At 36.7% G+C, this 72,089-nt stretch overlaps 3 long non-coding RNA genes and 1 pseudogene across 4 annotated transcripts; 3 read left to right on the top strand and 1 right to left on the bottom strand.

Moving 5' to 3' along the window:
* Positions 1-13,113: 13,113 nt before the first annotated feature.
* Positions 13,114-47,297, top strand: LOC125479123 (annotated as a pseudogene).
* Positions 36,288-37,917, bottom strand: LOC103957909. The gene is made up of 2 exons (XR_007259824.1): positions 37,720-37,917; positions 36,288-37,042 (listed from the first exon to the last, which is right to left on the bottom strand). It is a non-coding gene; the product is annotated as an uncharacterized LOC103957909 (long non-coding RNA).
* Positions 47,298-57,250: 9,953 nt separating the features above from the next.
* On the top strand, positions 57,251-59,961 carry LOC125479124. 2 transcript variants are annotated; one of them, XR_007259822.1, is made up of 4 exons: positions 57,251-57,391; positions 57,581-57,672; positions 57,806-58,612; positions 59,741-59,961. It is a non-coding gene; the product is annotated as an uncharacterized LOC125479124 (long non-coding RNA). The 2 variants fall into 2 exon arrangements; XR_007259821.1 differs by having other exon boundaries at positions 57,581-58,612.
* A 1,556-nt stretch (positions 59,962-61,517) lies between these two features.
* On the top strand, positions 61,518-67,331 carry LOC125479125. Its single transcript, XR_007259823.1, has 3 exons — positions 61,518-61,836; positions 61,959-62,154; positions 63,276-67,331. It is a non-coding gene; the product is annotated as an uncharacterized LOC125479125 (long non-coding RNA).
* The last annotated feature ends 4,758 nt before the right edge of the window (positions 67,332-72,089 follow it).

The following is a 72,089-nucleotide window of genomic DNA, read 5'->3' as shown; positions in this document are numbered from 1 at the left end:
CAATTACGATGGAAAAAAAACTAATGCAAAGTCGTCACAATTACATTTAACATTTCTTACTATTTAATTTTGTAATGATAATGTCTTAAAAAGTTGTCATGTTTTTTATTTTCACTTTGCATTTCACTTTGCGTAACATTTAAATTATTACTTTATGCAAAATGAAAATGAAAAACTTAACGATTGTTTAGGATGTACATAGTAACGAAAAAGTTTATCTTTACATAATACATTTAAAATATATCTTAATAATTATAATAAAAAAAACTAACGTAATACAACTTGAGGAACGCGTAGCGCCTGATCCAAAAACTGTTAACCGATGGGACTAAGAGAGGACCTTGTGCAGTGTGCGCCACTGCCCTGTCTTGTCTGTCTGATGGCCTTCATGCAGACCAAAGACATCAAGCAATTCTTTTTCATTATTTTAATTACACTCTTTTCTCTCCTACTACCTCTCTCTATCTCAATTATTTACACAAAATTGCAACTGTATATGAATATATATATAAATATATATGCACATATATATATATATATGTGTGTGTATATATCAATGCATAATACATAACATTACTACAGGTACGCAAATTTAAATTGCCATAATCGATGTCTTTATTGTAAGATTTCTAACCAATTATTTATTATCGCGAGGAAAAATTAAACAACAAAATACTATGTAATTGATTCAAAATAATGTTATAACTAATGACATCTTAACGTTTAATATTCAAGTAAGTTTCTCTTCGCTCAATATAAATAATGACGAATGATGATCTCCTCATTTAGGTATGAATTGGAATTTCTATTGCTTTATAATTTCTCCTTCAAAATTTAAGCTGTGCTTTAATTGGACAATGGATGCATGCCTACTACGTACTAAATCACAAATATAATTATGTACATGCGATCTCTATCCTGCCTAATACTTTTGTTGGGGCCTCATTAATTTGGAGTAGGATTATCTCCTCTCTAATTTGGAGTAGGATTATCTCCCCTCATATTCTCATCTCTCATTATCTCCCCCCTATTCTCATCCCCCTTTCTCCCCTTTTGTCACAAAATGGTTTATGTCTTTTTCTGGCTATTAAAAAATTAACACAAAGCGTTAACGTGATTTAATCGTAACCATTCAAATAAGAGAAGAGGAAAAGAAATAGAGATCAGGAAGGAAGAGAATCCTACTTCTATTAATTTAAGTCCTTTTTTGCATGTTTGGTTGCTAGAAAAGAGTACAAAGACTACATCATCTCATGTACCTCATTTTATATATGAAATCAGCATTGATTTTGCTAGAAAAGAGTGCAAGGCTCTCTGACGTTTTTGCATTATCCTAAACGCTTCTGTATTCTATATTTTAATTCGGTCACATATATACAGTTTTTGTATAATGTTACTGTTTTGTTTCCTATAGCTCGGGAGCATCACAATTCGACTTTTACGATTGTACATGTACACTTTTTATTTATATCGCACAAGGATCATAAGACCAACTATGGAAATTGATATAATATCTAGATGCTTTAAATTTATATAGCTTATACATTCACATGATTTATATATGTATTAAGTGCGTATAAGTATGAGAAGTAAACAATTTTCATAAAAATAAAAATGATAAAGAAAATCTTTCCAACTAAAAAAGGGAAAGAAAACAAAATTTAATTAAACTAAGTGGTTTTAAAATGATGGAAAACGTTTTTAGAGAAAATATTTTTGGATTCCAAAAGCATTTAAAGTACATTATGTAAGAAGCATCAATTATGTGCTTCTTCAAGGAAGCACTTTAAGTGCTTTTCCAAGATTTACTTGCATATTTACTAAAAATTGGTTCTAAAAATATTTTTACCAAAAACACTTTCAGTTATTTTAAAATTACATCCAAACGAGCCATAACCTATCAAAGATTGGTTACTAACCATAAAGGTGCATTATGCAACCGGGACCAATAACGAATCTTGGGGCAACTAAAATGCCTAATACTCTTATTTGTGAAGTAAAATACTCCAAAGTCACATCCGGTTGAGTCGTAACATGAGTAATCAAAGGAAAAATAAATACTGTTTCTTTCTACCTTCTGAATACGGGGGTACGATATACGGCGGAATGGTGGTTGCTCACAAATAATATCCGATCACCAAGTTCAACAACCTCCATCCATTGTGGACCACCATCAAAATCGCATTCCAGTTTGAACACTCGAAATCCTTTAGTCTTTGGGTGGCTTAGTGTAACTAAAGGCCTTTCCAAGCATGCCCTTATACCAAGGATCGGCTAGTAAACACGTTTCTTATTTAGGCTTTTATGCAGAGTTTACCTTATGAAAAATCATAAATAACTCCATAGATGCAGAATCTTTTGGTAGGTGAACGAAATCACAGCCATTGTAATGTTCTACTCTTGATCCATCATATTCAACGAATTTGTACCAATTGGACGTCTCCACCTTCATTAGCCACAGACCAGGTCAATGAGGTCATAGTCTAAGATGATAAGCTGCCTACGTCGTACCAAAATCGCAGGAGATAAGTTGATCTTGTCCAATCTTAGTCTTAGCTAGGGGGTGTCTACTCCTACCCCGACTCTGACCCTAAGACCATCTTCAATTTTTGGCCTAAAATTAAAAATTTTTAACCAAGAAAATTTAGGTTTTAACCCATAAACAATATTTCTGCTCCCACCATTCTGGGCTAAAATTTTAGCCTCAGATTATTAAAAAATAAATTTAGATTAATTTTTTACTAAAAGTGACTTTTTTTTAAAATAAAAATTTATACAGACTATCCTAATTTAATTTTATGAACATTTTAACCTAAAAATATTTAGATTCTGACAAATACTGAAAAATCACTAACCGACACAATGAAACTCGTTAAATATTATGAAAAAAGATGAAACAAATGAAAGATTTTTTTTTTAATTATTTTAGCCGTTAGATTTAAATTTGGACAGTTAAATTTTTTTTTTTTACCGTTGCATTTCATTAAATTAGATCTTAACCGTTGGATTCAATGAATTGATAAATATAAAATTAAATAAAATATACATATATGCTGGGCCAGACCACTAATCCTAGGCTAAATTTGGCTTCCATTTGAGTTTTAGGTTTTATGCCATATTTTTACCTTGGGTTGAGTTGAGTTTTTTTTTTTTTTTTGGGGGGGTGGGGGGGGGGGGGAATAGAAGTGGAAAGGTTGGAGAATGTCGAAATAACAAAAACAAAGCGTCAAAAAAGGGTTTAGGACAAGTCCAGTGTTTAAGCAGCTGGTGATCCGCTATCAGTAATTGTAGTACATACGTCACATTTGTAGAGTCCAAGTTTTAGGAAGGGGATCTTCGGATCACTTCCATTAAATCCACTCAATCAATGAATATGAGTCCTTAAAATTTGATTCAACGGGTAAAAACATAAAGCCCTTTTAAAAATTATAATAACTTTAGCCGTTAGATCAAATTTCAAAGATCCGGATTAATTGATTTGGTGGATTTGATGGAAGGGATCCGTAGAAGATCTCTTTCCCAAGTTTTACACCCATTCGCAGGGTCACTAGGACCCACATCCTCTTCACTCCTCAATTGGAAATCTGGAATTCAATTCAACCTTGTTCAAGTAGATGTGTTATTATTGTCTCCTTAAAAACATTGTTAAATTCCATCTCTTATTACGATTTTGATTGTTCTTTTATTACGATTTTATCCACCATAACATATGGCGGAATGGTGGTTGCTCACAAATAATACCCGATCACCAAGTTCAACAACCTCCATCCATTGTGGACCACCATCAATATCACACTCCAATTTGAACACTCAAAATCCTTTAGTCTTAGGTGGCTCAGTGTAACTAAAGGTCTTTCCAAGCATGACCTTATGCCAAGGATCGGCTACTAAACACGTTTCTTGTTGAGGCTTGTATGCATAGTCTGCCTCATGCAAAATCATAAACAGCTCCATTAGACACAGAATCTTTTGCTACGTGAACGAAATCACGACCAATTTAATGTTCAGTCCATTTCCACCTAATCCACGTAATTCGGGATTCAGACCATTGAAATTTGATCTAGCAGTTAAAAACATGATGCTCATTTAAAAGTTATAATAACTTTAATCGTTATATTAAATTTCAAGGACACGAATTCATTGATTTGATGGAAGGGATCTGAAAAGGATCATTTTCCCAAGTTTTACACCCATTGGCAGGGTCACTGGGACCTACCTCCTCTTCACTCCTCAATTGAAATTTTGGAATTCAATTCAACCTTGTTCAAGTAGTTATGGAATTATTGTCTCCTTAAAAACATTGTTAAATTTCATCTCCTATTACGATTTTGACTGTTCTCTTGTAACGATTTTCACCATTATAACACACGTGCTAACTTGGAGAGATTTTAGAAAATATAACGAGAACAATATCCAAAACCATGCCAACTTAAAAATCTTTGTTTATTTGTGAGCAACCACCATTCCACCATATGTTATGATAGATAAAATCGTAATCAAAATCGTAATAAAAGAACAATCAAAATCGTTATATGTTTAAAAATCACTCCAAGTTAGCACGTGTGTTATGATGGATAAAATCGTAATAAAAGAACAATCAAAATCTAGGAGATGGAATTTAACAATGTTTTTAAGGAGACAATAATACCATATCTACTTGAACAAGATTGAATTGAATTCCATATTTCCAATTGAGGAGTGAAGAGGAGGTGGGTCCTAGTGACCCTGCCAATGGGTGTAAAACTTGGGAAAGGGATCTTCTGCGGATCCCTTCCATCAAATCCACCAAATCAATTAATCCGAATCTTTGAAATTTAATCTAATGGCTAAAGTTATTATAATTTTTAAAAGGGCTTTATATTTTTAGCCGTTGGATCAAATTTCAAGGACTCATATTCATTGATTGAGTGGATTTAATGGAAGTGATCCGAAGATCCCCTTCCTAAAACTTGGACTCCACAAATGTGACGCCTGTACTACAATTGCTGATGGCGGATCACCAGCTGCTTAGACATCGGACTTGTCCTAAACCCTTTTTTGACGCTTCGTTTTTGTTGTTTAGACATTCTCCAACCCTAGGCTAAAACTCAAATTTGCACTTCTATTCCCCCCAAAAACTCAACCCAACCAAAGGCTAAAATATGGCCTAAAACCTAAAACTCAAATGGAAGACAAATTTAGCCCAGGATTAGTAAATTCATTGAATCCAACAGTTAAGATCTAATTTAATGAAATTCAAAGGTTAAAAAAAAAAAAAAATTTAACTGTCCAAATTAAATCTAACAGCTAAAATAATTAAAAAAAAAAATCTTTCATTTGTTTCATATTTTTTCATATTGTTTAACGAGTTTCATTGTATCGGTTAGTGATTTTTCAGTATTTGTCATAATCTAAATATTTTTAGGTTAAAATGTTCATAAAATTAAATTAGGATAGTCTATATAAATTTTTATTTTTTAAAAAAGTTACTTTAAGTAAAAAATTAATCTAAATTCATTTTTTAATAATCTAGGGCTAAAATTGTAGCCCAGAATGATGGGAGCAGAAATATTGTTTATGGGTTAAAACCTAAATTTTCTTGGTTAAAATTTTTTAATTTTAGGCCAAAAATTGAAGATGGTCTTAGGGTCAGAGTCGGGTTAGGAGTAGGCACCCCCTAGCTAAGACTAAGATTGGACAAGATCATCTTATCTCCTCTGATTTTGGCACGATGTAGGCAGCTTAACTCCTCAGACTATGACCTCATTGATCTGGTCTGTGGCTGATGCATGTGGAGACTCCAATTGGTACAAATTCGTTGAATATGATGGATCAAGAGTAGAGCATTACAATGGTTGTGATTTCATTCACCTACCAAAAGATTCTGCATCTATGGAGTTATTTATGATTTTTCATAAAGCAGACTCTGCATAAAAGCCCAAACAAGAAACGTGTTTAATAGCCGATCCTTGGCATAAGGGCATGCTAGGAAAGGCCTTTAGTTACACTGAGTCACCCAAAGACTAAAGGATTTCGAGTGTTCAAACTAGAATGCGATTTCTATCCATCATAACACGTGCCAACTTAAATTGAAGTTGGTATTAATCTTTGCTTAACCAAACCAATAGCATAAACAAAGATTTTTTTTTATAAACCATAAACAATAGTAACCATATCGAAAGTAAAATCTAATAAACAATAGCGATTTGAGAAATTGAAATTATAGATATATACAGAGGACGCACCTGTAGAAGTTAAACGTAGAAACACAATTTCATCAATGTTGAAGATTCGCATTGTCAGGGCACAATTCGACCCCAAAAATTTTCACACTGCTCGTTCTCTGCTTGGTCATGCTTGGAGAAGGCATGCTTGCCTCCTAGTTATCAACATATCCCTTTCTCTTGCACCATATCGTATTGAACCAAAACTAAGTAAAACTTTAATCTCTATCACATTTAGCCAAAATCGAATTGTTAAAAAACATACTTATTCATAATTACACTTTAATTGCAGAATAATCACGGTATCATTTCAATAAATGGAATTAAATTTTAATATCTTTACATAGAAATCGAGAGACATACAAATCCTGGAATTGAGGAATGGCTGGTCATCCAAGTCGAGCCGGCGACCGACATATCGTTCTCTAGAGAAAGCTTCCGGCGGGCTCTGCGTCAGTGATGAGTTCTTGTGTGGGTGCCGGACAGAAGACGGTTGCGATTTCGAAGAAGAGGGTGGGCGGGGCTTTGGAGCGAGAAATGAGTAGTTTGGAGATTTCAGAGAAACCGCCGAAGGAAGCGAATGGGTGAGACTGGGTGGGTTGGTGGTAGTTAAAACCATACTTTAAATGTCTGTGGTAATATTGGATATTCTACAACGAATCTTTTATGTCCGTGATGAATTAACTGTGATAAATGTGGTGTTGTTTTGTAATGGATGGTGACAACTGACAAGGCCGAGCCTTCTCTTCTCTCTTTTTCCAACCCGAAGTGCATTGATGTGAATAAAGCAGCAGAAAATAAAAACAACAAAATAGCACGTACTGAGAAGTCCTGGTTGGTCGATCAATAACGTGATTTCGTTGCACGCATGCATGTACTGCATTGATATGCCATACCAAATCCTTAATCCCTCGTCGTATATGTTACATAGACACCACCAACTTCGTGATAACTTTAAATGAGTGTCATTACATCCCATTACTCTCACCCACCAACCTTCTCTCATAGTTTAATTGCAAAACCTACCGAGTTGAGAAATGAAAACCCTAAAACCTTGCGCTTCTCTAACACTATATAATAACACTACCACCTTTCTAATTCTAAATCATTTCATACTTCCTTGAGACCCTCATCTTTTCCCAATTCATTTTGCATCTTCACGCCTCACTCTCTCTCCCATTTCAATTCCTCCTAACTCTCGTCCTCCAAGGATATACTTCCTTCCGAAACACAAGAGGCTTTAGCATCATTTTCCGACTATGAAAAGGCATTGTATCCCATATTTGAAATGTTGTAATTGCTTCTGTTGATCCTAGACTTTATAATTTGTAATTTTATTTTAAGATTTATGTATAAGATTTGCTAGTGTGATAAGAGACTTAAAGTTGGTGAAAAAAAAAAGCAGAGCACAAAAATAACGAATGAAGGATTAATGGTATGCGGACTCTTTTAGGATCCTTTCTGATATGTCGACGACAATAGTCAGGAAGAAGAGCAATTGCTAAACCGGTGAGTTAACCGAAAATCAGATTCACCACAGCGATGGTTTGCTTCCATATCTTTCAATGTGTATTAATTGGGTTGTTTATTTTAATTATTCCAGCTGTCGCAGCCATAACATCCTACATATATCACCTTCATATCATGATTCCATTTGTGATTTTGGATTTAATTATAGTGGGGATCATTCATCGATATGGGGCAAGAATCACCCGAAGGTAGTCGAGTTCTTAGGAATCGAATACTTCAAGAGAAGTAATTGAGGTATTTTTATGGGCTTTAGGACTCTACTTACAAAATATCATTGACCCCGAATGCATAATTTGCCTCTTCACCCTAGTGAACTGTTCGTATTACCTGAATTCTTTTGTCCTGTTTTTGAGACATACTAAAGTTCTAATTTTTCTGGAATTTGCACTAGAAATAAATGTCGTTATTTTAGTACATTTTTAGAAAATTGATTGATAGTGGCAAAAAACTTAAAGGTTACGAACATGGATTATTTGGTCTATCAATTACAACTTGTATCTCTGTTGTTTTGTTTAATAGTCATCAGTAAATTGTGATAGAGTGGATTGATGATCCGCAGACTGTTTTTTCTTTTTTACTCATATTTGTCTTCATCCCTACTAGGCGATTCGCCGAACGTATTTGGAATTAGGTGAAAACATAAGTCTACACAGTTTCCTAATGACTTTTAAACAACCCCTTGTTGACATTAATTATTTGAATCTATTGAACATGATTTAATTAAAATATGCATCGAGATTTATTTAATTAAAAGGGATCCAAACTACAAGCCCAAAGTAGGAAGTGAACTAACAGACGCATGGGACAAAGCCCATGGCGTCAAACTCTATAAGGAGGTGTGGCATGGGTTACCATAAATGTCCATGCGTTTTCTCATATACCCCTAATGCTATTGTGAATGCAATTAGTTTTGAACCTCAGAAGGAAAAAAAAAATAGAGAAGGAGAAAACCCTAGCAGAAAGCCTCCTACTGTACTGCGGATTCTATTGGTTTTAGTGAGTGATCTTATTAGCACAATCAAATGGTTCTCTCTATCATCCGTCGTTCGTGTATAAGTATGGATACTCTTAAAGGCAGACTACTTGGAGAGCTTTCATTGATTAATCAAGAAGAGGAAAAACATAAGCACAAAAATGATCCTACGAAGTGGTGCACACATGGCTAAGGATTAAGTTTATCTCTTCACCATCTTCTTTCTTGTATTATTGAATGAAAACCAAATGGATATGCAATTGAGATTACATATTATGTTTATTTATTTATTTTTCACTGTGTATTTAATTATTCGGTTAAATAAAAATCGCAATTATATGCCCAAAATCCCAATAGCCCCCTCACGAGTATCCTCACACAAGGGCACAAGAGAAACCATTTTCCACATCAAGAACTGGTCAAGCCATATATTATACCGGAACCAACACCAAACCAATGTTCAGTCATTGAAGTCAACGCCAATTTTTTTTAGGCCAAATTGTTCAGTCAATACTCTTTAAATTGGAGTTAGCACAACTTTTTGAAGGCTCGTGACTTGTCGAGGGAAGATTTTCTTGGCTGATAACGTAGCAAAGATTTTGGAGGCATCAAATCCTAAAATCTATCCGAATCGAGGCATCAAAACCTCGATCAGACTATATTTGCCATCGCTACTTCTATTGAATTAGAAGCTGATTCTTATGAGAGTGCTTTATATCCAAATGATGTCAACTTAATTGCCTAGTTATCTGATCTATTTCAATTCATATCGGAGTAGGATTCTCTTCCCTCTAAATTTACTCCTCTCCTCTCTTTTTTAACTTTCCTCTTTTTCTTTTTTTTTTTCTTTTTTATTTATAAAAAATTCAACACAAGGTGTTAACATAGGTTAATCGCAAGCGTCCAAATAGAACGGGACTAAATGAAAAGAAAAATGGAAGAGTAGAGAATCGGGTCTATTCATATATATATATATATATATGTGTGTGTGTGTGTGTGTGTGTGTGTGTTTGTTTAACCTAGACGCCTAGTGCATGCCTTGTCGCGTTGCCTCCCACTTCTGTCGTTTTAGTAACTACGTACGCTAATGCGTCAGATTCGGGCAGCATTCCATGCGGTAGGAATCCCCACATGACGTTCTAATTAACAACTAATTCTTTAATTAAGGCCTAAAGGCAGGGAATCACCTTGCAGCCAATCTCATGAACTGAAGGATCATTAATTTGTTTTTGTTTAATATGGTTAATTTAAATCGAAAAATTCTTATATGGTGGTTTGTCAATGTGTCCTTGTATCGTATCTCCATTGGATGGCACTAAATCCTCCATGACATTGATAGAACCTATATCATTTATAATGTTCATTGATAAATTTAGATGGTCCACCCTCATCTTACAATAATCCATATGCCATTTGGAAATTCACATTATAGGGAAGCCATAGTCACCCTCCCCTACCATCGATTTATAGTTATATGATTTGTATGCATATATATATATATATATATATGTGTGTGTGTGTGTATGTAATTAGTTGTACTCAGGTGTTAAGTAGCGTCAACGAATTGTGAAAACATGCAAAAGCAAAAGAAAAAACCGGTGTAAAAAGACCATAAAACCAACTTCAATAGTTGACTTAAAGCTTAAAATTTGCAGTTGTAGTGGCATAGAATACATAAAGAATCTCACTTTTAAAAAATTCTTCTTAGCATTTCTCACTTTTCAGTGGATAACAATATGTATTTCTATATGCTTTCCACAGAGTAATTTAGTATGAACTCTTTGGATTGTTTGCCAATTTTGTGCCACCAGTAATACTAATCAAGTCCAATGATTGGCACAAAGGTATTGCATCAGCCCACTTTTCTCCTTCTTAATTTTCTTTTTCACCCTCACATATTCACATACGTCTGAACCTAACTTTGGTCACGAATTTACTCATGCCTCGTTATGTTTTGAGTGGGTAACATATGGTTAATATGTCTCACTTCTAATTCAGAACCATAACATAAAAGGGAAAGAATCACAGGAAGAAGAAATAAAAGGAGAAGTTTTGAAAGGAAGAAAGCTCTTGTATATTTGATAGTTGTTTTTAGGCTTTTTAGCCAAAATTGTCATTAAGATATGCATAACTCTTCACTATGGTCTCTGAAATTTAAAACAAATAGAATTAGTCCCTGAGTTTGTCCACTATCAATCATTTTGGCCATTGCATGAAAAATCTTCATTAAATAAGGCTAAAATGACAAAAATATCCTCAATTTTTGTCAAATCATTTGGCCCATTGTTTATTAAATTGAGGGTATTTTTGTCATTTTGGTCCTTATTCATTATAATTTTTCATGGAAGGACCAAAATAATTGATGGTGGACAAACTCAGGGATCACTTCTATTTTCAAATCTCAGGGACCAAAGTGATGAGTTATGCAAATCTCAGGGGCCATTGTAATTAAAAAGGACTGTTTTTATCATGGATAATGATTGTGTCCCCCACTTTAACATCATGTAAAGATTATATCTGCAAAAAATCAATCAATTTGGATTTCGTTTAATCATTCATCTGCGTTAGGTTTTAATAACAAGTAGTATCCTTAGAAAAAGCCCTACATTTGTTTTATGCATATATATGGCTAAACAATCTCTAAATTGAATGATTTTTTGCACATATGATCTTTAGATAATGTTAAAGTGAATGAGTTCATATTATGATGTTCAGACGGTAACAATTCGTTAATCGTAATTGAGGGGACAATCAAGTCCCCTATGAGAGTACAAAAACATTATCTTTTTGTTATTACAACTGAATGAGTTTAATTTAAAACAATAATATAAGGTCCTTATATAACCTTTTCCAACAATGCTTAACATTTAAGCTAATAGGTGCTGACATGGCACTTAGTGACTTATGGTTAATACTACTATAAGTTAATAAAAAGAGTAATGCTATTGCGAGGCACAATAAAAAGAAATGTTAAGAAAGATTATATACGTGTACCACATGATATGGCAAATTAATGATATGTATAATTAACATTTATATGAGATAAGTTTATTAATTGATGTAGTATGTATCTAGTACTTGTCACATCATGTAATACAAAAAGGTGATACAAAATGTGATTTCTTTAGCCTTTTTCTAATAAAAAACAAGTACATACTTACAATTTTGGGTGAAATAATAACCAACATGTTGATATTCCATCCAAAGCAAACAATATGTCACTAACGTTGGAAAACTGCATGGTTCCGCCACCAAAAAATGGCAATCACAATTGTCTGTTAGGGTGGGGCTCCTATGTTCCATGCTTTGCAGATACCCAACAATAAAATCCTATGTAGTGGGGTTTACGTAGAAATATTTGACAAACACTAGATTGGTTGAAGAATATTTGTACTCATCACTTATTTATAAATGTTGGATTAGTTTAAATTTTGAGATCTGTGTAGTGGATGAACATAAATTTTAAAATTTAACCGTATTCAATAATAACAAATATGATGGTGAACATTACCATCACTTAAAAGTAATGAGCAAAAATAAACATCCAGTCGTTGAAATAATGACATAAATAAGTTAGGAAGTTGATTCTCTTCCAAAAAAAAAAAAAAAAGGGGTTTAGGGAGTTGGCTCATCGTCTCCTTTCCCACGCATTACATTACCCATGCAAATTAAAATGGAGGTGGTAGAATTTCACTAGTGGGATCATTATCTAATTAAGAATCTTAAAATTTGGAATCCAACAGCCTAATGAGATTCCCATGCATAGGGTACTCCCATTTGTTTAAGATTCCCTTCTTTTATTCTTATTCAGAGAATTTGCAAAAGGATATAATTCGAAGGGTGAATATTATTGTTTCATCCTCCTCCTATAATTCCTTTCATATTTTGATTCTTCTGGTGTTTTGCTTCTTGAATCGTTAATCGGTTGTTTCGGTGGAATTTGTTTCTCTTTAGTTATTGGGATGGTTAAGAATTTCCTTTCCAGTGGATTTCAGTTTTTTGGGTTAGGCATACATGCATGCTGAAAAAATTATTGCAATGCCATGACAAGTGGTCAAATAAATGTCAAAAGTTGGTCGGTTGTCGCTTTAATGCTACTTATCACTTAATATCTGTTAGATTTAATTGTTGTAATGTTGGATCATTTATTTTCAATTATCAAATGCTATACATTATTAAAGAAAAATTGTATTAAGCGAGGGAATTATAATAAGAATTTGGCCACGAAAAATTTGTGACGTGTCTCCAAAACGTTACTATCAATCTTTCAACAAGTTCCGCTTACGTCGGACACTCAGCCTATAAATAACAGCAGCTCACTCCCAACACTCAACACTCGAGAGAGAGCCTCTCATTCACACCCACTGTCTGGGTTCTCACTTTCTCTCTCTACTTTCTCGCTCGTCGATGACGCTCCGTCAAGCGCTTGCTAAGCGCTCATTTGGCACCACCAGAGTGTCCCTAGCGCCACCACCGTCGTCGGTTATGGCAGATCACCAAACCATCGTGTCTCCGAATGCTGCCCAGGTGAATTACCACAAGGAGTATCTGACCTCGACGGACACCCTTCGGAAAGGATTTTTCCGCCGAGTCCTCCACCGCCAGTTGACATCGAAGCTCCCGGAATTCCTGACCGTTCCGGTTGGGGAGAAGCTCCAGGAAAAGTTGAAAGGCATCAATATTAGCGGTGATCAGCTCTACTCGGCGGTCTCTGCCCTCCGCCTCCAGATCGGGACCCCACAGTCGAGCTTCCGTTCAAAATCTCGGTTCGCAACGTGAAGAAGATTCTGTGGCTTTCTCAGTTGGAGAAGCTGAGGGAGATTCAGGAAACTTCCTTTTCACGATCGGAGTTCGTTCGGATTTGCAGCGAAGGATGCGAGAGCGAAGAGTAAGGTGTTGAGTTTGCGAAGATGATGGACGAGTCCGTAAACGTTATCGTTTCGGGAAACGTAGTGTTTCTCCTGCCGGAGTAGGTAACTTCTTATTCTTTCCTGCTTTTATATAGATTCTGTTTCTATTATTGTTTGTGATCTGGTAAAATTACGGAATTGACCTTTAGGTCTTGGGTTGAAGAATACCGTGGGTTTTTTCGTTAAACCTCCCTTAATTAAATCATTTTATACATCAAATATTTAATAACGAAATTAATATTTACTAAATTATCATACGTCAATTGGGCGAATATATTTTTTGTACTAATAAAGATAGATATAACTGTTAACTGATGGGGAATCCGTTATCCGGTGGGTATGGTTATGAATAATACCCGATGGTTAATTTACGGTCATGGATATGGTTAATTTTCGTGGTTATGGGGATGGATATAGCATTTCCGTTCCTAAACCGATCCTTTGCCATCCCCACACGTACCCTTCTTTTTTTTTGTTGGTGCTTCTTCGTCCACCTTACAATTTGGTGTTTCTTCATTTATGCTTCTTTTTTAATGTAATTTATAGGTACTGGTCCACCTTATTTCATTTGATGCTTCTTCAACATTTAATTGTTTAATCCTAATTCACTTTGTTCAGGTTTTATTGAATTACAATATGGGTTTGCAGTTCAGAGTCGATTTGGGGATTTTAAAAGTGGTGGACATGCACAAACAAGAAGGCAGAATTTTCAAGGCTTGGGCAAATGAGGTAAGACTATCATAATTTTCCCGAAGAGAACCAAGATGGTGTTCCCTAGAAGATAACCAAGAAGGTAATTCAACCACGCACTGTTTGTTTGATCTCTTACTCACCATTTGCCCAGCTTTCTTTTGTTGTGTTTTTGTTTTTTAATTTTAAACTTCATATACTTAATGTTGTGAGTTATCTCATGGACATGCACAAACAAGAACATAGCCTTGGCCTCTTCTAAGAGAACGTAATCCACACGCACAAGAGAACCAAGTCTTCTCATAAATATGTTCTACTATACATTAGCTTTCTTTGTTCTGTTAATTGGTACTTTTTATCTATTTGTATTGTTCTTTTTTATTTCTCACTATTTTTTTTTTTTTTTGCATAATCGGCGTATTATTTTGATTAAAAAAAAATTGCATATTATATGGGGTTTTATGCGGTTGATAAGATGTTTGATTGGTTTCTTTGTAACCAAAAATTGTTTTCCCTTGGCCCTTTATGATGGAACGCGGCTCCTTCTTTTTCAAGGCAGTCTTCGAATATGGTCTGAGGTGACCGTGGTGTGCAAATTACTAAGACTCTGAGACAGCGACGATTGGGATGAAGATCATAAATGCTCAAGTATATATGTCGACAACTTGGCATTGTAAGTCTATATAATTTCCAATTTGTATTACTGATAAACTATATATACCAAATGTTATTAGGAATTAAATTAAATATAAACTACATGGGGATAGAGAAAGCGATCTAGAGGGAGAGCCAAAATATACTTGGAGACAATAAAAAACTACACAAATTTGTGACAAGTTGACGAGTAAATGATTCTTTGTTTTGCATTTTTTCCCTTGGTAAGCTATGTCTAAAACTTTATTCATTTTATTGTTGGATTGAAGAATAAAGATCATTGTCTTCTGTCAAGCAACTTTTTCTTAATACTGATTGCCAACCAGTTTGTAATAATAATTGGATAGTTTAATTTCTCTTAGTTCAATTTTAGATGTTCTCCATAGTAAGTGTGCACACCATTTTTCTAGCTATAAATTTGTATATGATTTGCTATGTATTTTTTTTATATATGAAAAAAGCCTTTTCTGAATGCAATATGAATTACATGGTATGTGGACAAAATTCTATGTAGGTGTAAAAGACTTTTGGCTTGCGATACTGAATAAGGATTGCTTGGCTGAGGAACTTGAAGATTCAAGACCTTTTTTCGGTTCTCTTTTCCATTTTGTTGGTGTTTGGAATGATTCATTTTTATTATTTTTCTTCTAAATGCGTAACAATCGGTAATCTAATTGTATCATTGCTTTATGTTAATTCAAGATTTTAGAATAATTAAGGTAGTCATCTCTAATGTTTTTATTTCATTGTCAATATCAATTAAAATATTATGTACAAATCTTTAAAATGCAATGCAATATCTATGACAAGTGATTTGGTCACACATAAATGAGTGTAGTGGGGCAGAATTTAAGCTTGGCTGCTCAAATAGTATTTCTCCAAGTTGAATGAAATTTGCATTCTATTGAGAATAATAACACATCTACAATGGTGTCAGTTCCATGCTTGCAGTAAAGACAATACAAGAAAAATCAAAGCAATCCCATAAGAAAAAAACTGTGAAGAAAGCTACAAATGATGCATTTTCCTTTGGATATGACTTTTTTTTTTCTTCTTATTTTTTTGTCAATGTATGTGCATTTTAATTACTACATACTATAATGCAATTTACACCGCAACTCATATTCTCATTCAAAAACTCTATTTGCAATTATGGAAACAAGCATTAGTGTTGTGGCGCTATTGAATTGACAAAGCAGTTTGCAGGTGGAATGAGAAAGTGTAACATATATGTCAAGAAAAAATAGTATATATTATATCATGAAGCCACATACTTATCAACTCATTTTTAGCAAATTTTAATAAGATAAACGCAAGGAAAAGATGATACAAATGAAATATCTTGGGTCCTTGCTGTATTTCTTCCTTTATTCATTACTAGTCTTTTCTAACGTGCTTTCATACGTGCAAAGGGTCTTTTTTTCTTCTCATACATTTTACATGCGAGTTAATTATGTTTTATTTCCTTTTATTTTCAATGTATGATATATTTTATTTTAAGATGCAATATGAGAAAAAAAAAATAGTTAGCACAACACATCTTAAGGAGCACGTAGCACCTGTGATAAAAAATATCTCTCACATAAAAAGGTAGGAACATACAAAATACTACCTTTTTATAGTACGAACACCTTTGTATAGGTGTCAGCTCTTCCCTTGGCAGGTCTACTTACTGTTTTTTATAGTAGTCTGGGCAAGTACTTAATGTTTTCATCTACTTTTCTTTTATTTATATCTACTTACTATTGTTCATAAACTTTAGGTAGGAATTTGCTTTCAAAATCCCATGTTTGACAGTTGCATAAATAACATTTAAATCATTATTTTACGCAAAATGAAAACGAAAAACATGACAACTTTTTAGGATATACATGGTAAAGAAAAAGTTCATCTTTGCACAATACATTTAAAATAAATCTTCACAATTATAATGGAAAAAAAACTAATGCAAAATCTTCACAATTACATTTAACATTTCTTACCATTTAATTTTGTAAACATGATAATGTCTTAAAAAGTTATCATGTTTTTCGTTTTCACTGTGCGTAACATTTAAATCATTACTTTACGCAAAGTGAAAACGAAAAACTTAACGACTTTTTAAGACATGCATGGTAATGAAAAAGTTCATCTTTGCGCAATACATTTAAAATATATCTTGACAATTACAATGAAAAAAACTAACGCAATACAACTTTAGGGACGCGTAACGCCTGTGATCTAGAAATGTCTCTTGCACGCACATTAGTGCGTACGGAGAGGCTAGTAAATAATAATGAGAATTGTTATTATTATTGTTATTTTCATATGAACTTCTGTTTCGAGCTTTCTTATATTTTATTTTTATTAGTAGTGAAATTATTAAAATATTTTTAAGATGCCACGTAAGCTTTTCAAGGGGACCCCAATTTTCTTTTTAACATTTTAACATTTATTTTACTAATTAAGAATAATACTTATTTTTACCGTCGCAAACGGAACTCAAATCAAAATTTTAACGGACACGTTATACTTAAAATTGTGAAAAATTTAACTGTTAACCGATGAGACTAAGAGAGAACTTTGTGCAGTGTGCGCCACTGCCCTGTCTTGTCTGTCTGAGGGCTTCATGCCGACCAAAGACATCAATCAATTCTTTTTCATTATTTTAATTACACTCTTCTCTCTCCTACTACCTCTCTCTATCTCAATTATTTACACAAAATTGCAATTGTATATGAATATATATATATATATGCACATATATATATGTGTGTGTGTATATATATATCAATGCATAATTGTTTCGGCCCAAAATAATGTTGTTGGGCCGAGCAGAAGGTTGCGCTCGGCTCAAGGGTGTGTCAAAGGCTATGGGCCGAGTAAATAAGTCTCGGGCCAGTTGGCAGGGTCGGTTAAGTGCTATCCAAAGAAGCAGTCCAGATAAACAGAAAAGGGTCGTGCAAGTCCTGGAGCGACCAGGATTCCCGGCCGGCAAAGAATAAAGCCTCGAAAAGGGGAAAGTTCAAAGCCCTAGTGGGAGTAGGCTTATTCGAGGTAGAATTGAAACGGGACAAGTACTCCCAATCCAGATAAGGATGCAATTCAAGGAATGAGGTGCTATAAATACAAGAAATCATGCAACGAGAAAGGACCTTCAATTCAGCATACAATTGCCCTGCGCAAAACCTCTCAATACCTTGAGATTTTTCCTTTTTCTTTTTCTGCCGACACACCTTCAGTTTAGATAAACAGCACTGTGGAGGCACCCGGCGAGCACCTTCAGTTTGGATAAACAGCACTGCTGCCGCAGAATCAACTGACCGAGAAGCACCTTCAGTTTGGATAAACAGCACTGCGTCGAGGCCGGCCGGTTACCTATCTAAGTCTCGGCCGAGAAGGGTTTTCGAGCCGTTGTTGGTAGAGGTCACCTTGCTAGCCTTCCAGGCATAGTTAGGTGTTACGAATTGTGTTACTCGGCGTACTGGACGCCGAGTGATTTTATGATTGGATACTCGCGAGTAAGTTTCAGGGTTTGGCATTCCGACGGCCGAGCTACATTTACCATCAAGACATACATCACATTTGAGTACCTGTGCCCATATAGTTTGGTCTCTATTCGACGTGCTTATACTCTCACGAATATAATCACAGTAACCGAATCAGGCTCCGACGATTGGTGAACTCCGCAGAATTAGTAGCCTTGTCTTCAGGATATAGAACCCAGAGACCGAGAGTGTTCCTTCCTCGGTCGCAATCGCAAGATAGTGAAGTCAACGACGCGCTCAACGCGACATCAACCAATTTTACTCCTCTGTCAAGCTCGGCTGACGAGTTGGCACGCCCCGCATTCAATCGAAGGACATAGTTAGCTTATTAGTTACTCGACCTGCGCGCCACGTAGGTTTTGTAATTTTTAGGTTTAACATTTTGGCACGCCCAGTGGGACCATTGTGCTAAACCTTCGGAGTTCATGACCATTGAGACACGGTCTGTAAAGAAGAAAACAATCATGGGCAAGTCAACAGCTGACTTACCAGTGCAAGGCCTTGGGCAGGATTTGCACCCTGCAGGAAATCTGATCATTGTTGCGCCGCCTGAGGCCACAAGCGCGACACACCGAGATAATGAAATCTATCTCGGCGGACAACCTCGCAACTCAGAGATCCCTAACCAAACAGCCGGCATGTTCGTGGAAGGAATAGTAGAAGATTGCGACGACGATGGTGGGGAGGGTTCTGATCCACCGACTAGGACGTTTTTTCGGAGACGACTTGATGAACAATATCAACAGGTCGAGCAGTTGATTGGTCAAAAGATGAATGATTTATTGGAAGCAATACGAAGTAACAACGACACATAGACCAGGATGCTTGAATTGTTGGTTAGTAAAGCCTTCGAAGATGGCCAGGTCGGCCAGCCTTGGCAGCTTTCTACAAATGTTCCGATGCAAGCCGAAAAAGGGTCCGCCTGGCCACAACCAATCATCTTGGATAAAAGAGGTGGACCAGGCAATAGATCCGAGGGACCAAACCAGGGAGAAGAAGCCGCCTCTGTAAACATGACCGAAGTTCAGAGAATGATTGACTCAGCCCTAAAGATGGGGCCGAAGTTCCCAAAATTCATCCATCCATACCCGGTTTATGTGGAAAGGTTGGAATACCCGCGAGGTTTAAGATCCCTGATTTCAGTCTTTTCGCCGGGGAATCGTCTTTATCTTCATTAGAACACGTGGCTCGGTTCACAGCGCAGTGTGAAGACGTCAATAGTGACTTCTATAAATTACGGCTGTTTAATTTTTCACTAACAGGCTCCACTTTCGCTTGGTACATTAATCTCGCACCCAACTCCGTGCAGAGTTGGGAAGAGTTAGTCGAGAAGTTCCATGAACAATTCTATCGGCCAGGGATGGAAATGTCTGTATCATCATTGGCCAGGATGGCTCAAGCGACCGATGAATCTCCAATGGAATACCTAAAAAGGTTTAAGTCGGCCAGGAATTGGTGCCGAGTACCTCTCCCCGAAGGGGAATTCGTTAGGATCGCCCTCAACAGATTGGATGTGGAATACAAAAAGAAGTTTCTGGGGGCAAACATCCGAGATATGTACGAACTTGCTCAACACGTTGAACAGTATGATTATCTGCTCCGAGAAGAAAAAATATCGAAGTCACCATCTCGGGGGACATTGTATAAGAACCCCACGGTTAGCTACGCATTGGCCGAAAGCGAGGACCCTCAGTATGCTAGTGTGGATACGGCCGAGATAGTAATAGATAAACCTTACGTCTGCAAGGCTTTGGCTCAAGTGAGTTCCAAAGACACCAAAACCCGTTCGGCCGCCAAAGAAATGAGTAAGTCGTCGAAAGTATACACTTTCGATATCACCAAAGTCGATGCAATTTTCGATCAATTATTGGCAGCAAAGATCATCAAGCTTCAGCTGGGACAATGGGACATACTATTCCTAAGGCCGATGAATTGAAGGGAAAGATATACTGCAAGTACCATAATTCTAACAAGCATGCAACCAATAATTGTGTTGTATTCCGAGACACAATTCAAAATTGGATCGAGAAAGGAAAGTTGAAATTTTCGGAAAAACAGATGGCGGTCGACGTCAATCCCTTCCCTTCGACAACGATTGGTATGGTGGATGCCCATCTTCCTAAAAACAAAGGAAAAGCCGAATACGTGCCGGTGCAGCATATCCGTAAACGGAATAGTCAAACGAGACTAAAGCTTGATTTATTTTCAAATGCACCACCTACGGAACGCTCGGGGCCACCCACCGATGAGACTATAACAGGGTTGGGTTCCGACGAAACTCATGAATCAAAGGTTTTATGCGACCATTGTAAAACACCAGTTGAACCTGGGAAAAAGACATCTTCGACACCCTCCACGGCCCCTACAACATCACAAAGGGGACTTGGTAAAGGTCCACGACGTCAAGTGTTTGATAGACTCGGCCCACAAGTACGGTCGAAAGACCAGGCCCCAGTCAGGCGGCGTCTCGACTTCGACGCACCTTTTTATAATGAGGATTATTACTCGCGCAATACCAGCAGTTCGGGTTCACCAGCTGATCGCAAAACTTTCAAACCACCCAGGACATCGAATCAACGCTGGTACAGTTACAATTCTCCAACCGACCTATATACGGCGTTGTCTAAATCTCAAAAAACGCCGTCGTCAACGGATAGATTGCATGGCTCGACGACGAGAAGCGCAGACCAGCCCTGCCAACCAGTGGCAACCGAAAAAGGCCGTGGAAAGCATTAGTGAATGGCCATCCCCGACTATCATGACCGAGTTGGTCGAAGGGAGAAAAGTAGCAGCTCCCGGCTTTGAGAAACGTATCAAGCTCCTTCTCCAGCCTAGGGAGACGAGAGCTCATCTCGACCATTTTAGACAAGCGGCCGAAAGGAAACTTTCCCCGTTACCACCACGCGAGCCGATCATCAAGATACGACGCAATTTACACCCTCCATTCCTCAGTGAATCCCTGGAGTACATGCGAGAGTTTCAAAAGAAATATTCCGCCAATGACTTGTACGGACTACCCAAGGCGTGCCAGGAAGCCCTCGACCTAGCTTTAACTTGCCCGGATGCCGAGCAAATTATCCAGAAAACTTCCGACCCAGCGATTAAAGCTAGATTCCAACATATACGAGAGGCTCGGGTCCTTGGCTTTGAGGTCGACCCTTACACAGATATTGACGCCGCCGAATTACCCTTTTCACTCGAAGACCTTCAGCATTTGCGCTATCATTTTGAAGTTTTCTCGGCGGTATCTCTCTTCGGCCTCACGGCCGACGAGGAAAAATGGATAGCACGGTTGGATACATATCTAGACACGAAAAACGTCCGTATCGCCGATGAAGAACGAGTTCGTATAACTCAAGATCAACATAAATCTTCAGCAGTAAACATAGTCGAGGAAAATAGCCAAGACAGACTCGACTTGGTCAACACGCCTCAGATGCCGGTTCATACCGAAGCACACAAAAGTTCGATTGAGGATATTCTGTCGACTAATACTGGGGTTACTTTTACGAAAGACGACGACCACGATCCGATGGGTCCCTCGGTCCTCAAACATATGGAGATCAGTATGGTCCACGTCCTACCAGCTGAATTCTAACCAAGTACCCACTAGTCAAATTTCTTGGACGGGGACGTGGTTGCCGAGGAAGCAACACAAGTAGATTTCGTCGCAAACGACGACGACAGGAAAGTCCGAAACGGGGACAACCTTAAGGCGGCTTTGGCCGAACTGCTTCCTCGTTCCCCTTCGGTTAATCTCCAACACCTGAAGCAGTTGTACGTCACGGATCACATCGAAGGGTTTCCCATTTCTAAAATGTTTGTCGATTGTGGGGCCACAGTCAACATTATGCCGATGTCCGTCATGAAGGCTTTACGCCGTTCTGATAATGAACTCATTCCGTTAGGTATCACTATGAGCAGCTTCGTTGGTGACAAGTCTCAGACAAAATGAGTGCTCCCGTTGGAAGTCAGCATTGCCGGCCGTCAACACATGACGGCATTCTTTATAATTGACTCCAAGACCGACTATAAAGCATTACTTGGCTGCGATTGGATCCACCAAACCATTTGCATTCCTTCATCATTATACCAAGTCCTCATCTTTTGGGATGGCAAATCGGTCGTAGTCCACCCAACCGATAACCAACCATTTGAAACCAACATGATTCAGGCTCGCTATTACGATGATCACGTCGGCTACATCACCCTTCAAAGCCTTAATGAGGATGGGCGGCCGACAAGAATTTCGGTACAGAAAGTGATTGAGGTCGGCACCGAGACTGTCCAACAGGATTCGACGAGACTTAGCTTGGCAGATTTAGTCACCAATACTGATGATTGATAACACCAAGCAAGCACGGCGTCAGGCCGCGGTTTCATCTACAATGGAACATCTGCTGGCCCATTGGTACGCCATTACCAAGCACCCAAATTCCGGCATCAATTTAATCGAATTTTTGGCCGAAGTAGATAACGGCCCCGTTCTATCTTTTGATAAAGTTCAGGCCGCACCAGCCGAACTCGAAGACCATCGGCCCCAGGTTAAGGACCCATTAGAAGAAGTTAATGTAGGTACGGCCGATGATCCTCGAACATTGTTTATCAGCGCGCAACTCCCACCGTCCATGAAGGCCGAACTCCGTAAGATACTCCAGGAATTTAGAGATTGCTTCGCGTGGAGCTACCATGAAATGCCAGGCCTCGATCGAAACCTTGTAGAGCATGAGCTACGCATCAAGGACGGGTGTAAGCCTTTTCGACAACCCCCTCGCGGATTTTCGACTGAGGTACAACTCGGCATTAAAGAAGAATTAGTTCAGCTTCTAAAAGACGGGTTTATTAGGACTGCTCGGTACGTCGAATGGTTGGCTAATATCATCCCATTGTTGAAGAAAAACGGTGCCCTTCGCATTTGCATCGATTTCCGTAATCTAAATCTGGCCACTCCCAAGGATGAATATACAATGCTAATCTCAGACTTGCTAATTGATGCCGCGGCTAATCATGAACTGCTACCTTTTATAGACGGCCATGCGGGTTACAACCAGATTTTCATCGCCGAAGCCGACGTCCACAAGATGGCTTTCCGCTGCCCTGGGGCACTTGATACTTACGAATGGGTAGTCATGCCATTCGGCCTCAAGAATGCAGGCGCCACATACCAACGAGCCATGAATATGATATTCCACGACTTAATCGGTACAATCGTCGAAGTTTATATCGATGATGTGGTGGTAAAGTCTAAACGTCGCCAAACGCACCTGGATGATCTGCGGCAAGCGTTCCTTCGCATGCGCAAGAATAATCTCAAAATGAACCCGACCAAGTGTGCTTTCGGTGTTTCGGCCGGTAATTTCCTAGGATTTCTGGTGCATCATCGCGGCATCGAAGTCGACGAAAATAAAGCCCGCGCCATCATTAGCGCCCTACCTCCGACAACAAAGAAACAGCTCCAGTCGTTACTCGGGCAGATAAATTTCCTCCGCCGCTTCATCGCCAATTCGGCCGGTAAGATGAAGGCATTCTCCACGCTCCTTAAACTCAAGGATACTGACAAATTTGAATGGCGCGAAGAGCATCAAACTGCATTCACGCAAATCAAGGTGGCCCTTTCCACCCCACCCGTGCTAGTTCCACCTTGTCGCGACAAACCCCTTAAATTATACATTTCAGTAGCCGCTGAATCCATTGGTTGTCTCCTCGCGCAAGATAACAATGTAGGGCGTGAGCAAGCTATCATTTATCTTAGCCGAAATCTGAATTCACCAGAGCTCAATTACTCACCTGTCGAAAAACTTTGCTTAGCTTTGTTTTTTGCCGCATCTAAGCTTCGGCATTACATGCTCCCATCAGTTACGCAGGTCATCGCCCAAACAGACGTAATTCGTTACATGCTCACTCGGCCCTTCGTCAAAGGCCGAATCGGGAAATGGACGCTCGCCTTATCCGAGTTTAGCCTCCAGTACGTACCCCAAAAGGCCGTCAAGGGGCAAGCTCTCGCCGACTTCTTGGCCCAACACCCTTCCCCTTATGGTTTTAAGGGAGGCGACGTCGACATCAGTTTAGTCACCACACGCGATAATCATTGGACTATGCATTTTGATGGTTCCAATATTTCGACCTCGGCGGGTGTCGGTATTGCAATTCAGTCGCCTGACCACTGCCGATGGTATTTTTCTCTCAAGTTGGATTTCGGCTGCACAAATAATCAGGCCGAATATGAAGCCCTCATTATCGGGCCTCCACGTTTTACACGATCTACAGGCCTCCTGCGTTCTCATCCTTGGTGATTCCAAACTTGTGATTAACCAATTGAACGACATGTTTCGTTGCATGAGTTGTACTTTAGCGCCCTATCACATGGTCGATACCTACCTGGCCGAGTCATTCGAACGGATCACATTTGAACATTTCACGTATTCACAACACAGACGCCGACGAACTCACCCAGATCGCCTCCGGAGCACAACTCACGGGGGGCAAGCTAGGCCGAATTGCAGCCACAAGTCTGCGATCGTACCCAGCCTTGATCAATCGGCAAACTCTCCAGCGTGAACACGTAATACGCACAAGGGTGATGTCGCTCCCATCCCTACTAGAACGGGGAGACCCAGTAGAAGTATGTGCCGTCGAAGTGGAACCAGATGATTGGAGAAAGACGATGTTGCGATACCTCGATAACCCCAATGGGAAACACGACCGGAGAACAAAGGTCCTCGCCACGAATTACGTGTCATACCAAAATGAGTTACACCGCAAAGGTGAGGACGGGTTACTATTATTATGCCTCGGCCCACACGAGGCTGCCCAAGCAATGGCCGAGGTACACGAAGGAATTTGTGAGGCACACCAATCTGGACGAAAGATGTGCTGGTTGCTTCGACGACACGGTTATTTTTGGCCAAGTATATTAAAAGATTGCATCGAATATGCACGAAGATGCATATCATGCCAAATTCATGGACCCGTGCAGAGAGCCCCAGCTAAATTACTCCACTCGGTTACTAAACCATGGCCGTTCAGGGGATGGGCAATAGACGTAATTGGCAAAATCACGCCATCATTAGGGGCGGCAAAACACGCGTGGATAATTGTAGCGACTGACTATTTCACCAAATGGGTCGAGGCAAGATTATACGCCAAATTAACGGCCAAAGAGGTATGCAATTTCGTAGAAGAGAATATTGTGACCAGATTCGGCGTACCAGAAACGATCATAACTGACAATGGCACCATATTCACGACCGATAGGTTTAAGGAGTACGCGGCAAGTCTGAATATCCGACTTGAGCAATCTACACCGTACTATCCTCAGGCAAACGGACAGGCCGAGGCAAGTAATAAAGTGCTGATCGGCATCCTCGAAAAAACGGTAAGAGAAAGGCCTGGGTTGTGGCATTTGAAGTTAAATGAAGCATTATGGGCATACCGAACTTCACCCCGGTCGGCCACTGGAACCACTCCTTACGCGTTAACTTATGGACACGACGCTATGTTACCGGTCGAGTTGAGTATAAACTCATTGCGAGTAATCGAGCAGAGTAGTTTGTTCAGTGTCGAATATAGTCAAGCGATGCGACAAGAATTAGAAGACTTAGAAGAAGATCGAATCGACGCGGGTAATTTATTGATAGCACGAAAGAAAATTGCCGAACGAGCGTATAACCAGCGTGTAAGACAAAAGACGTTCGGCGAAGGAGAATTGGTTTGGCAAACGGTGTTGCCCGTAGGGATTAAAGACCCCCGATTTGGGAAGGGCCATTCATCGTTCACAATGTTCTCGGCAAGGCGGCATATCATCTCAGAGATCGGACAGGTTCGGTTCACAAATTGCCAATTAATGGAAAGTTTAAAAAAAAATACTATCCAATTACATGGGAAATGCAAGAGTAAAAGACCATTGTATCGATAGCAAAAGAACCATTGTATTAATAGCAAAAGGACCGAGTACAAAGATAATTTCCTAGGGGGTCAAGGGGAGGAAAGTCTCAAGGGCAGCTTTTAGCTCCAGCCACTTCTCTTCGCTCAAAATTATCTCAGCCTGCCTCATCTTTTTGTTGACCTGCAGTTGCTGGATGTGTCGTGCGCCAGCAGTGAAGGCCGTCAGCCGAGCCCTGTTGGCTTCGAAGTCCTTCTCAAGCTCTGAAGCGGCAGCAGACCTTTGCCGCTGAAGGTCAGAAACTTGACGCTGAAGGTCAGAAATCTGGCGATCAAACTCAGTCAGCTTCGCTTTCTTGGCTTTTATTGCCTCCATCTCCACTCGACCAGCCTCTTGTGCGACCGTGGCCGCCTTCAAGTCATCCTCGGCCTGCAGTGCTCGTTCAAAAATATTGAAGTGTTGCCGAGTACGCTCAAGAAGGTCGGTGAGGAATGATATATGCTCCGTGCTCAGGTGACCGCCGCTGGCAAGGTCATTAAGACACTCCCCAACAGAGTCAAGACCCTTGCATCTGAGAACCTGGAAGGTAGAAAGAGACAGGACTTCATGCAGCTTCACGAAGGCTTGAGCCTCGGGCATGGTCCCCTCTGGTTCAGCAGAAGCAGCAGAGGAGCCGGCCTCACCAGTCGTGCTCTGAAGAAGAGCGTCGAGCTCCACTTCCCACGATGGCTGCACATAAAGGGAAGACTTTGTGAAGAAAAATAAGACATCGTAACATAGTGCATGACAAAGGGATTGTTTTAGACCTGCCGAGAGGAGACTTCGGCCATGCCCTCTGGGTCATTGCTCGAACCCAGGGAACTTAATGGCCGAGCCCAATGCCTTAGACCGCTTCTCAATTCACGCGGCCGATGAAGGTTATCTACCTTTGATGGCCACGACGGTGGCCAGGAAATATAGACAATGCCCGTCGCGCATAAAATTATCAGTGAAATGAACGTTCGGGCACCTGACATTTAATAGTTCTTTAAGGACATGTGTCATGATAAGATCAACGCAAAAGAAACAAGACTTACAAAGGCCGAAGAAACTTCTTGCGGAGGAATGGGGAGATCCTCATCCTGCGGATGGATCGGCGTTTTCGCCGTTGCCTCAGGGTCAGCCATGGGCCTCTTTCCGCGATCCGTCGCATGACGACGCGGTTGAGCGGTCGCCTCGACCACCGGAAGAGGATGGATGGGATGAGTGTTGGCTGGTTGAGGACTGCGCTCCAACGGGACTTCGTCACTCTCGCTCTCGACGTCCTGAAAAAAAAAATTCGTTACGACTAGAGGCCTAAAGAAACAAAGGATGGAAGTAGAATTATACCTCTTCCAGAAAGACCGTCGGTCGCTGAGTGGAGGGTGCCTCGACAGGTGCAGCCGACTCCCCCACGGCAGGCGCCACGACCGGCTCCGAAGCTGGAGCTGATACGACGACTGGATCGGCCGTGGTCCCGGGCAGGGAGACGGCTGAAGGAATCGGGTTTGGAGAAGCTGGGGCAGCCGGTACAGAAGGAGAGCCGACAGGAACAATTGTCCCCTTGGTATCAATGGGAACAATGTGAATCTCCCGGTCGCCTTTCTTCGTCAATTTCTTGACACGTTTAGAAGGACGAGGAGCATCATCCTCCGGCTCGGCTTCTCGATGGGGGCGTTTCGAGGGGACTGTCCGCTCGGTGGTGATGGTCCTCTTCGTAGGAGCCGATGTCTTCGACCTCGCCACCGCGACGACCACGTCTACCTTCCTCGGCACACGACCCCCTGAAATAGCAAAGTAATTAATAAGCGAGGACAAGCAATTGAAATACAAAGAGCGAAAGGACAATATACCTTGGATCGACTCCTTAGGTTGGGCCGAGGGCGCTGGTCTGGGCCGGTCGTCGAAGATTCTGCTTACCACGTCTTCGGTCGAGACGCCGAAGAAGTCGCTGATGTACTCCTCCCACCAGTCCCCGAAGGTATCGGTTCCCAAGGATTCAGAAACCGTTGCCCGGAGCCAGAATTTCTTGCACTTCTCCTGAAACTCCTGCTCCGACGTCTTACATTCCCTCTCAGAGGAACCAGAAAGACGCCCTCGACTCAAGAGGGACCGAGAGGCAAGCAGGGGTACAAGGCAGCCTTGGAGGTAGCTAAGCTGCCGGGCGACAAAATGGGGGTGGTAGACCTCACATCTGGCTTGGCGGGCATCGCAACCAAGAGGAAGATCGCGAGCCAGAACGAATGACCCCCAACGTTGATGGACGACCGCATCCTCGGACTCGGCCCACGCTGCCGTGGGGAGCCTGATCAAGGTTGGGTACTCCTGGCGCCGACATACCAGGAACTCGTCATCCGAAAGGACGTCGAGGCTGAGGAAGTGTTTAAGGACCTCGTCGGCCCTGTGAGGAGGCGCCGGTCGAGAGGCCAGTTGAAGGCTGAGGGTGGTCGATCGTCGGAAAACAGGAACCTCCGGCCGAAGGGTGGAAAAGTAGACCTGCAACCAGAGTTGGAACACCCAGAGAGGTTCGTTCTGGTGCGGGTCAATCTTGTGAATCGTTGTCTCGGCCAAGCAACGGTAAAGGTTGGCGAGTATAGCCGGGCTGAACGCCAAGGAGCGACCAATGGCCAGTGCCTGGGCCACCGGCATGTTCTCGACCAGGCATTTGTTTGACCTGGTACAACAAATGAATTTGTTGTACCAGTAGAAGAGGAAGGTTTCGTGTTCTCCCTTCCTAAGGCTTTCCTCGCCTCGGCCGACGAAGTGAAGGATGAGAGTGTTGTAGTTGAAGAAGTTCTTGTAGAGCTTCTGAACTTCTTCCCTTGAGGGCTCCCGGTCGCCCTGACTAAGCGTCTCGACGGCCCGTTCGTTGAATAACGCATTTAGGTCGAGAGAAGAAGGGCATCCGGAAAGGGCGGCATCGATGGGAAGGCCGGTTGGAGAAGTCCCAAAGATGGCCAAAATGTCGAGGAATATGGGGCCGAGAGGGCCGAAAGGCAGGATCATGGTATTGGTGGCCGAACGCCATAAACTCAGGGCCGCCATAAGCAGCTCCTTATCCATGGCAATCTCCATGGTCGAAAGAATAATGGCATCATAGATACCAAGAGCTTTCCACTCCTCACCAAAGAATGCTCTTATTCGGTCGACCCAGGCGGCCCAGGCTGTGGTGGTCGAGGGCCAAGCTCCTTGAGGCCGAGCCAAGCACCATTTCGACCAGTCGAACCCCTGAAGCAGGGGTGTTAGGCACTGCTCCTTGAGAAGATTAGTGATGCACGACGACACTGTATCTTTGAAGAGTGGGCCCAGAATCTGATGAGTAGTGGCCATGTCATTCTCGAAGCGTAGCGTCTTGATGGCGCTCCGATCGATGAAATCCTTGCACTTATTGCACTCGTCAGAGAGCTTCGAAATAAAGGAGGCCATTGGTAGAAAGGAAAGAAGATTGGTTTTGAAAAGGAGATATTGTAGAAGGACGAACTGGAAGGAGTTACTTGAACAATCAAGAATGATAAAAGGAAGGATTCGAAATTTCTGAAGGCGTGGGATGCAAATGGCAAAGTTTGGGTATTTACAGGCCTTTCAGAGTGAAGATCAAACGTTTGGTATTCGAAAAGCACTGGTTCGAATTGGGGGGAAATTTAACCAGGAAAAGGTCCCAATCATTTCGGATATTTTGGGAACCTGTGAGGATAGGATCGAGGTTTCAGGACGCACGATTGCGTGCGGCGGCGGTTTTAATGCAATAATGAGGAATAGACGCTTCGGTAGATGCACGTTTTCGAGGGCCATGATTGAAAGCAGTTAAGACCGATGGAGAATCGACACGTGGCTGTACATTGGGGGTAACGAGATGAGTGCAATCATGTCTCATAAATAAGCATAAGTAATGGTCATCAAGGAAAATAGTCCGAAAAGCAACAGGCGTTTCCACTTCTTCAAGGTCGAGGCCCAACCAAAAGGTTGACAGTCGTCGACCTCAGAAGTAAGGGGGCAATGTTTCGGCCTAAAATAATGTTGTTGGGCCGAGCAGCAGGTTGCGCTCGGCCCAAGAGTGTGTCAAATGCTATGGGCCGAGTAAATAAGTCCCGGGCCAGTTGGCAGGGTCGGTCAAGTGCTATCCAAAGAAGCAGTCCAGATAAACAGAAAAGGGTTGAGGAAGTCCTGGAGCGACCAGGATTCCCGGCCGGCAAAGAATAAAGCCTCGAAAAGGGGAAAGTTCAAAGCCCTAGTGGGAGTAGGTTTGTTCAATTTGGAGTAGGATTATCTTGCCTAATACTTTTGTTGGGGTCTCATTAATTTGGAATAGGATTATCTCCCCATCAATTTGGAGTAGGATTATCTCTCCTCCTATTCTCATCCTTTTTCCTCCCCTCTTGTCACAAAATGGTTTTTGTCTTCTTCTGGCTATTAAAAAATTAACACAAAGTATTGACGTGATTTAATGGTAACTATTCAAATAAGAGATGATGGTTTTTGTCTTCTTCTGGCTATTAAAAAATTAACATAAAGCGTTGATGTGATTTAATCGTAATTATTCAAATAAGAGAGAAAGGAAGGGGATGAAGATTTAGAAGGAAGAATCTTACTCCCATTAATTTAAGTCCTTTTTTGCATTTTTGGTTGCTAGAAAAGAGTACAAAGACTACATCATCTCATGTACCTCATTTTATATATGAAATCGGGTATGGTTTTGCTAGAAAAGAGTGCAAGGCTCTCTGACGTTTTTGCATTATCCTAAACACTTCTGTATTCTATATTTTAATCCGGTCACAAATATATAGTTTGTGTATAATGTTACTGTTTTGTTTCCTATAGCTCAGGAGCATCACAATTCGACTTTCACGACTGTACATGTACATTTTTTATTTATATCGCACAAGGATCATAAGACCAACTATGCAAATTTATATAATATCTAGATGCTCTAAATTTATCTAGCTTATATATTCACATGATTTATATATGCATTAAGTGCGTATAAGTTTGAGAAGTAAACAATTTTCATAAAAATAAAAAGGAAAAAGCAAATCTTTCCAACTAAAAAAGGGAAAGAAAACAAAATTTAGTTAAACTAAGTACTCATTTGGATGTGCTTTTAAAATGACTGAAAGCGTTTTTAGAGAAAATGTTTTTGGATTCCAAAATCACTTAAAGTGCTTTATGTAAGAAGCACCAGTTATGTGCTTCTTCAAGGAAGCACTTTGAGTGCTTTTCCAAGATTTATTTGCATATTTACTCAAAATTGGTTCTAAAATTTTTTTTACCAAAAGCGCTTTCAGTTATTTTAAAATTACATCCAAACGAGCCATAACCTATCAAAGATTGGGTACGAACCATAAAGATGCATTATGCAACCGGGACCAAGAACAAATCTTGGGGCAACTAAAATGCCCAATACTTTTATTTGTGAAGTAAAATACTCCAAAGTCACATCCGGTTGAGTCGTAACACGAGTAATCAAAGGCAAAATAAATATTGTTTCTTTCTAGCTTCTGACCATTGGGGTACGATATACGGCGCAATGGTGGTTGCTCACAAATAATACCCGATCACCAAGTTCAACAACCTCCATCCATTGTGGACCACCATCAAAATTGCATTCCAGTTTGAACACTCGAAATCCTTTAGTCATTGGGTGGCTCAGTGTAACTAAAGGCCTTTCCAAGCATGCTCTTATGCCAAGGATCAGCTATTAAACACGTTTCTTGTTTAGGCTTTTATGCAGAGTCTGCCTTATGAAAAATCATAAATAACTCCATAGATGCAGAATCTTTTGGTAGGTGAACGAAATCACAACCATTGTAATGCTCTACTCTTGATCCATCACATTCAACGAATTTGTACCAATTGGACATCTCCACCTGCATCAGCCACAGACCAGGTCAATGAGGTCATAGTCTGAGGAGATAAGCTGCCTACATCGTACCAAAATCGGAGGAGATAAGCTGATATTGTCCAATCTTAGTCTTAGCTAAGGGGTGCCTACTCCTACCCCGACTCTGACCCTAAGACCATCTTCAATTTTTGGCCTAAAATTTAAAATTTTTAACCAAGAAAATTTAGGTTTTAACCCATAAACAATTTTTCAGCTCCCACCATTCTGGGCTAAAATTTTAGCCCCAGATTATTAAAAAATGAATTAAGATTAATTTTTTGCTTAAAGTAACTTTTTTAAAAGTAAAAATTTGTATAGACTATCCTAATTTAATTTTATGAACATTTTAACCTAAAAATATTTAGATTCTGACAAATACTGAAAAGTCACTAACCGACACAATGAAACTCGTTAAACAATATCAAAAAATGTGAACCAAATGAAAGATTTTTTTTTTAATTATTTTAGCCGTTAGATTTAAATTTAGACAGTTAAATTTTTTTTTTTTACCGTTGAATTTCATTAAATTAGATCTTAACCGTTGGATTCAACGAATTTATAAATATAAAATTAAATAAAATATACATATATGGTGGGCCAGGCCACTAATCCTAGGTAAAATTTGGCTTCCATTTGAGTTTTAGGTTTTAGCTCATATTTTAGCCTTGGGTTGGGTTGAGTTTTTGGGGGGAATAGAAGTGGAAATTTGAGTTTTAGCCTAGGGTTGGAGAATGTCTAAACAAGAAATACAAAGCGTCAAAAAAGGGTTTAGGACAAGTCCGGTGTCTAAGCAGCTAGTGACCTGCCATCAGCAATTGTAGTACAGGCGTCACATTTGCGGAGTCTAAGTTTTAGAAAGGGGATCTTCGGAGCACTTCCATTAAATCCACTCAATCAATGAATATGAGTCCTTGAAATTTGATTCAAGGCTAAAAACATAAAGCCCTTTTAAAAATTATAATAACTTTAGCCGTTAGATCAAATTTCAAAGATCCGGATTAATTGATTTGGTGGATTTGATGGAAGGGACCCGCAGAAGATCCCTTTCCCAAGTTTTATACCCATTGGCAGGGTCACTAGGACCCACATCCTCTTCACTCCTCAATTGGAAATCTGGAATTCAATTCAACCTTGTTCAAGTAGATATGGTATTATTGTCTCCTTAAAAACATTGTTAAATTCCATCTCTTATTACGATTTTGAATGTTCTTTTATTACGATTTTATCCATCATAACACACGTGCTAACTTGGAGTGATTTTTGAAAATATAACGATTTTAATTGTTCTTTTATTACGATTTTGATTACGATTTTCTCCATCATAACATATGGTGGAATGGTGGTTGCTCACAAATAATACCCGATCACCAAGTTCAACAACCTCCATCCATTGTGGACCACCATCAATATCACACTCCAGTTTGAACACTCGAAATCCTTTAGTCTTAGGTGGCTCAGTGTAACTAAAGGTCTTTCCAAGCATGACCTTATGCCAAGGATCCACTACTAAACACGTTTCTTGTTGAGGCTTGAATGCATAGTCTGCCTCATGAAAAATCATAAACAACTCCATTAGATGCAGAATCTTTTGCTAGGTGAACGAAATCACGACCAATTTAATGTTGAGTCCCTTTCCACCTAATCCACGTAGTTCGGGATCCAGACCATTGAAATTTGATCTAACGGTTAAAAATATGATGCTCATTTAAAAGTTATAATAACTTTAACTGTTAGATCAAATTTCAAGGACATGAATTCATTGATTTGATGGATTTGATGGAAAGGATCCGAAGAGGATCCCGTTCCCAAGTTTTACACCTATTGGCAGGGTCACTGGGACCCACCTCCTCCTCCCACCTCCTCTTCACTCCTCAATTGGAAATCTGGAATTCAATTCAAGCTTGTTCAAGTAGATATGGAATTATTGTCTTCTTAAAAACATTGTTAAATTTCATCTCCTATTACGATTTTGAATGTTCTCTTGTAACGATTTTCTCCATTATAACACACGTGCTAACTTGGAGAGATTTTAGAAAATATAACGAGAACAATATCCAAAAAACCATTTCCCGCCTCCGGGCTGAGTTGCGGGTGGTTCTATCCTGAGTATCTAAAAATCCAGTAATACCTTTGCACTCCTATAATCAACTTAAAGCAAGACCACCCATGAACCTCGAACCTACTTCATTAGGCTTAACCAAAGATATTAGTATTATTTCCCCTAACTTAAGTACAATGGTGCATGTAGTGTTACGGCACAAGACCTCCGATTTTCTAAAACCCTCAAGTTTTTAGTCTAATAGAGACGATCTATAAATCTAAATCCGATCACGTATGTACAATCTCTAAATAGTGTAACCATTTTTGTTCATGTAGCTTGGGAGCATCAAAATTTCGACTTTAATACACAACTGTACCTGTACACTTTTTTATTTATGTCGCACAAGGATTATAAGACCGACCATGCAAATTGATGAATACTCCACATTCATCTAATTTATGAAAAGAGAGACTTGGACTCGAACGCAAGTGACATATCCCAAACCTACGACTTGCTTGGGGCTTCAAACCTGCGCATATATATTTTCAAAGATTTAATTCACAAAACTGTAAATTCAGAAAGTGCAAAAGAACAATATAAAGAGCAAAAGTTGATTAATTGGTGCTATGTTCAATTAATATAGCGGATGCAATCTGCGACTATATTAATTAAAGCCCAAATAATGAGGAGTAAATATTAAACGACATTGTTGTTGTAACTATTCGAGATTTATTTGTTTAATATATAGTTCTATTATATTTAATTAAAGTGCTTTGTTAAATTATGTTTTTTTCATAAATCAATGAAACATTATAATTAAATTTTGTTTCTCAAATAAAAAGGGGTACATCTTAAAAATCTAATAAGATAACCTAATAATTATATGTACCCAAACCAATTTGTGGTGCTAGGTTCGTCTTCACTAAGATTCGAGGTGCCATGTCCGTCATCACTGAAAATATTTATCCTTCTTGTCACTTTCCTTCATTTGTGCCTTCAAAAAGCTTTTGTGTTCGGTGATGCTTTGTCGTCAACCTTCATGAACATAGCTTTTCGATCTCTTTTATCGAGCACAAGTTCCTTGCATACTCAACTTGGCTTCTTTAAAATGCACCACTCCCTTTGTCAGTCTCACCTCTTAACATCGTTTATTTTGGAACAACGTTGGAAGCACGCTTAATAATTCAGTATTTTACAAATTTTCACAACTTTCCAACATTTGTGATTGTTGAACCTGAATTTGGGCAAAATTAGGTACCAACTGTTTGCTTGCATCAACTAAAACAAATAAAGTGGGAAATAATTAATTATCTCAAAAAAAAAAAAAAAAAAAAAAAAAAACGGTAGGTGCTAATAAAAAAATTAGAAAATTGTTACCTCATCCCCAATATTTGTGTCACCTTGATAATTTTTCCCCGCTTTTGTCTGAGCATCTCTATATTTGCCTAATGCAAAACTTAAATTTTTTATCATACTGTAAGTGCACTTTTGCTACGACTAGTTCCATACCGACTGCTATAATTTTCATGAAATTTCTTCCACACAAGAAAACATTTTTCAGCGATTAACCATGCAGTTTCTGGGATCACTAGTAGAAAAAAGCTCATCAACCACGGTCAATGCCAGTGATAGATTGAAATTCATCACGGGCACTGTGCCCGTTAGTAATCTGGATGTGACAAAAAATCTTAGTTTCTACCACGGACTATGCCCATTTTCAAATGTGAGATAAACACGGATTGTGCCCGTGGTAGATTGAGATTTAATACCACATTCATTATGGCCGTTGTGAATTACAAATTGACCACGGCTAACGACCGTCATAAAAAAATTTCCAAAAATACTAATAAATCATTTAATATATAAACAAATTTACTACAATACAATAATTACATAAACAAATCACAAAATCAAATATTACAAACCGCACACTAAAGCTAACGATGAGTTATACTAGAAATATCAAACTATCCACAAAGTATCAAATAATAATAATAATAAATCATTTAATATATAAACAAATTTACTACAATACAATAATTACATAAAGAAATCACAAAATCAAATATTGCAAACTGCACACTAAAGCTAACGACGAGTTGTACTAGAAATATCAAACTATCCACAAAGCATCAAATAGGTCTCCAATAACAAGAACACTTGAAGACTTCAGATTTCTTTGAACATCTCCAAACAAAGGACCTTGAGAGTGAACTACTGCCCCTAATACTTGAGCCTCAGCAATTGCTGCCTCTCTCTATTTGCATGGACATAAGCATATGGATCACAAGAAAAAAAAAATATTGTACTCGTATAGGTGGAAGTATACATTTGATCTCAATCAAGAAAAGTAAATAGAGTTTCTGCCTCTAAACCTTTCTACTCATGCATTCCTTTGCAATTGAACTCTAGACAAAATTATAATAAGAGGGGTCCTTTGAGAAAAGATAAACACATGATTAGATTATGAACCTACTAAATAGAGCCACTGCGTATAATTCTGCAAATACATACTATACAAGATTAACCAAACCAATAGCATAAACAAAGATTTTTTTTATAAACCATAAACAATAGTAACCATATCGAAAGTAAAATCTAATAAACAATAGCGATTTGAGAAATTGAAATTATAGAAATATACAGAGGACGCACCTGTAGAAGTTAAACATAGAAACACAATTTCATCAATGGTGAAGATTCGCCGCCCAGAATTTAATTGATCTGTACGATTCACTGTAGTGCAAAATAGCATACATATCAAATATACCTCAATTCATTGTTTTTCCTTGTTTTATTTTTTTTAAATGAAAGCTTAATAATTCAAGAGTAACTTGCAAATTGTAATAACCCTCAATTAACAAAAGCAATAGTAAAGGAAAAAGAAGCATTAAGAGCTTTAAACTAGCAAAACCCAGCCACTTGCAAAACATCTATATTGGCAGAATTAGCCAAATTTCAACCCCTTGTTCCTTCTTTCTACTTCTATTAGTCACTATAACAGCAGTTCGCCTACAAAAGGCCAAAAAATTAGGAAAACAAACAAAAATAGGTTCAAAGATAGCATCGTTGAGTCTTCGAGGACATCAAAATTGAAAATGAGAGCGGGACAAATTGAGGGAGATCCTTCACATATAAATTTGTCAGAAACCAAAACTATACAAACAATTCACTTATCAAAGAAAAACAATGTCTCACATCAGTAATTCAAAGCTAGAATCCCGTTATCGTACCCCGGTTAGCACCATTTTCATACTAATCAGAATCCCCAAAGCAAATTCTTTACCAATCAGTGCATACCAACGTCAATTTAAGTTCACAATTCATCAAGAATGCCACTTTTAACAACCACAGCTACAAATGTAAAGCAAACCAGTTCCGAAAAACAACAGAAAGTGTGAATGTAAATGTACCTCAGCCAGGTCGAGATGCAAATCGTCTTTTAAATGGAAAGATAAAAACCGACAGCAAGCCCTGCAAGGCCTAGGACACCTTGAACAAAATACCATGGCAACAGCCACATTGTCAGGGCACAATTCGACCCCAAAAATTTTCACACTGCTCGTTCTCTGCTTGGTCATGCTTGGAGAAGGCATGCTTGCCTCCTAGTTATCAACATTCATATACCGTGATTGATTTCAAGAAGGCGCTGTGATTATATTTATTTCAACAATGGGTTACCCTCGTGGTCATATCAAATAACTACAACGAGCTTTATTTGCGCATTATTATTCTAATATGTTCTAGTACGCGCCGGTTTTGCCCGTTGTTAAAACCATTTACTCACAACGGACTTTAAATGTCCGTGGTAATATTGGATATTCTACAACGAGTCTTTTATGTCTGTGGTGAATTAACTGTGATAAATGTGGTGCTGTCTTGTAGTGGATGGTGACAACTGACAAGGCCGATAATCATGCAGTTTCTGGGATGGTGACAACTGACAAGGCCAAGCCCTCTCTTCTCTCTTTTTCCAACCCGAAGTGCATTGATGTGAATAAAGCAGCAAAAAATAAAAACAACAAAATAGTACGTACTGAAAAGTCATGGTTGGTCAATCAATAACGTGCTTTCGTTGCACGCATCCACGTAATGCATTGATATGCCCTACCAAATCCTTAGTCCCTCGTCGTATATGTTACATAGACAGCACCAACTTTGTGGTAACTTTAAATGAGTTTCATTACACCCCATTACTCTCACCCACCAACCTCCTCTCATATTTAATTGCAAAACCTACCAAGTTAAGACATGAAAACCCTAAAACCTTTTGCTTCTCTAACACTATATAATAACATTACCACCTTCCCAATTCTAAATCATTTCCTACTTCCATGAGACCCTTATCTTTTCCCAATTCATTCTGCATCTTCATGCCTCACTCTCTCTCCCTTCTCAATTCCTCCTAACTCTCGTCCTTGCAAGGATATACTTCCTTCCAAAACACAAAAGGCTTTAGCATCATTTTCCGACTATGAAAAGGTATTGTATCCCATATTTGAAATGTTGTAATTGCTTCTGTTGATCGTAGACTTTATAATTTGTAATTTTATTTTAAGATTTATGTATAAGATTTGCTAGTGTGATAAGAGACTTAAAGTTGGTGAAATAAAAAGCAGAGCACAAAAATAACGAAGGAAGGATTAATGGTATGCGGACTCTTTCAGGATCCTTTTTGATATGTCGACGACAGTGGTCAGGAAGGGGAGTAATTGTTGAACCAGTGAGTTAACCGGAAATTAGATTCACCACAGCGATGGTTTGCTTCCATATCTTTCAATGCGTATTAATTGTGCTGTTTATTTTAATTATTCCAACCGTCGTAGCCATAACATCCTACATATATCATCTTCATATCATGATTCAATTTGTGATTTTGGATTTAATTATAGTGGGGATCATCCACCGATATAGGGCAAAAATCACCCGAAGGTAATCGAGTTCTTAGGAATCGAATACTTCAAGAGAAGTAATAGAGGTATTTTTATGGGCTTTAGCACTCTACTTACAAAATATCATTGACCCTGAATGCATAATTTGCCTCTTCACCATACTGAACTGTTTGTATTACCTGATTTCCTATGTCTTGTTTCTGAGACATACTAAAGTTCTAATTTTTTTGGAATTTGCACTAGAAATAAATGTCGTTATTTTAGTACATTTTTAGAAAATTGATTGATAGTGGCAAAAAACTTAAAGGTTATGAATATGGATTATTTGGTCTATCAATTACAACTTGCATCTATGTTCTTTTGTTTAAAAGTCATTAGTAAAATGTGATAGAGTGGATTGATGATCCACGGACTGTTTTTTTTTTTTTACTCATATTTGTCTTCATCCCTACTGGGCGATTCGCCAAACGTACTTGGAATTAGGTGAAAATTAAGTCTACATAGTTTACTAATGACTTTTAAACAAAAGAACAAAGACGCAAGTTGTAATTGATTGACCAAATCATTCATATTCGTAACCTTTTAAGTTTTTTGCCACTATCAATCAATTTTATAAAATGTACTAAAATAACGGCATTTATTCCTAGTGCAAAGTCCAGAAAAGTTAGAACTGTAGTATGTCTCAGAAATAGGACAAAGGAAATCAGGTAATAGGAACAGTTTAGTAGGGTGAAGAGGCAAATTATGCATTCGGGGTTAATGATATTCTGTAAGTAGAGTCCTAAAACCCATATAAATACCTCTATTACTTCTCTGAAGTATTCAATTTCTAAGAACTCGACTACCTTAGGAATGATTTTTGCCCTATATCGATGGATGATCCCCACTATAATTAAATCCAAAATCACAAATAGAATCATGATACGAAGGTAATATATGTAGGATGTTATGGCTGCGATAGTTGAAATAATTAAAATAAACAACACAATTAATATGCATTGAAAGATATGGAAGCAAACCATTGCTGTGGTGAATCTGATTTCCGGTTAACTCACCGGTTCAGCAATTGCTCCCCTTCCTAACCACTGTCGTCAACATATTAGAAAGGATCCTGAAAGAGTCCGCATACCATAAATCCTTCATTCGTTATTTTTGTTCTTTGCTTTTTTTTTTTTTTCACCAACTTTAAATCTCTTATCACACTAGGAAATCTTATACATAAATGTTCAAATAAAATTACAAATTATAAAGTCTAGGATCAACAAAAGCCATTACAACCTTTCAAATATGGGATACAATACCTTTTCATAGTTGGAAAATGATGCTAAAGACTCTTGTCGAAAGCAAGTATATCCTTGCTGGCCATGATGAATATGCATTGACCGCCGAATTCTTGCTGGCCATGGCTCATACCGCTTGTTGGCCGATGATTGTTTGTGCCGCTCAGTCTGCTGGTGCTTTGGGATTGATGATACTCCATAAGCAATTTCAACGAAAGGAAGTGGAAAAAGAAAGGACGTGTGTTGGGATCAAGGATAACCAACTTAACGACCCCATAGCTAAGAGGACGCCCATTGGCGTCTTCGCTCATCTCAAATATATACCACTGAAAACATGGACGCTAAGGACGTTGTAGCATATAACTTACCACCCAGTATATCTATATCATTAACCCAGGGTACTGGCTGAGGTTCATGATTTATCCCTTGACCCCGTTTGCAAAGACAAACCACAAAACATGGCTCCTGGCTGATTGTTTTTGGTTCAGAAGAGGCAATAATTTTAGAAACGGAGAAGCCAGGACCATTGATGCAGTGGCATGGAAGGTGGATTGCAACGAGGGGAGCATCACTCGATCGCGAGATATTGGATTGAAGAAGAAGAATTCTATTTTAAAACTAGGGTTCTGAGAATTCGTTAGGTAGACTGACCAGGGTTTCATAAAACCCTTTGGGACGCCTCAACGCACTGTCGATCATGATCAACCATCCCTCTATTGAGCCAACACAATCCATCCTATTCATTGTACAATAAAAAATTGGATTTGGCCATGATCGTTGAAATTTAGATTCTTTCCAATCACCTGGACTTAAAATGCAATGATCTCTAGTGGACATGGGATGAGAGCTTAACATAAGCCATGGAACTTGATCCTGAGAGAGGGAACGACGTGATTGAATATTGCTTCTAATAATTGCTTGCTATGAACGGCATACTGCAGCACATCGAAGATGATCATTCTTCTTCTTCTTGTTATTATAAAGATGATCATTCTCAACTTCCGGCCAATGAAATCGAGAATGAGCAACAAAAACACTCTTGGTAGGCGGTATATGTTAATTTTCGTTTGATAATCATTTTGTTCTCAGTTACAATTTTTGTGTTCACTTTGGTAACTATTTTCAGTTTTCAAAACATAAAAAGTTGAAAATTGAGAACCACTATTTTGAATTTCAAAATTTAATCTTGAGTTTTTATTTTTTGATTTTTAGTTTTTACTTCAAGATTCTTAAGGGCGAATGTAATTGTCGATGCCAAGTATTTTGAATCTATATATATGTTCCAACTACTAAGTACAGTGAATTACTAATTCGTGTAATTTCAAAATTAGGAGAAAAGAAACTCATATGGTTGTATATTCAAACGTTTAAGTGGGCCAAATTTTATCCTTTTGTAAGCCAACATATGATATGCTGACAAAATGATGAATAGCATCGTATCAAACTCCCAAGAAGAGGGATTAAGATTCTTTTCGGATTTTAATGTCTGGAGTCTAAAAATCAGGAGATTTGTACCGTTCAAGAGATAACAAAAGAGATCCGGGCCGTTTAAGTTTTTGAGTTTTTGTGAAATAGGCTAATAGAGACCGTAAAATTGATATTGAATGGTCAAAATCTCTTAGTTTACCAACTCCTAGCATAGAGATCCGAAGCAAATCCTATTCCCAACAAGTGAACATTCTCAACTGATTCTTTTGTGTTGGCATTTACATCTATTCTTTTCTCTTGCATTTCTTGTACTTTTTCCGCTGCGAATCTGAAGGATATGGCTGCACTGCCCCAAGTTTTGGCTACACAAAGACTTGAAGCTTCAATACGATTACAATATATATACATATATATATATATGTATGTATGTGTGTATGTATATAGGAAGTTAAGGAATATAAAGATCCTTACATACATGAGAAGATATGCAAGCTTGAATATTTATGCCAGCCAAATGATAGAGTGGCAGGTACTACTAGTTGATCAAATTTTAGTATTCCCTAATAATGTAAACTCAGGAATCAATGGCTACTTTTTTTCACCCCAACTTGATCATAATTCTCAGACAACATATATATATATATATATATATATATATATATATATTATTAGGATGACATCCATATGTCTTTATCATTAACCACCCCACCCCCACCCCAAATTGTAGATTCTTGTATCCCGTCATATATAACTACATTACCTGTATTCATTACATGATTAGAGATATAAATATAAGAGGATACACTCCGATTGTGAAGATTTTTAGATACGTACAAGTCTTAAGAACTTGTGTGATATGTATGCAAATTGATAAACTTTTCAAACCCATGTATGTCCACCACCAACATTACTAATATTGTCACAACTTAATTACCTATTGCTAAATGTGTTTTATAAAAAAATCTCAGTGATATTAAGTTTGGAATCTCTCATACATTAATTGTATATTATTTTTTCATATGCATGATGTGTGATCCAATTCTCAAACAAGCCCTTGTTGACATTAATTATTTGAATCTATTGAACATGATTTAATTAAAATATGCATCGAGATTTATTGAATTAAAAGGGATCCAAACAACAAGCACAAAGTAGGAAGTCAAACTCTATAAGGAGGTGTGGCATGGGTTATCATAAATATCCATGCGTTTTCTCATATACCCCTAATGCTATTGTGAAGGCAATTAGTTTTGTACCTCAGAACGAAAAAACAAAATAGAGAAGGAGAAAACCCTAGCAGAAAGCCTCCTAGTGTACCGCGGATTCTATTGGTCCAAGTGAGTGATCTTATTAGCACAATCAAATGGTTCTCTTCATCATCCGTCGTTCATATATAAGTATGGATATTCTTAAAGGCAGACCATTTGGGGAACTTTCATTGATTAATCATGAAGAGGAAAAACATAAGCACAAAAATGATCCTACAAAGTGGTGCACACATGGCTAAGGATTAAGTTTATCTCTTCACCATCTTCTTTCTTGTATTATTGAATGACAACCAAATGGGTATGTAATTGAGATTATATATTATGTTTATTTATTTATTTTTCACTGTGTTTTTAATTATTCAGTTAAATAAAAATCGCAATTATATGCCCAAAATCCCAATAGCCCTCACACAAGGTCACAAGAGAAACCATTTTCCACATCAAGAACTGGTCGAGCCATATATTATACCGGAACCAACACCAATCTTTTGGAAGGCCCAACCAGTGTTCAGTCATTGAAGTCAACACCAATTTTTTTTTAGGCCAAATTGTTCGGTCAATACTCTTTAAATTGGAGTTAACACAACTTTTTGAAGGCTCATGACTTGTCGAGAGAAGATTTTCTTGGTTGATAACGTAGCAAAGATTTTGGAGGCATCAAATCCTAAAATCTATCTGAATCGAGGCATCAAAACCTCGATCAGACTATATTTGCCGTCGCTACTTCTATTGAATTAGAAGCTGATTCTTGTGAGAGTGCTTTATATCCAAATGATGTTAACTTAATTGCCTAGTTATCTGATCTATTTCAATTCATATAGGAGTAGGATTCTTTTCCCTTCTAAATATACTCCTCTCCTCTCTTTTTTAACTTTCCTCTTTTTCTTTTTATTTTTATTTTTTTATTTATAAAGAATTCAACACAAGGTGTTAACATAGGTTAATCGCAAGCGTCCAAATAGAACGGGACTAAATGAAAAGAAAAATGGAAGAGTAGAGAATCGTATCTATTCATGTGTGTGTGTGTGTGTGTGTGTGTGTGTGTGTGTGTTTGTTTAACCTAGACTCCTAGTGCATGCCTTGTTGCGTTGCCTCCCACTTCTGTCGTTTTAGTAACTACGTACGCTAATGCGTCAGATTCGTGTAGCATTCCATGCGGTAGGAATCCCCACATGACGTTCTAATTAACAACTAATTCTTTAATTAAGGCCTAAAGGCAGGGAATCGCCTTGCAGCCAATCTCATGAACTGAAGGATCATTAATTTGTTTTTGTTTAATATAGTTAATTTAAATCGAAAAATTCTTATATGGTGGTTGGTCAATGTGTCCTTGTATCGGTATGTCCATTGGATGGCACTAAATCCTCCATGACATTGATAGAACCTATATCATTTATAATGTTCATTGATAAATTTAGATGGTCCACCCTCATCTTACAATAATCCATATGCCATTTGGAAATTAACATTATAGGGAAGCCATAGTCACCCTCCCCTACCATCGATTTATAGTTATATGATTTGTATGCATATATATATATATATATATATATGTATATATGTGTGTGTGTGTGTATGTAATTAGTTGTACTCAGGTGTTAAGTAGCATCAACGAATTGTGAAAACATGCAAAAGCAAAAGAAAAAACCGGTGTAAAAAGACCATAAGACCAACTTCAATAGTTGACTTAAAGCTTAAAATTTGCAGTTGTAGTGGCATAGAATACATAAAGAATCTCACTTTTAAAAAATTCTTCTTAGCATTTCTCACTTTTCTGAGGTTAACAATATGTATTTCTATATGCTTTCCACATAGTAATTTAGTATGAACTCTTTGGATTGTTTGCCAATATTGTGCCACCAGTAATACTAATCAAGTCCAATGATTGGCACAAAGGTATTGCATCAGCCCACTTTTCTCCTTCTTAATTTTCTTTTTCACCCTCACATATTCACATACGTCTGAACCTAGCTTTGGTCACGAATTTACTCATGCCTCGTTATGTTTTGAGTGGGTAACATATGGTTAATATGTCTCACTTCTAATTCATAACCATAACATAAAAGGGAAAGAATCACAGGAAGAAGAAATAAAAGGAGAAGTTTTGAAGGAAGAAATCTCCTGTATATTTGATAGTTGTTTTTAGGCTTTTTAGCCAAAATTGTCATTAAGATATGCATAACTCTTCACTATGGTCCCTGAAATTTAAAACCAATAGAATTAGTCCTTGAGTTTGTCCACCATCAATCATTTTGGCCATTGCATGAAAAATCTCCATTAAATAAGGCTAAAATGACAAAAATACCCTCAATTTTTGTCAAATCAGTTGGCCCATTGTTTATTAAATTGAGGGTATTTTTGTCATTTTGGTCCTTATTCAATATAATTTTTCTTGGAATGACCAAAATGATTGATGGTGGACAAACTCAGGATCACTTCTATTGATTTCAAATCTCAGGGACTAAAGTGATGAGTTATGCAAATCTCAGGGGTCATTTTAGCTAAAAATATCATGGATAATGATTGTGTCCCCCACTTTAATATCATGTAAAGATTATATCTGCAAAAAATCAATCAATTTGGATTTCGTTTAATCATTCATCTGCGTTAGGTTTTAATAACTAGTGGTAACCTTAGAAAGAACCCTACATTTGTTTTATGCATATATATGGCTAAACGATCTCTAAATTGAATGATTTTTTGCACATATAATCTTTAGATAATGTTAAAGTGAATGAGTTCAGATTATGATGTTGAGACGGTGACAATTCGTTAATCGTAATTGAGGGGACAATCAAGTCCCCTATGAGAGTACACAAACATTATCTTTTTGTTATTACAACTGAATGAGTTTAATTTAAAACAATAATATAAGGTTCTTATATACCCTTTTCCAACAATGCTTAACATTTAAGCTAATAGGTGCTGACATGGCACTTAGTGACTTATGGTTAATACTACTATAAGTTAATAAAAAGAGTAATGCTATTGCTAGGCACACTGAAAAAAAATGTTAAGAGAGATTATATACGTGTACCACATGATATGGCAAATTAATGATATATATAATTAACATTTATATGAGATAAGTTTATTAATTGATGTGGTATGTATACATTACTTGTCACATCATGTAGTACACAAAGGTGATACAAAATATGATTTCTTTAGCCTTTTTCTAATAAAAAACAAGTACATACTTATAATTTTGGGTGAAATAATAACAACATGATGATATTCCATCCAAAGCAAACAATATGTCACTAACGTGGACATTGCTGGGCGAAATTTAAAAAAAAAGAAAAAAGAAAAAAAAAGAAAAGCTGACTTAGGGAACCTCGTTGGAAAACTGCATGGTTCCGCCACAAAAAAATGGCAATCACAATTGTCTGTTAGGGTGGGGCTCCTATGTTCCATGCTTTGCAGATACCCAACAATAAAATCCTGTCTAGTGGGGGTTACGTAGAAATATTTGACAAACACTAGATTGGTTGAAGAATATTTGTACTCATCACTTATTTATAACTGTTGGATTAATTTAAATTTTAAAATATGTGTAGTGGATGAATACAAATTTTATTATCCTTGGTCGTTTGACACGTATCAAAGACATTTACATGTAACAAGAGCATCGTCGTTGATTTTGGGATCTAGAAAATAAGACACATCAAGTATTTTGATCCTGTAATACAATGACATGTAAAACTGTGTGATTTGTTTGTCATATCACCTCTTTGCATAGAAGTCGTTCTCGTTTTTGTAATGCCTGACAAACCTTTGTCTAATTTTTTTTTTTACAGGTGGCTAAATTGATGGAGAGCATAATCTCACAATCCATGCCCATCCCAAACGATCCAAGAAGAAAAGAGCTGCACCGGATGGAAAATCAGAAGATGTTAATTGACCAAAAAGCCAGGGCCGTGGTCCGAGGGGAGATCTACTGTGGGCTGGGTTTTTTGTTATTTCAACGATCGGGGCCGTGAGGGTCACTTTCTGGGAGCTGAGCTGGGATGTCATGGAGCCCATTTGCTTCTTCGTCACGAGAAATTTTTAGGTGTGCCGGGAACACCATGCCACGTGGTGTTCCCTCACACATAAAAATTTAGTTTTATTTATTTATTGAAATAAAAAATTGAAGTATATTCAAAATGTCAAATTTTTATGTGTGAAGGAACACCACGTGGCATGATGTTTCCGGCACACCTAAAAATTTCTCCTTCGTCACCTCCATCCACTTTTAAGTTATTTATCATTATTAATCAATTTTATTAAATGTACTAAAATAACAGAATTTATTCCTAACTAAAGTCCAAAAAAAATTAGGGCTCTAGTATGTTTCAGAAATAGGATTAAAGTAACTGAAAATATGTGAAACCCGTATTTGGATTCTGACCACAAACAAAATTCTTCGTTTCCACATCTTTTATTTGGAAACACCAGTTGAACCTACGAACCTATGAAAGATGTGATAAGCTATGACTGATTGATTGCTGGCTAAGCGAGGGCAGCCTAGCATTTTCTGACCACAACTTTTCTTTACCTATTGGCTTAATTGCATGTTTAATTTATGTATTTTGAGGGTATAGCTACAGTCTTCTACTAACTCACTCTCCCTCTACTCATTCTCTCTCTTAGCTCTTTGTAGACTCACTGCCTTTTTCCTTCCCCTCTCTCTCCCTCCTCTCTTTGTATCGTCTCAATGCCCTCTTCCATTTACAAAACTATTTTCTTCATTTTTATCCTGTGCGCCTGTTTTTCTTACCTAACCGTAGGACCATCGGAGGATGGGGAGGGGAATGGTCAGCGGGTTCAACAAGCAGGCCGTGGTCAACAAAAGCGCGGCTGTCGTGGCCGTCGTCAACAAGCATGCGGCGGCCGTAGACGAGGTCAACAAGATGTCGGAGATGGTGATTGTTGACCTCGTGTTGACGACGGCCACGGCTGCCGCACCTTTGTTGACCACAGCCTGCTTATTGACCCCGCTAACCATTCTCCTCCCCATCGAGATGTCGGAGACAGTGATTGTTGACCTCGTGTTGACGACGGCCACGGCTGCCGCACCTTTGTTGACCACAGCTTGCTTGTTGACCCCGCTAACCATTCTCCTCCACATCATCCGATGGTCTTACGGTTAGGTAAGAAAAACAAGGTTACACAACAAAAATAAGGAAAATAGATCCGTAAATAAAAGGGAGCTAACTCATGAGGATACATTAGCGGTAAGGAAGGAGGCATTGGGACGATACTAAGGGAGGGAGAGGGGAAGAAGAGTAGTGAGTCTACAGACAGCTAAGAGAGAGGGAAAGAGAAGAGGGAGAGAGCGAGTGGAGGACTGTAGCTGTATATATAGGGCTTTAAAGGTGGCAGCTGGCAGGAATGGCGCACTAAAGATTCATTTGGACAAAGGAAAATTGAAAATCAAACATGTAGCCACCGCAACGGTATACTAGTGCAAAACTTCCTCGACTTAATACCAAAACCCACCCACCTCTCGGTCCACCGATACCCAAAATACCAACATACCCTTGCATTCCTTTTGCAATCAACTTTATACATTTTATGGATAATATTATTGTTTTTGTCCGTGTAGACAAGCTAGATTTTTAAACTCGGTCACGTATATTCATTTTACGCAAAATGTTACTGTTTTTGTTCACGTAGCTTCGACTTTCACAATTGTACATGTTTATGTTTTATTTGTGTCGTACAAGAATTATAAGACCATTCATACAAGTTGAAATAACATATTTGGATATGCTCTAAATTCACTTAACTTATGGCAAGAGAAATTTGAACTCGAACGTTCCAGACTCCTTTGCATAAACATATATTATAAGACCAGTCATGCAAGTCGAAACAACATATTTTTGCAGGCAATATTAACACACTAGAAAACGTATGACAAATATTGAGTGATGTAGGTTTGATTATTGAATGTGAGTTTATTCATAAATTTTAGTTTTCTTGTTAATTCCAACTTTTACTTGATGATAATTATGAAATAATAAAAAAAAAAAAAACATTCCACATTTAACGTTGGTTTTAAGTCATATGAAGTTATTTGAGCTCAAATAAAATCTCTCTTTTTAAAATCTAGGGAATTTTGTTTAAACACTAAAAATCTTAAGAGGGGTATATATTGAACAACATTAAATTAATTTAATGATTAAAATTTTAATCATTCTTAACCCTCTAACCAAACACCAACATATCTACTATTCTTGCAAACCAAGCTCCAGCTTCTCCCTCACATTTGCCCGCCTCCTTGCTCTCCCACAATACAAACCAAAACAACGAAGCAGCCACCTATTGCTAGACCAAAATTGTTGGAGCAGGCTTGGTGTTGTTATTGAAAGCAATTCCGGAAAATAAAAAAAAAAAGATTAAAAAAAGGGTTATGAGGCGGCATTGAATCGGAACCCGAGACCGTCGTCTTTGTCATTTCCCGGCCATGACCTGTTTTGTAGCTCTTTGGACAAACAAAAAATGGAAATAGAAAAACAAAAAAACGTGTAGCCAACCTCCTCCTCCTCCCACCTCCTCTTCACACCTCAATTGGAAATTTGGATTTCAATTCAACTTTGTTTAAGTATATATGGAATTATTGTCTCCTTAAAAACATTGTTAAATTCAATCTCCGATTACGATTTTGACCGTTCTCCTATTACAATTTTATCCATCATAACACACATGATAACTTGGAGAGATTTTTGAAAATCTATCAGAAACAATGTTTGGTGCAACAAAATGTATTAACTCAATTAGTTGGAAACATTAAAAAAAAATAAAAATCTACTAAATGCATATAACATTTGGTGTAATGTATGTTTGTGTATTATGCTAAGACCTATTGTATCAGAAAGATCAATCAATTCTAGAGCTTTCAATTTTCCTTTTCAATCTCTCTCTTGTTTCTCCCTATATCATCTTATTTTGAACTAATCTTTCATCTTTTGCAACATAGTTAACAATTCCACCAGCTAAATCGTGTGTACAAAATTCCACCTTCTAGTTTCAGGTTTGGTATATGATTGAGGGCTTGGTCTTGGAGAATTGTTAGGCCATCTTCAACCAAAGGTTGGCCAGCGGGCTCACTTTAGCTTTGACCCTCCAAGATATTAATATTTTAATGAATAGTACAGGGTCATATTTGCCTCCATCTCCAACCGCGGGCCAAAGGGTCAGTAGGCTCGTTTTAACGCTGTCACAAAAAACCTTTTCCAACCGAGGACCAAACATAATTTATTATTTAAATTTTAAAAATACAACAACTCAAATTTAAACAACTACAACTTATGTTTAAAAACTACAACTTAAATTTAAAAACTACAACAACTTAAATTTATAGAAAAAAAAAAGAGAATTTTTTAATATTTTTTTACAAATTTTGGCTGAAAAAAAAATTCAAATTCAAATTCATAAGGAAAAATGATATAATCCCTTTCAAAAAAAAATGCATATAAAAATTTGTTTCATGTTACTTAATTTAATTTAATGTTGTATAATGGCTTAGGAAGTTATAAGAAAAAAAATAGAATTTAAAAAAAAATATGAAACTAATTTTGTAAAATAGAAGTTATAGGAAGTTATAGAAAAAAAAATAAAAGTTATAGGAAAAAAAGATTTGTAAAAAAAAAATAGTAAAAATAAATAAATAAATAACGGCTAACTGACGTCAGCTAGCCGTTGTATTTAAATTTCTGACCTACCATTCCTGTAGGATATATCCGATAGGAATAATGCACAATGCTATCGGTTATATTCGACAGGAATATTCAAAATTCAGGCCCAGCCCGGGGTTGGCTGGCTCATTTGGGCCAACCGGTTGGCCCTTTTTTGTCGAGTGGGGCCCATGAACCATTTGGCCTAACTCTTTGTTGGAGATGATTTTCGGGTATTTTTTTGCCCTCTGAACCCTTCGGTTGGAGATGATGTTAGGAGAACTCAACGAGTTCTTCTCACGTCTAGGTTAGTTATTAGCTGGCACTTCAAAGGAAGTGTTCAGTGTGCCCATTTCAAAGGAAGTGTTCAATGTGCCACAAAAACGGTATGGTATACCAAGTATTATAATATAAATGGTTAAATTTTTCTTTTTAAGTATCCAACATTTAGTGTATCTGACATATTCTCAGCATACTGAAAATTTTCTTGACTATTTGGTGTTGTCGTGGTTTTTGTGCTTCTGAGCTCGGAGATTAGTTACTATATTGGCAAATCTTATTTATCTGTACTTTTAGGCATATCGAAAACTGCGACACAATGAGACCTAATCCAAAGGGTTACTGCGCCTAGCATGGAGTTTTGCAGGTGCAAGTTATGCTCAATAGCTGAAACGATGTTTCACGATCTAATGTGAAAATCCTTAGGCTTCGCATAAAACATTGTCCCAGTACATGTGTTTTCTTGCAGTGTTTGATATGTCTTTGTTAGAAAAATGGACTATCCAGTCAAGGTTTCACTATTTATACAAAATTGCAATTGTATATGAATATATACATGATCCTCAAAACAGCAAATAATGACTTCATCTCTCAATTATTTACACAAAATTGCAATTGTATATGAATATATATATATATATATCAATGCATAATACATAACATTACTACAGGTGCGCAAATTTAAATTGCCATGATCGATGTTACTGTTGTGAAATCTCCAACCAATTATTTATTATCGTGAGTAAAAATTAAACAATAAAATAATATGTAATTGATTCAAAATATTGTTATAACTGATGACATCTTAACGTTTAATATGCAAGTAAGTTTCTCTTCGCTCAATATAAATAATGGCGAATGATGATCTCCTTATTTAGGTATGAATTGGAATTTCTATTGCTTTATAATTTCTCTTTCAAAATTTAAGTTGTGCTTTAATTGGACGATGGGATGCATGCCTACTACGTACTAAATCACAAATATAATTATGTACATGCGATCTCTATCCTGCCTAATACTTTTGTTGGGGTCTCATTAATTTGGAGTAGGATTATCTCCCCTCCAATTTGGAGTAGGATTATCTCCCCTCTTATTCTTATCCCTTTCCCTCCCCTCTGGTCACAAAATGGTTTCTGTCTTCTTCTGGCTATTAAAAAATTAACACAAAACGTTGACGTGATTTAATCGTAACCATTGAAATAAGAGAGGAGGGAAGAGGATGGAGATTAGGAAGGGAGAGAATCCTACTCCCATTAATTTAAGTCCTTTTTTGCATGTTTGGTTGCTAGAAAAGAGTACAAAGACTACATCATCTCATGTACCTCATTTTATATATGAAATCAGGAATGGTTTTGCTAGACAAGAGTGCAAGGCTCTCTAACGTTTTTGCATTATCCTAAACGCTTCTGTATTCTATATTTGAATCCAATCACATATATACAGTTTGCGTATAATGTTACTGTTTTGTTTCCTATAGCTCGAGAGCATCACAATTCGACTTTCACGACTGTACATGTACATTTTTTATTTATATCGCACAAGGATCATAAGACCAACTATGCAAATTGATATAATATCTAAATGCTCTAAATTTATCTAGCTATAATTCACATGATTTATATATGTATTAAGTGCGTGTAAGGATGAGAAGTAAACAATTTTCATAAAAATAAAAATGAAAAAGCAAATCTTTCCAACTAAAAAAGGAAAACAAAATTTAATTAAACTAAGTTCTCATTTGGATGTGCTTTTAAAATGACTGAAATCGCTTTTAAAGAAAATGTTTTTGGATTTCAAAAGCACTTAAAGTGCTTTATGTAAGAAGCACTAGTTATGTGCTTCTTCAAGGAAGCACTTTAAGTGCTTTTCCAAGATTTACTTGCATATTTACAAAAAATTGGTTCTAAAAATATTTTTACCAAAAGAACTTTCAGTTATTTTAAAATTACATCCAAACGAGTCATAACCTATCAAATATTGGGTATGAACCATAAAGGTGCATTATGCAACCAGGACCAAGAATGAATATTGGGGCAACTAAAATGCTTAATACTCTTATTTGTGAAGTAAAATACTCCAAAGTCACATCATGTTGAACCGTAACACGAGTAATCAAAGGTAAAATAAATATTGTTTCTTTCTACCTTCTGACCATGGGGGTACGATATACGGCGGAATGGTGGTTGCTCACAAATAATACCCGATCACCAAGTTCAACAACCTCCATCCATTGTGGACCACCATCAAAATTGCATTCCAGTTTGAACACTCGAAATCCTTTAGTCTTTGGGTGGCTCAGTGTAACTAAAGGCCTTTCCAAGCATGCCCTTATGCCAAGGATCGGCTATTAAACACGTTTCTTGTTTAGGCTTGTATGCAGAGTCTGCCTTATGAAAAATCATAAATAACTCCATAGATGCAGATTCTTTTGATAGGTGAACGAAATCAAAGCCATTGTAATGCTCTACTCTTGATCCATCATATTCAACGAATTTGTACCAATTGGACGTCTCCACCTGCAGCAGCCACAGACCAGGTCAATGACGTCATAGTCTGAGGAGATAAGCTGCCTACATTGTACCAAAATCGGAGGAGATAAGCTGATCTTGTCCAATCTTAGTCTTAGCTAGGGGGTGCCTACTCCTACCCCGACTCTGATCCTAAGAGACCATCTCCAATTTTTGATCTAAAATTTAAAATTTTTAACCAAGAAAATTTAGGTTTTAACCCATAAACAATTTTTCTACTCCCACCATTTAGGGCTAAAATTTTAGCCCCATATTATTAAAAAAATGAATTTAGATTAATTTTTTACTTAAAGTAACTTTTTTTAAAATAAAAAATTATATAGACTATCCTAATTTAATTTTATGAACATTTTAATCTAAAAATATTTAGATTCTGATAAATACTGAAAAATCACTAACCGACAAAACGAAACTCGTTAAACACTATGAAAAAATATGAAACAAATGAAAGATTTTTTTTTTAATTATTTTAGCGGTTAGATTTAAATTTGGACAGTTAAATTTTTTTTTTTTTACCATTGAATTTTATTAAATTATATCTTAACCGTTGGATTCAATGAATTTATAAATATAAAATTAAATAAAATATACATATATGGTGGGCCAAGCCCATTAATCTTGGGCTAAATTTGGCTTCCATTTGAGTTTTAGGTTTTAGATCATATTTTAGCCTTGGATTGGGTTGAGTTTTTGTGGGGAATAGAAGTGGAAATTTGAGTTTTAGCCCAGGATTTGAGAAGGTTTAAACAACAAAAACAAAGCGTCAAAAAAGGGTTTAGGACAAGTCTAGTGTCTAAGCAGCTGGTGATCCGCCATCAGCAATTGTAGTACAGGCGTCACATTTGCGGAGTCCAAGTTTTAGGAAGGGGATCTTTGGATCACTTCCACTAAATCCTCTAAATCAATAAATATGGGTCCTTGAAATTTGATCTAACAGCTAAAAACATAATGCCCAATTAAAAATTATAATAACTTTAGCCGTTAGATCAAATTTCAAAGATCCGGATTCTTTGATTTGGTGGAAGAGATCCGCAGAATGTCCCTTTCCCAAGTTTTACACCCATTGGCAGGGTCACTAGGACCCACCTCCTCTTCACTCCTCAATTGGAAATCTGGAATTCAATTCAACCTTGTTCAAGTAGATATAGTATTATTGTTTCCTTAAAAACATTGTTAAATTCCATCTCCTATTACGATTTTTTGTTGAGGCTTGTATGCATTGTCTGCCTCATGAAAAATCATAAACAACTCCATTAGATGCAGAATCTTTTGCTAGGTGAACAAAATCACGACCAATTTAATGTTCAGTCTCTTTCCACCTAATCCACGTAGTTCGGAATCCAGACCATTAAAATTTGATCTAACGGTTAAAAACATGATACTCATTTAAAAGTTATAATAACTTTAACCGTTAGATCCAATTTCAAGGACACGAATTCATTGATTTGATGGAAAGGATTCGAAGAGAATCCCTTTCCCAAGTTTTACACCCATTGGCAGGGTCACTGGGACCCGCCTCCTCCTCCCACATCTTCTTCACTCCTCAATTGGAAATCTGGAATTCAATTCAACCTTGTTCAAGTAGATATGGTATTATTGTCTTCTTAAAAACATTGTTAAATTCCATCTCTTATTACGATTTTGACTGTTCTCTTGTAATGATTTTATCCATTATAACACATGTGCTAACTTGGAGAGACTTTTGAAAATATAACGAGAATAATATCCAAAAAACCATTTCCCACCTTCGGGCTGAGTTGGGGGTGGTTCCATCCTGAGTATCCAAAAAACCAGTAATACCTTTGCACTTCTTCTATAATCAACTTAAAGCAAGACCACCCATGAACCTCGAACCTACTTCATTAGGCTTAATCCAAAGATATTAGTATTATTTCCCCTAACTTAGGTACAACGGTGCATGTAGTGTTACGGCACAAGACCTCCGATTTTCTAAAACCCTCAAGTTTTTAGTCTAATAGAGACGATTTGTAAATCTAAATCCGATCACGTATGTACAATCTGTGAATAGTGTAACCATTTTTGTTCATGTAGCTTGGGAGCATCAAAATTTTGACTTTAATACACAACTGTACATGTACACTTTTTTATTTATGTCGCACAAGGATTATAAGACCGACCATGCAAATTGATGAATACTCCACATTCATCTAACTTATGAAAAGAGAGATTTGAACTCGAACGCAAGTGACATATCCCAAACCTACGACATGCTTGGGGATTCAAACCTACGCATATATATTTTCAAAGATTTAATTCACAAAACTGTAAATTCAGAAAGTGCAAAAGAACAATATAAAGAGCAAAAGTTAATTAATTGGTGCTATGTTCAATTAATATAGCGGATGCAATCTGCGATTATATTAATTAAAGCCCAAATAATGAGGAGTAAATATTAAACGACATTGTTGTTGTAACTATTCGAGATTTATTTGTTTAATATATAGTTCTATTATATTTAATTAAAGTGCTTTGTTAAGTTATGTTTTTTTCATAAATCAATGAAACATTATAATTAAATTTTGTTTCTCAAATAAAAAGGGGTGCATCTTAAAAATCTAATAAGATAACCTCATAATTATATGTACCTAAACCAATTTGTGGTGCTAGGTTCGTCTTCACTAAGATTCGAGGTGCCATGTCCGTCATCACTGAAAAGATTTATTCTTCTTGTCACTTTCCTTCATTCGTGCCTTCAAAAAGCTTTTGTGTTCGGTGATGCTTTGTCGTCAACCTTCATGAACATAGCTTTTCGATCTCTTTTATCAAGCACAAGTTCCTTGCATACTCAACTTGACTTCTATAAAATGCACCACTCTCTTTGTCAGTCTCACGTCTTTGCGTCGTCTCTTTTGGAACAACGTTGGAAGCACGCTTAATAATTCAGTATTTTACAAATTTTCACAACTTTCCAACATTTGTGATTGTTGAACCTTGTGATGAATTTGGGCAAAATTAGGTACCAACTGTTTGCTTGCATAACTAAAACAAATAAAGTGGGAAATAATTAATTATCTCAAAAAATAAAAAATAAAAAAAGGGTACGTGCTAATAAAAAAATTAGAAAATTGTTACCTCATCCCCAATATTTGTGTCACCTTGATAATTTTTCACCGCTTTTGTCTGAGCATCTCTATATTTGCCTAATGCAAAACTTAAATTTTTTATCATACTGTAAGTGCGCTTTTCCTACGACTAGTTCCATACCGACTGCTATAATTTTCATGAAATTTCTTCCACACAAGAAAACATTTTTCAGCGATTAACCATGCAGTTTTTGGGATGGTGACAACTTACAAGGCCGAGCCCTTTCTTCTCCTTTTTCCAACCCGAAGTACATTGATGTGAATAAAGCAGCAGAAAATAAAAACAACAAAATAGTACGTATTGAGAAGTCCTGGTTGATCGATCAATAACGTGATTTCGTTGCACACATGCATGTACTGCGTTGATATGCCCTACCAAATCCTTAGTCCCTCGTCGTATATGTTACACAGACACCACCAACTTTGTGGTAACTTTAAATGAGTGTCATTACACCCCATTACTCTCACCCACCAACCTCCTCTCATACTTTAATTCCTTGAGACCCTCATCTTTTCCCAATTCATTATGCATCTTCACGCATCACTCTCTCCCCCTTCTCAATTCCCCGTAACTCTCGTCCCTGCAAGGATATACTTCCTTCCGAAACACAAGAGGCTTTAGCATCATTTTCCGACTATGAAAAGGTATTGTATCCCATATTTGAAATGTTGTAATTGCTTATGTTGATCCTAGACTTTATAATTTGTAATTTTGTTTTAAGATTGATGTATAAGATTTGCTAGTGTGATAAGAGACTTAAAGTTGGTGAAAAAAAAAAAAGGCAGAGCACAAAAATAATGAATGAAGGATTAATGGTATGCGGACTCTTTCAGGATCCTTTTTGATATGTCGACGACAGTGGTCAGGAAGGGGAGCAATTGCTGAACCAGTGAGTTAACCGGAAATCAGATTCACCACAGCAATGGTTTGCTTCCATATCTTTGAATGCGTATTAATTGTGCTGTTTATTTTAATTATTCCAGCTATTGCAGCCATAACATCCTACATATATCACCTTCGTATCATGATTCCATTTGTGATTTTGGATTTAATTATAGTGGGGATCATCCATCAATATAGGGCAAAAATCACCCGAAGGTAATCGAGTTCTTAGCAATCAAATACTTCAAGAGAATTAATAGAGGTATTTTTATGGGCTTTAAGACTCTACTTACAAAATATCATTGACCCCGAATGCATAATTTGCGTCTTCACCCTACTGAACTATTCGTATTACCTGATTTCCTTTGTTCTGTTTCTGAGACATACTAAAGTTCTAATTTTTCTGGAATTTGCATTAGAAATAAATGTCGTTATTTTAGTACATTTTTAGAAAATTGATTGATAGTGGCAAAAAACTTAAAAGGTTATGAATATGGATTATTTGGTCCATCAATTAATACGCATTGAAAGATATGGAAGCAAACCATCGCTGTGGTGAATCTGATTTCCAGTTAACTCACCGGTTCAGCAATTGCTCCCCTTCCTGACCACTGTTGTCGACACATCAGAAAGGATCCTGAAAGAGTCTGCATACCATTAATCCTTCGTTCGTTATTTTTGTGCTCTGCTTTTTTTTTTTTTCACCAACTTTAAATCTCTTGTCACACTAGCAAATCTTATACATAAAGAATCTCACTTTTAAAAAATTTATAGTTGACTTAAAGCTTAAAATTTATAGTTGTAGTGGCATAGAATACATAAAGAATCTCACTTTCAAAAAATTCTTCTTAGCATTTCTCACTTTTTAGTCTTCGAATAAGGTCTAAGGTGACCGTGGTGTGCAAATTACTAAGACTCCGAGACAGCGACAATTGGGATGAAGATCATAGATGCTCAAGTATATATGTCGACAACTTGGCATTGTAAGTCTTTATAAATTCCAATTTGTATTACTGATAAACTATATATACCAAATGTGATTGGGAATTAAATTAAATATAAACTACATGGGGATAGAGAAAGTGATTTAGAGGGAGAGCCAAAATATACTTGGGAGACAATAAAAAACTGCACAAATTTGTGACAAGTTGACGAGTAAATGACTCTTTGTTTTGCATTTTTTCCCTTGGTAAGCTATGTCTAAAACTTTATTCATTTTATTGTTGAATTGAAGAACAAAGATTATTGTCTTCCGTCAAGCAGCTTTTTCTTAATACTGATTGCCAACCAGTTTGTAATAATAATTGGATAGTTTAATTTCTCTTAGTTCAATTTTAGACGTTCTCCATAGTAAGTGTGCACACTATTTTTCTAGCTATAAATTTGTATATGATTTGCTATGTATTTTTTTTTTATATGAAAAAGCCTTTTCTGAATGCAATATGAATTACATGGTATGTGGACAAAATTCTATGTAGGCGTAAAAGACTTTTGGCTTGCGATACTGCATAAGTATTGCTTGGCTGAGGAACTTGAAGATTCAAGACCTTTTTTCGGTTTTCTTTTCCGTTTTGTTGGTGTTTGGAATGATTCATTTTTATTATTTTTCTTCTAAATGCCTAACAATCGGTAATCTAATTGTATCATTGCTTTATGTTAATTCAAGATTTTAGAATAATTAAGGTGGTCATCTCTAATGTTTTTATTTCATTGTCAATATCAATTAAAATATTGTGTACAAATGTTTAAAATGCAATGCAATATCTATGACAAGTGATTTGGTCATACATAAATGAGTGTAGTGGAGCAGGATTTAAGCTTGGCTGCTTAAATAGTATTTGTCCAAGTTGAATGAAATTTGCATTCTATTGAGAATAATAACACATATACAATGGTGTCAATTCCATGCTTGCAGTAAAGACAATACAAGAAAAATCAAAGCAATCCCATAAGAAAAAAACTGTGAAGAAAGCTACAAATGATGCATTTTCCTTTGGATATGACTTTTTTTTTTCTTCTTATTTTTTGTCAATGTATGTGCATTTTAATACTACATACTATAATGCAATTACACCTCAACTCATATTCTCATTCAAAAACTCTGTTTGCAGTTATGGAAACAAGCATTAGTGTTGTGGCGCTATTGAATTGACAAAGCAATTTGCAGGTGGAATGGGAAAGTGTAACATGTATGTCAAGAAAAAATAGTATATATTATACTATGAAGCCACAAACTTATCAACTCATTTTTAGCAAATTTTAATAAGATAAATGGCAAGGAAAAGATGATACATATGAAATATCTTGGTTCCTTGCTATATTTCTTCCTTTATTCATTACTAACCTTTTCTAACGTGCTTTCGTACGTGCAAAAGAGTCTTTTTCTTTTCTCATGCATTTTACATGCGAGTTAATTATGTTTTATTTCCTATTATTTTCAATGTATGATATATTTTATTTTAAGACGCAATATAAGAAAAAAAATGGCTAGCACAATGCATCTAAATGGCACGTAGCACCTGTGATAAAAAATATCTCTCACATAAAAAGGTAGGAACATACAAAATACTACCTTTTTATAGTACGAGCACCTTTGTATAGGTGTCAACTCTTCCGTTGGCAGGTCTACTTACTGTTTTTTATAGTAGTCTGGGCGAGTACTTAATGTTTTCATCTACTTTTGTTTTATTTACATCTACTTATTATTGTTTATGGACTTTAGGTAGGAACTTGCATCCAAAATCCCATGTTGTTTGACAATTGCATAAATAACATTTAAATAATTACTTTACACAAAGTGAAAATGAAAAACATGACAAATTTTTAGGACGTACACAGTAAAGAAAAAGTTCATCTTTGCACAATACATTTAAAATAAATCTTCACAATTACAATGAAAAAAAAACTAATGCAAAATCTTCACAATTACATTTAACATTTCTTACTATTTAATTTTGTAAACATGATAATATCCTAAAAAGTTGTCATGTTTTTCGTTTTCACTTTGCGTAACATTTAAATCATTACTTTACGCAAAGTAAAAACGAAAAACTTAACGACTTTTTAGGATGTGCATGGTAACAAAAAAGTTCATCTTTGCACAATACATTTAAAATATATTATGACAATTACAATGAAAAAAACTAACGCAAAACAACTTTAGGGACGCGTAGCGCTTGTGATCCAAAAATACCTCTTGCACGCACATTAATAGGTGCGGAGAGGCTAGTAAATAATAATTAGAATTGTTATTGTTATTGTTATTTTCATATGAAATTCTGTTTCAAACTTTCTTATATTTTATTTTTAATGGTAGTGAAATTATTAAAATATTTTTAAGATGCCAAGTAAGCTTTTCAAATAGATTCCAATTTTCTTTTTTACATTTTCACTTTTATTTTACTAATTAAGAATAATACTTATTTTTACGGTCGCAAACGGAATTCAAATCAAAATTTTAACGGACACGTTATACTTAAAGTTGTGAAAAATTTAACTCGTAACCGATGGGACTAAGAGAGGACCTTATGCAGTGTGCGCCACGGCCCTGTCTTGTCTGTCTGATGGCCTTCTTGCAGACCAAAGACATCAATCATTTCTTTTTTATTATTTTAATTACACTCTTTTCTCTCCTACTACCTCTCTCTATCTCATTACACCCATCCATCAATTTAAAGACATCAATCATGTCTTTTCCATTATTTTAAATAGACTCTTTTAATATAATCAGAACATATTACGATACGTCACATATTATTAATATATAATAAAATATATACTTTAAAAAATTAATAATTTATAAAATATAATTTTTTATTACTTATATAACAACCTGCGATAAATAACCATGTTCAAATAAAAATATTTCTCCATCAATTCCATCAAACATCAACCTTAACATCCCACCAACATCTTTCTCTCATCTCTTAAATTTCTCCATCAATCCCAACAAACGTCAACCTTAACATCCCACGAACTTCTCTCTCTCACCTCTCAACCTCTCTTCCGTAGCTCTCTCAATCTTTCACTCTCTTCTTCTCGGCCAAACACAACAAAACACTACCGCCACATCAAAACTCCACCAGGAGCCAGCAAACGCTCTCATAACTACCTGCGACTCTCTGCAACTTTTTGGCCTGTCACACTCGGAGGAAAACGAAAATTTCGTTCTTAATATTATCGAAATCCGAGCAACTGAATCGTCTCCGTAAGGCTTCATTTCTCACTCTCGAAGTCCCCCTCGAGTTTTCTGTGAATATTCTTAGCATGCATGCTTGTTTCTATGAACACAGATGAATCCTAACCCACCGTGTTTTCGGCGAGTTGTAGAAATTTTTCAAGCTAAACCCGCTCAAACTTTGTTGAGTTGATCGAGTTTTAAGGTGTAAGATGACTTCCCACAACCCCTAGACTACAGAATTGAGCTTGCATGTTCGAATATCCCTCTGTCTAGAAAGTCCGAATTTGGCATTGGCTTATAGGCCATTTTCCGAGCACCTTCGGCCAACCTTTGGTCACCAAAGAGGTATAAAAATGTTCTTTTCTTCCTAAGCTTCGTGTTGATACTTCTTATGCATAAAATGGTTGAAAAATGACTATTGTGCTAATTTGGAAATTTCCAGCGGAAATTCTGTTCTTGAGCAAACTAAAGGAAATTAGGTTTATTACATTAATTATTATTAGTTTAATAATTAGTGTAGTAATTTTCTGTATTGGAGAGGACAGACCGGAGGAGTAACGCAGGTAGAATGGTTGGGCTGTTATGATTTACATGTACTTGTGAGTGGGCTTTTCGTTTTTACGTGTGTGATTTTTTCTTGACTACTGGTTTTATATACCATGAGCAAACTATTGTCATTAGTTTAATAATTAGTGTAGTAATTTTCTGTATTGGAAAGGACAGCCCGGAGGAGTAACGCAGATGGAATAGTTGGGCTGTTGTTATTTACATGTATTTGGGAGTGGGTTTTTTCGTTTTTACGTGTATATATATTTATATATATATATATGTGTGATTTTTTCTCGACAATTGTTTTTATATACTATGATGTTAAATGTCATGTTTATTCTTATAAATAGACTTTTTGTACACTTTATGTTTATAATATAATTTGTGAGCATGAACTTATGGCGTCAAATTTTTGCGTTTTATTTGCTCATTATTACATATTTGCACAGTCTTTGTTATTTGCATTATCGTGGACCAATGACTGCCTTCACATGTAGTTCACATGCACCGTTACATTTGCTTTAGATACAATATTAGATGCCAGCTGGTCCTTTTGTGTGATGTTTTGGACTCATACGTGATGCGACTAGCGCAACTCAGGTGATGTATTAGCAGAATGCAAAACCTACACTCAGCCTGTTTCATTGTCTGAATATCTCTACAATGGACTTGTGTCTACATAAATTAATGAACATTGATTTCTTGTGATAACGAATTAAGATCTGGTGTTGATATACCTTGTTGTAGGGTTCTACATCGATTGACTCACTTGTGTTGCAAAATAACTATTACATATTATTATTATAATATTTTTGAGAAAGTATATACTTGTTTTACAATGGGGTTACACATTTTCGAAAATGGTCAACAAAACTTTATTTTTCAGGCCTACTCACATTTGTTTTTCTCATTTCCAGAATTTTAGTGGCAAAGAGTTTCATGACGACGAGGATTGCTGGTAAAACCTGTTCTGTGGGAGACTTCTCCTTTCGGTATAAATATTCTTACTATTATTTTACAGCAATTTACTAATGCTCTGAACATCACTTATGCGAATGGGCTGATCGCCCTTACATGCGGACTCTAGAATTAGTTACTTTAGGTTTAAATTAGTAGTACTTCCCACATCATCATCACTTAATGGCTTGGTCGGCCAACATAACTCGATCCGCATGTCTAAGTGGATATTTCGGGTCAGGATGTGTCACCACAAATCTTGTTTTGTATTTTAAACTTTCTATAGTTAAAAATAAAAATATACTTGTGGAGTGTAAAATGAGATTATTGAAGAGTTATTAACAGTTCTTATAACAATTATTCAAAACACAAACACATATAGTTATTATTCAATTCAAATTATAACACAAGATTCTATAATTTGGTTATGTATATGCATTTAATTAGTTATTTTGAAGAAAAAAACAAACCATTTACTCTTATGTTTAATTTCATATAATCGAGGGGAATCAATGCCCTATTCTCCTCCTCGCGACATATCGCAAAATTTGAAGGAAAAAAAAAATCTAGTTCATCGGGAGAATAAAGGTATCTTCCAATTAGTGGACGATGTCACACCATAAAAATACCTTCCAATAAATTGTAATACATATTCCCAATGTATCTGCTATACTGTTGAGGTCGTTACTCCGGATGGGTGTGAAACGAGTTGGTTAAACTCTAGGCTAGACGTAGGCTAGGCTCTTGACAAACGAGAATTAACTTTTCATTTTTAATTATGCTTTGACCCCCCAAAAAGGGAAGATAACAAGTAAATTAACATTTTCAATGTGTAATAGGTTCGATGTTGAACCTAGACACTTTAATGAGCAATACTGGTTATATTATCAACTTGAAAACTGAAAACTATATGGAAAATATGATCAAGTAATTGATATATTGAATAACAATTTGTGTTCCAAAAAATAAAAAGATTGAGCCCAGATATATGAGTTTTGATTATGGGTGGTCTAAGGATAGACCTTGTTTCATTGATCTTAATTAAAAGAAATTTCCATGGAACATGTAATTTGTTATTAATACACGCTACTCACTAGTTCTTAATATGCTGATATACTGAGGTGGATGTAAGCTCTGGTCACAAGAAAGAAGATGAATGGAAGTGAGATGGCCTTCATCTGCAAACCATTATTATTACTTTCTTTGTTGATCGAGTCTGATTTTTTTCCTAGAAAGCAATTGAGCAAGCGAATTTAAAAAATACCATGGAGTTAGGTATGTTACCAGAGAGGAAGAGATAACAAAAAGTTGAATTGAATGTGCATCTCTATTGGGGATTTATATACTGTGCAACTTTTTTGTGCCATAGAAAATGAAGGGCTTATTTCTAGATTGGTGACAACTAACCAAGGTCGAGCTCTTCCTTTTCTCGTTCCAACACGAAACACATTGTTGTGAATAAAGCAGTAGAAAAAGAAAACAACATAATAATACGTATTGAGAAGTCCTGATTGGAAGATCAGTATTGTGATTTTGCTGCATGCATGCACGTACTACATTGTTATGCCCTACCAACCTTACCAACTTTTAATGAGGATCATTACAACTCATTACTCTCATCCACCAACCTTACCTCTTATGCTCTAATTTCAAAACTTACATAGTTTTTTTTTGTTTAACTAGGATATCCGCACCACTCATCCCAAATTATGCGATCACCCAACACAATTTAATGGATATTCATAGGTCATTACAAGGTTAATTTAGAAAGTTAGAGTCAAGTAACTTGAGAGATAAAAACCCTAAAACCTCTCGTTTCTAACACTGTATAATAATACTACCATCTTTCCAATTCTAAATCTTCTCATACTTCCTTTAGACCATCATATTTTACTAATTCATTCTGCAATCCTCATGCTTCTCTTTTTCTATTCTCAATTCCTCCCAACTCTCGTCCCTGCAAGGATATACTTCCTTTTAAATCACGAGGTTACCGACTATCAGAGGCTACCACCTTTCTCATTCCTGCAAGGATATACTTCTTTTGAAGCACAAGAGGCTACTGACTCTCTCTCTTCTCAATTCCACCCAACTCCTGACTCTCTTCTCAGTTCATCCTCACTCTTGTCCCTACAATACCTTTCCATATTCGAAAATGATGCTAAAGTCTCTTGTGTTTCTGAATGAAGTATATCCTTGCAAGGATGAAAATCGAGAGGAATTGAGTAGAGAGAGTAAGACATGAAGATTGCATAATGAATTAAGAAAAGATGAGGGTCTCAAGAAAGTATGAGATGATTTAGAATTGGGAAATGGTAGTGTTATTATATAGGGTTAGAGAAGCGAGAGGTTTTAAGGTTTTCATCTCTCAAGTTACTTGACTCTTACTTCTCAAATTAACCTTGTAATGACCTATGAATATTCACGAAAATATGTTGAATGATCGCATAAATTGGCATGAGTGGTGAAGATATCTTGGTAAAACAAAAAAGAAAACTTGGTAGGTTTTGCAATTAGAGCAGAAGAGGTGAGGTTGGTGGGCGAGAGTAATGGGGTGTAATGACCCTCATTAAAAGTTACCACAAAATTGATGGTGTCTATGTAGCATATGTGACGAGGGTCCAAGGATTTAGTAGGGCATATCTATGGAGCACAGGCATGTATGCTCCGAAATCAAGTTATTGATCTTCCAATCAAAACTTCTCAATACGTTATTGATCTTCCAACCATAAACAAGCCCTTCACTTTCTGTAGCACATGAAAGTTGCATAGCATACAAGCCTTCAATAGACATGCCTATTCAATTCAACTTCATGTCCTCTCTCTTCCTCTCTAGCAACCTAACTCCATACTATTTTTTTAGTTTGCTTGTTCAATTGCTTTCTTGTAAGAAATCAAATGTTCGATCAACAAAGAAAGTAATGGTTTGCAAATGAAAATCATTTCATATCCGTCCATCTTCTGTCTTGTGCCTAGAGCCTACACCCAACTCAGTATATCAGCATATCGATGACTAGTGATTAGCGTAGTGTTGACTAATTACATGTTCAATGGAAATTTCTTTTAATGAAGACTGTCTATCCCTAGGGCACCTATAACCGAGTTGCAAAGTAAATCAAAGCTCTTATATCTGGGCTCAATTTTTTTATTGTTGGGAAGACAGATGGTCTTCAAAATATGTTAGTTATTTGATCATATTTTCCCCATAATTTTTTAGTTTTCATGTTGATATTATAATATTTATATCTCATAAAAGTGTCTAGGTTGAACACGAACCTATTACGCATTAGAAATGTTAATTTACTGAAGTTAATTGTCGTTTGTCGAGAGCCTAGCCTAGGGTTAAACCAACTAGTTTCACACCGGGTAACAACATATTGAGTAACGACCTCAACAATTTGGAAGATATTTTGAGAATATGTATTCTAATTTATTCGAAGTATCTTTGTGGTGTAACACCGTCAACTTAATGTAAGGTATCTTTATTATGCTCCCGGTGAATTAGCTTTGTTTTCCAAATTTTGCGGCTATGTCCAGAGAAGGAGAAGAGGATATTGATTCCCCGTTGATTATAGGAAATTAAACAGAGAGTAAATAGTAAATTTTTTTTCTCCAAAATAAATAATTAAATGCATGAACATAACCGAAATTATGGAATCACATGTTATAATTTGAATTGAATAAAAAACTATTATTAGCATTCCAAAAATCTTATTGAGTGATAATGGTACGTTTATTGTTGATTATCATATATTCGTTTTGTATTGATTGATACGTTTATTTTTAATTTATGGGTGTACATATCGTTGACTGGTACGCTTAGTTTTAACTTTTGGTACGTTTTGTTTTAGCTTTCGATATGTTTAGATTTAGCTTCCGGTACGTTTAGTTTTGTTCTCGTTGATCGATAGATTTTTTTCACGATTTTATTACGATTGTTTTTGTATACATTGTGGATTGTACCATTTAGTATCATATGGGTACGATTAATATTATACATATCATTGATTGGTACATTTACTTTTGTTCTTCAATGTTGTTTACTAGTACGTTTATTTCCAGTTTTAGTAGGTTTGTTTTCATACATATATTTTTTATTGGTACGTTTGTATTATTCTCGATGTTATTTTCTTATATGAATTACTACAAAAATTTATATATGGATTACTACAAATATCTTAAATGGTGTTTTATTCCTTCATTGAAAGGAAAAAAAAAATCAAACGGCAGGGTATGTTATTCCTGAATAAATTGTATATATATAATCTTCTCTTTTTTTTTTTGCATAATAATCTTTAGAGGGAATCAAGGGAGCTAGATTGTAGGAATTTGTTTCAATAAAGGATATTTATGATACACGAGACTCCAAATTTGTAGGAAAATTGTTTAATTAAATCTCTAAAACCAACAAATGTTTTGTCTATAGAGTTGAAAACTCAACCGCTTATATCAAAACGCCCCTTAAATAAATAACTATACTCGTTTGTGTTTTGAATACAACAGAATTGTTGTTGATCGTGCTAGCTCTTTCTTACTAGTTCTTTTTATTTCTTTGTCATTAGTTTTTTCCTCCTCTTATGATATTTCTGCTATTTAAAAGAAGAAAAGTATACTTTCCATAAACGTAGGAAGAGCAATCCCTATGTACTGAAAAGAGGGAAAATGGTTTTGAAGAATCCCATAGAAGCATGATGGAAAATGAAGTCACAGGTCCTTTATGATGCATGTCACTTTCATTCGAATTCAAATCTCTCTTTTCATAAGTTAAATGAATTTAGAGCATCCAAATATGTTATATCAACTTGCATAGCCAATCTTACGAACCTTGTACAACACAGAGAAAAAATATACATGTACAATTGTGAAAGTCAAACTTGTGATGCGTCCGAGCTACATGGACAAAAAACAATTAACATTTTGTATAAAATGTATAGACGTGACAGGATTTAAATATATAGTTTGTTTACGTGCTTGCATGACTACATGGACAAAAACAGTAACATTATCCATCAAGGTTGCACTAGGCGCTGGTTGCTAATGAAGAATGTCTCCAAATGGACATGAATATTGTACACCAATCTATTTAATAAATAAAACTGAATTCATTTCCTGGTTCATAATCCTCAAAACAACAAATAATGACTTCATCTCTCAATTATTTACACAAAATTGCAATTGTATATGAATATATATACACACACACATACATATATACGAATCCTTTAACAAGAGGGATCCTCATTTTTCAAAAAAACCATGCATCACAATTCGACCGTTTTGTTTCATGTAGCTCAGGAGCATCACAATTCGACTTTCATGATTGTACATGTACACTTTCTATTTGTATTGCACGAGGATCATAAGATCAACCATGCAAATTGATATAATATCTAGATGTGCTAAATTTATCTAACTTATAGAAGAGAGATTTAGACCCGAAAGCAAATTATCATTTGTATCTTTTAATTGTGAAATTATATTTTGAAAAAATTGAAAAACCAAATGAAGAAGGAATCAAAGGGCTGGGACTGGGACTTTTTGTGGTGGTGGTGGTTGGGAGGAGAAAGGTAGGGGGTTGTTTTCTTGGTAGTTTGGGTTTTGGGATCCCAACCCTTTTTGGGGGTTTTGGGCGGGGATTTTTTGAGGTGTTTAACAATTTCAGAGCTGTCAGGAATGAGGATCGCGATGGGAGGCCGTGCTGATGAGCTGCGTTGGACCGGGTAACCGATTACATTGTCACATTAAGGGTATTTTGGAGATAAAGTGAGTGGGAAAAGAGTAGAGTTTATTTTAACTTTTTATGGTAGGTAGGTGGTATAATAAAAAAATAGGATAAACCATTAAAATATATAGTTTGTCAACGTGCTTGCATGACTACATGGCAAAATCAGCAACATTATCCATCAAGGTTGCACTAAGTGTTAGTCGGATGGAGGCTAGGACCTATTGCTTAAGCGGATTATGTATAAATTAGTACCTGCTTATTTTATAAACTCAAATACTATATGAATTATAATTTACCACATAAAAAACCGATTCATTTGCATAAATAGATATCTTAAGTACGACACATGCCAATTTTTATGGGCCCGAATGTCTGTCCACGGTTTGTAGCTTTGGATATGTGGCAGGAATGGCACACTAAAGATTCCCAGAGTCTCTAAACGAATTTGTACCCATTTGAACAAACAAAAATGGAAAATAGAAAAAACAAAAGACATGTAGCCAACGGTGATATGGTGAAAAAAAAGAAAAAGAAAAAATGAATTTGTACCAATTGTACGTCTCCACCCATCACCCTTTAGCCACCTTCTCTTCACTCCTCAATTGGAAATCTGGATTTCAATTCAACCTTGTTCAAGTATATTTGGTATTATGGTTTTTTTTATTGGTACATCAAAAATAATTAGTACGAATACTTATTATATTAGAATTTAGTGGTATACTTTATTACTGTTACATTCTTTTGATAAAACAAATGTGTCACTTTACATACATTTTTCCTTAAAGCATTGTTAAACTCAATCTCGTATTACTATTTTGACTGTTCTCTTATTACGATTTTGTTCATCATAACTCACATTCTAACTTGGAGAGGTTTCTTTAAAATATAACGAGAGCAATGTTCTTACATTACTCTTGCTACCTTGACCACACCATATTTCATAAAAAAATAAATAACATAGAACCTAGAGCAATCACTTGAGTTACAAACCCGTATGTTGCATCGTATTCTAACCTTTTATTTTCTCAAATACCGAAGTGTGCGAAATCCACGTTGAGGCCCATCAACTTTTTACAAGATCCAGCCCAAGTCAAGAGGCTTAGTGGACCGAGTCATATAGCTGACTAAACTTTTAGTTACCCACTGAGTTGAGAGTGCTGATGTGTCCACTTTTAGGCATGGGACTTTGAAGTCATTTACGGAACTGCCACGTCACAAAACGTGACCATTGCACAGAAATTTTTCACTGTAACAAAAGCATGGTTTAGTATACTAAATGTCATATATAAATTTAAAAAAAAAAAAAAGAAAAACTTTTTCAAGTGGAATCATGATACAAAGGTAATATATGTAGGATGTGATGGCTGGAATAAGTAAAATGGATGGAACAATGAATACGCATTGAAATATACGGAGGCAAACCGTCACAAGAATATATCAAACACCACAAGAAAACGGGGCTAATTGGATAATGTTTACTGTGAAGCCCAAAAATTGTCACTAGATCATTAGAATTAACGGGCCTTTGCAACTTGTTATTATTCATACCCAAACCTTCATGACAACTAATTGAGAGAAGGAAAAACAGAGGGAATTTGTTTTTTTTTTTCTAACATCAATTTCCGACTACAAACATAATTTTTTAAGTATCAATTTTTATTATAAAAACTAATACCTCCTCGACTTTATTCTCAGTGCATTCGTATTTTGAATGTACAACATAATTTTTGCAACAGTTACAAAATATGCTTATAATCCAACACGACCGATAGGGTTTCTCTCGATAAGACCAAGCTTGCCTTACAAAAATAAGAAAACAGGGTACACCTAGCTTAGATGAAATGAAAATTGTAAGAAAAAGATTCAGAGAAGGAAGAAAAACAAAGGGAAATTTTTTTCAATCAATTTTCGACTACAAACATGAAACAATATCATTTCACTTTATTGAGCATAAAACCATCACAGCATCAAAATGCCAGCCGTTGTCTTACCCCGACGTGAGAAGAATTCTTTAAGTTCTCCCAACAAGTCACCAAGACCAAGCCCTCGATCACATACCAAACCTGAACCCAGAAGCCGGAATTCAGAACACACCATCCAAATTCTGGTGGAACATCAGCGAGTTTCTAGACCAGAAATATATAAATAAACTGAATACTACGTGCCTTCTATCTGGTGGAACTCTGCAAGAGGAGTTCGATCTAGTGCTTCATTTCTGATCGTACGATCCAAAAAGTAGTATTTTGGGGAGCAAATGGTAGTTTCTTTGAACAATGCAAAAGAAACAAAAACGACTACAAATTAGGGTTTAAAAAACGCTTGAAGTGCTTTATGCAAGAAGCACAAATTATGTGCTTTTTTCAAGTGCTTTTCCGTAATTTACTTGCATTTTTACTAATGATTGTTTCTAAAAATATTTTCACCAAAAACGCTTTCAGTTATTTTAAAAGCACATTCAAACGGGCTCTATGAAAGTTTCATCATTACTGGAATGGGTCTAGTTTTTATAGTTTACTTATTTTCAACACAACTTAATCTTGTGTAAGTTTTTTTGCAATCAACTCTGCCTACATTCACCCTTAATTTTTGCTTAAATTGCATGTTCAGCCACAAAATATATGTATATATATATATTGGTGCTCGCTGAGTATTTAGGACCACTTGCTTATATTGGTGCTCACTGAGTCCACTAAAGTATGCAACCATTTCTCTAGTAACTTGTCACTCTAAAACCAAGTGTAGAACCATGGAAAACAAAATGCAGATTAGGCTGCATTCCCACTCCATGATTACATGCACACTTAGTTCAAAAGTACAGTGTTACCAACAAAGTCATAATGTCTAGTCGCTGGTACTCGAAACACCAATGCCACAAAACAAAGTGATTTGGATATCAGTGCAAAATGAACTGTCAAAACAACTTTAAATTATTAAGAGCAAATACATAAATCAATTATATAAGTTCAAATAGCTAAGAAAATAAATATTAACTTTTAACTTAATTTTGTTGATCGAGTGCTTACTCCCACTTATTAATTGAAGCAGCTTA

This window comes from the organism of the source record quoted next, unplaced genomic scaffold, assembly GCF_019419815.1.
Source record: "Pyrus x bretschneideri cultivar Hongxiangsu unplaced genomic scaffold, Pyrus_bretschneideri_v1 Contig28, whole genome shotgun sequence".
Lineage (NCBI taxonomy): Eukaryota > Viridiplantae > Streptophyta > Magnoliopsida > Rosales > Rosaceae > Pyrus > Pyrus x bretschneideri.
This window is presented reverse-complemented; position numbering and strand designations above follow the sequence as displayed.